General features: G+C 36.3%; 4 protein-coding genes and 1 non-coding gene across 7 annotated transcripts; 3 read left to right on the plus strand and 2 right to left on the minus strand.

The window, feature by feature from the left end:
- Nucleotides 1-5,165: 5,165 nt before the first annotated feature.
- Nucleotides 5,166-5,272, minus strand: LOC117280846 (small nucleolar RNA R71). The gene has a single exon (XR_004511438.1). It is a non-coding gene; the product is annotated as a small nucleolar RNA R71 (small nucleolar RNA).
- A 4,291-nt stretch (nucleotides 5,273-9,563) lies between these two features.
- LOC138902041 (uncharacterized) lies at nucleotides 9,564-10,091 on the plus strand. The gene has a single exon (XM_070189852.1). It carries the CDS (start codon nucleotides 9,564-9,566, stop codon nucleotides 10,089-10,091), a length of 528 nt encoding a protein of 175 aa, XP_070045953.1.
- Nucleotides 10,092-15,454: 5,363 nt separating this feature from the next.
- LOC104113455 (protein ACCELERATED CELL DEATH 6-like) lies at nucleotides 15,455-19,964 on the plus strand. Its single transcript, XM_009623624.4, has 5 exons — nucleotides 15,455-16,002; nucleotides 17,232-17,420; nucleotides 17,800-17,913; nucleotides 18,359-18,810; nucleotides 19,250-19,964. The coding sequence occupies exons 1-5, from the start codon at nucleotides 15,495-15,497 to the stop codon at nucleotides 19,871-19,873; spliced, it is 1,887 nt and encodes a 628-aa protein (XP_009621919.1). The 5' UTR covers nucleotides 15,455-15,494; the 3' UTR covers nucleotides 19,874-19,964.
- Nucleotides 19,965-30,811: 10,847 nt separating this feature from the next.
- Nucleotides 30,812-42,293, plus strand: LOC104095509 (uncharacterized). Of its 2 annotated transcripts, none has more exons than XM_009601653.4 (14): nucleotides 30,812-30,977; nucleotides 31,634-31,732; nucleotides 35,623-35,750; nucleotides 35,856-36,000; nucleotides 36,164-36,273; nucleotides 37,434-37,517; nucleotides 37,597-37,645; nucleotides 37,799-37,890; nucleotides 38,333-38,465; nucleotides 38,805-38,884; nucleotides 38,963-40,416; nucleotides 40,563-40,673; nucleotides 40,760-41,587; nucleotides 42,018-42,293. In XM_009601653.4, exons 2-13 carry the CDS (start codon nucleotides 31,640-31,642, stop codon nucleotides 41,326-41,328), a joined length of 3,048 nt encoding a protein of 1,015 aa, XP_009599948.1. In that variant the 5' UTR covers nucleotides 30,812-30,977; nucleotides 31,634-31,639; the 3' UTR covers nucleotides 41,329-41,587; nucleotides 42,018-42,293. The 2 variants fall into 2 exon arrangements, with proteins under 2 accessions (XP_009599948.1, XP_009599946.1); XM_009601651.3 differs by having other exon boundaries at nucleotides 30,813-30,977; nucleotides 38,327-38,465.
- Nucleotides 42,294-60,749: 18,456 nt separating this feature from the next.
- Nucleotides 60,750-65,310, minus strand: LOC104115005 (ethylene-responsive transcription factor RAP2-7-like). 2 transcript variants are annotated; one of them, XM_009625573.4, is made up of 10 exons: nucleotides 64,235-65,310; nucleotides 64,113-64,138; nucleotides 63,949-63,979; nucleotides 63,529-63,616; nucleotides 63,271-63,416; nucleotides 62,901-62,945; nucleotides 62,679-62,782; nucleotides 62,451-62,569; nucleotides 61,824-61,940; nucleotides 60,750-61,217 (listed from the first exon to the last, which is right to left on the minus strand). In XM_009625573.4, exons 1-10 carry the CDS (start codon nucleotides 64,765-64,767, stop codon nucleotides 60,936-60,938), a joined length of 1,491 nt encoding a protein of 496 aa, XP_009623868.1. In that variant the 5' UTR covers nucleotides 64,768-65,310; the 3' UTR covers nucleotides 60,750-60,935. The 2 variants fall into 2 exon arrangements, with proteins under 2 accessions (XP_009623868.1, XP_009623869.1); XM_009625574.4 differs by lacking the exon at nucleotides 62,901-62,945 and having other exon boundaries at nucleotides 64,235-65,309.
- Between the last annotated feature and the right edge of the window lie 6,779 nt (nucleotides 65,311-72,089).

Below are 72,089 nucleotides of genomic sequence, written 5' to 3' on the forward strand. Positions count from 1 at the left end.
ATGCATGATCATGCACAAGAATCGTACACACAAACCAAGAAATTATTCAAAATTATGTTTATCTATCTCCAGTTAATATGATTTTTATGTTAGTTGAATAGAATCTATATTTGACTTAGCATGATTAGGTAAGACTTGGAACATTTATTGTTGAGAAGATCTACCAACTATATATCACCAAAATGATTTTTCTCAATTAATGCATTGAACTGTTTGACCAACTTATATACAAACTTAAACTATATATTAGAATTATATTTCTTTCTTTATTTAATTACATTTTTAATACGCCCCCTCTTGTGTGGGGTGAGCTTGATTCTTTTTTATGAGTCAACAACGTGAATACTTTTCTTTGAATAAGGATGGTGGTGAGACTCGATGCAGTCCTATATTGAATTGTGAGATCATCCCTTTACATATGAACAAAAAAAAAAGTCCTTAACAGAATGGTACTTATTTTCATATAGGTGTTGTTTGGTTGTCGTCAGCTCGTGTCATGAGATGTTTGGTCAATTCCTATAACGGGTGAAACCCTTATTTTGTATTGCTGAGACATGTGTCTAAGAAGAAAGTTTTTGCTTCTGAAGTGAACCAAGAAGCCGAGTAACATGCCAGATATGTGTGAGAAAAATAAAGTAAAGTTAATTTTTTGGAAAAATATAGGTTTCTCTAGAATGTCCTAGTGTAGTATCCTTAATATTTATCTAGTAGACACATCTAGATATTTTAGAATATTGTGGGAAGATAATGTTATCTAGTAGACACATCTAGATATTCTAGAATATTGTGGGAAGATAATGTTATCTAGTAGACACATCTAGATATTCTAGAGTATTGTGTGAAGATAATGTTAACTAGTTTTTTCTTGTACATGTTCTAAAATTATATCTAGAACCATCCTTAGAGAAGTATAAATAGGGGTGGTCACTGACATTTGTAATTAAGCCAAAATCAAGAAAGCCTTCTTTTAATGACAAAGTTATCTTCCAAAACTTTTCTTCTCTTTTCAAAGCTTCCTCTTCTTTAGTTGAATCTTCCTATTTTTAGTTAACAATCTTGGGTTAGCGGAAGGTCTCCAAATAATACTTTTCTTCTGCTATTCTTTACATGGTATCAAAGCTATAGTTGGCTTCTAGATATAATTCGCAAGGTCGGGTTAGTGATTTATTCAATTGGTTTCTCTAAATAGATTTGGGTGGTCGTGCTAATGGACTGGGGATGGAGTTATTGAACCAGTCCAACTACAAGGTATGGAAGACTTGTATGGAGTCTCCTAATTTATTTGATCATATTATAAGGTGTAAATCAGCTCATGAAATATGGAGGACCTTCGATCGGCTGTTCAACAAGAAAGATGAAGCTCGGCTACAGATTTTGGAGAATGAGTTAGCTAACTCCACTCAAGGTAATCTCTCTATCATGGGGTATTTTTTGAAGGTTAACAATCTGTGTTTCGAAATTTCTATATTGAATCCGGATGAGGCTATCTCTGAAGCACGAATAAGAAGAATTATTATTTGAGGTTTAAAGCTAGTATATATTCCCTTTGTTAAATCGATTCAAGAATGGGTTCAACAACCATCTTTGGAAGAATTTGAGAGTTTGTTGTCGTCACAGGAGCTATTAGCCAAACAGATGGTTGGTGTATCTATCAAAGAAGCAGAAGGAAATGCTCTTGACGCCGATAATAGGAACATTAAATGGAAATCAAGAGATAGCATGCACTTTCGTTCCTCAAGTGGTTCAAGCTCGCCAGAAAATAAGGGGGAGTCTTCCAACAATGGTAAAAAAGCCTTTAAAATATTACCGTTATGGCAAAGTCGGACACATAAAAAGATATTGTCGATCCAAAGAGAGCAATATGGATCAAACCAAGAAAGCTGTTGAAGCAGAAGAAAAAGAAAAAAACTGGGAAAAGTGCTTCGCAACGGAGACTCGAGCAATAAATGCCATGGCTTCCATAAATTTTGAAAGAGACTGGATCGTGAATTCAAGTTGTGGGCACCATCTCACTGGAGATAAATCCAAATTCTCTAGCTTTCGTGAATACAACGGACATGATATTGTTGTTACATCAGATAATACAATCCATAATATGGAGAAGGAAATCATTGTTGTGATCAACGAGAAGCAACAAAAACTATCACCCTCAACAGTGTCTTTCATGTTCTAGCTATGAAGAAAAATCTATTTTCAGTTGCAAATGTCGTAGATGCTGGAAACTATTTGCTATTTGGCCCACGTGATGTGAAGTTCCTCCGAAATATCAAGGTGCTCAAGTTATATATCATTCACTCAGGTAAGAGAGTTAACGATTTATATATCTTATCTGCCTATAATTCATTTATTGAGAAGATGAGTAGCAATGATAAACACACATATTTGGCATGCTAGACTTGGACATCTTAGCATGGATAAATTAAAAGTAATGATAAAATTGAATCTAGTAAAAGGATTCCCTAGCTTAAGAAACTTTATTGGAGGAGAGGTTTGTGAAGTATGTCAATATGGAAAGGCATATCGTCTTCCATTTGATAGATCTTTGTCAAGGTGCAATGCCCACTAGAACTTATTCACAGTGACTTGATGGGGCCAACGAGAACATCTTCATTCTCAGGTTATTCTTATATGCTAATTTACATTGATAATTTTACTAGATTCACTTGGGTTTATTTTGTGAAGCACAAGTCAGAAGTTTGTAATAAGTTTGCGGAGTTCAAAGAAATAGTTGAAGGTGAACTCGATTCCTAAATAAGGCGGCTGCGAACTGATAATGATAGTGAGTTCACTTCAAATAAATTTCTTTTATTTTGTCGTCGGCATGACATTAAAAGAGAACTCACATGCGATGATACACCATAACAAAATGGAGTGGCTGAAAGGAAGATCCGACACTTAACTGAGACATGTAAGAGTTGGCTTCATGCCAAGAATTTACCTAGAGCCTTGTTGGCTGAAGGTATGAAATGTGCAGCGTATGTGATTAACATGATGTCGCTTTCTCCAAACAATGCAAAGTCTCCCTATGAATTAATGTTTGGAGAAACGCCTAGCATTAAACACCTCAGGGTTTTTTGCTCTATTTGTTATGTTCACTGATAGTAGGCTATAACTATGTAGTTTGGCCACTATTTGCACTCTAAATTAGCTGCACTTCACTGATGTTTGAGCGTTAAATGATAGTAAATTGCTTTGATTGAGTATTTTATACTTTGCATGAGCAATTTCGGGTAATAATGAGGTTAAGGAGCATTTTGTGATAATATGGAGCGTTGAAGGCCAAGTAAAGGCTTATGGAGTACATTGGGAGTTTGTTCGACGATCGAAGGAGGTTAGCGCATTTAAAAAGAAGAACAAAGAAGAGTGCAGAAAATCGCCCAGGTGCGTGGCCGCGCACTGACCGCACACTTGGCCGCGCAAGTCATGCAGAAACTAGCCAAAGTGCGCGACCAGATGCGCGGTCACCAGCCCAGGTGCGCGGCTGCGCACGTCCTTCCGAGAAATATTATTCCAGGGCTAAAATTATAATTTTAGATGCGACTGTCTTTGACCTATATGAAACCCATCTCGCCCAAAAAGAGGGTATCTTGGTTTTTAGAAGAATCTTGAAGGCAAGAACATGCAAGGAGCAAGACGGAAGATTCGGAAACGAGTTTTTATCTTTCTTTCTCCCTTTTTTTTCATTGATGATGAATTCTTATGTTGTGATTGTTAAAACAATTATGAGTAGCTAAAATCTTCATTCTAGGGTTTTATGGAACCTCTTAGAGTATGAATCTTTGTTGCGTTTAATATAAATTTTCCATTGAATATTCCCTACGTGTTCAACTACGTGATTATTGTGGTTGATTGAAGGGACCTCAATCGGCTATACCTATTTAGTGTGTATTACTTGAAAACGGGTACATATTTTAGGTAGTTGTTGAATAACATCACTCCTACATATATGAGAGATCAATACGGAGGGTTTAAAAGTAAGATTATGAATAACGAAACCTTGGTGCGATCGCAGTGAACGGTAAACGAGTGCTAGCTAGCGTAGTTCGGAAGAATACGTTTAGTAAATTATTGTATCTGCTCGGAAGAGAATTATGACACCTAAAGTTCTCACGATCGGTAGAGAGTATCTAGGCGAATTTATAGGAGAAGTAACAAAGAGGATTCCGATAAGAGGGGAAATCGCAACCCTAGACCTTTCCAATCTTGTCTACAATATTCGCTTTTTACAGCTTTTCAATTACCTTGTTGTTAGTTAGTCAGTAACACTCAATTAAGTATTCAATATTTTTGGAAGTTGATTACGTGGATTCTTGCTAAACTAAAAGTTGTGATTAGTACGTTAATTCCCTGTGGGATTCGACTCCGGACTTGTAAACCGAATTATATTTGCAACAACCGCTTAGTCCTTTTTATAAGGCATAGTTGGGCGTGATCAAATTTTGGCATTGTTGCCAGGGACTTTAAAGGTGTTATTAATTGCAGCAAAAAAAATGCTAGAATTCTTAGTGTTGTCAATTTTCTTCATTTTAAACAAAATACATTAAAATTCTAACGTTTATAGTCTTGGGTGCTACAGGTACATGCCTAGAAACTCCTCAAGAACTGGTGAATTATTCGAAGCATTATCAGATCCTGAGAAAGTTTTCAAGGCATTGAATCGTGTAAACAAGAAATACAAACAGCAACAGAACTCAACAGAACGAATCAAACCATACATGAAAGATGTAATAGAAAATCCAAACAATAGAAATAATGTGAATGACCCAAACAACCAGGGTGTGGCACCTCTTATGCCAGAAGCAGCCTTGTATGATTGGGCATAACCTACCGTCGAAAATATGGCAATCGCAATTACAGTCCCTCAGATACAAGCGGAATCATTCCAAATCCAAAACAACATGCTACATTAGTTACAGAACAAAGGACTGTTCTCAGGGTCTTACATTGAAGATCCTCAGCAGCATCTGAAAAATTTTCTGTCGATATGTGTCACGCAAAGGCAACCAAATGTGACATCGGAAGCAATAAGGTTGTTGTTGTTTCCATTCTCGGTGACGGGAGAGGCTCAGACTTAGCTCAATTCACTCCCTATAAACTCCATCACTACTTGGGAGGAATTAGTCAAGCAATTTTTGAACAAGTTCTACCCGCCTAATAAGACTGCCAAACAAGTTGATGAGATATTGAGTTTCAGGCAGAGACCAACAAAAACACTACAAGAAATGTGGGAGAGGTTCAAAGGTATGTCGATTAAGTGTCCTCATCATGGCATTCCAAATCAGATGTTGGGGAAAAGGTTCTACATGGGATTGGCAGACAGCTTGAAGGCCAATGTTGATGCTTCAGCAGGAGGAGCATTTTTGAGCAAATCATTCAGAGAATGCAAGAACTTACTTGATAAAATGTCTCAAAACTCAGTATGGATGACAAGAGACTCTACGATCACTCATGTCGTTCACTCGGTGGCTTTGGACCCAAACAACTCCATAGCCGAGAATATGGCCACTCTGATGACGCAAATGAGTATCCTTACCAAAAAGATTGATGAATCAAGTCAGAAGCAGTAGGTACATATAGTTGACACGACTAATGGGGGCTTATGTACACCATGCATTAACCAACCGTATGTATGCTCATGGAGTGTGGAGAGTGATAACCAGAACTATCAGGAAAATATGAACTATGTGGCCAACTATGGAGGACAGAGGCAAGGTGGTCAGAATTAGGGGCAGCAGAATCAGCAATATAGACCAGCACAGCAACAGTATAATAATGGCAACAATCCTGGAGCTATGAGACCACAGGGTCAAGTTGTGCCTTACCAAAGGCAACAGGGGTACAATCAGCAAAATCAGTAGCTAGCTTATCAACAGCCTCAACAACAACAGATAGTGAGACAAGATGCCGGGTTGTCCGAAATTAAAGGAATGTTGCAACAATTGATTGAGTCCAATGGAAAAATGCAAGAGAAATTTGAAGCACATGACTCAGCGATAAAAGGCATTGAGATACAATTAGGGTAGTTATCCATGGCTCTAAATAATTGTCCTCAAGGGACGTTGCCGGCAAACACACATGTCAATCCAAAAGAGCAGGGCCCGAAGCAGCTTATGGCGGTGAGTCTAAGAAATGGTAGAGATCTTGATATAGAGCAAGAAATTGCTCTCAAAAGCCGACCAACTGAAACACTTGTGCCAGTACCAATCGAGGTAGATGATTCAACAGGGTTAACAGAGGTGACGGTATAACATGCACCAGCTGAATCAAGCAAAGAAAAAGAGGTTGTGAAGGAAACTGAGTTAGTGCAAGAGAAGGCAGTAGAAACAGTGCTCGAGCAGGTTCAAACTCAAATCACAGGAAAGAATAGGCCTCCAGCACCCTTCCCCCAAAGATTGGCCAAATATCAGAAAGATGAGCAGTATAAGAAATTCATGGAGATGTTGAAGCAAATCCAGGTGAACATTCCATTGATTGACGCCTTGAAGGACATGCCTGGTTATAAAAAATGATGAAGGACTTGATTTCTCATAAGTTTGACTTTCAAGACTTGGCCTCGGTTACATTGACTCATACATGTAGTGTTGTCATGACGAGACCCATAGTTGAGAAGTTGTCCGACCCAGGGAGTTTCACAATCCCATGCACAATAGGTAACTATGCTTTTGCTAAAGTACTTTGTGATTTGGGGGCCGCATAAACTTGATGCCCTTGGCTATCTATAAAAGATTAGGCATTGGAAGAGCAAGACCCACATACATGTTACTACAGCTAGCCGACCGAACAGTGAAGAGGCCATCAGGTATACTTGATGATGTGCTGGTACAGGTTGGAAAGTTCGTGTTTCCGGCAGATTTTGTCATTCTGGACTGCCGGGTTGACGAGGAGATTCCCATAATTTTGGGAATGCCATTCTTGGCCACTGGAGAGCTCTAATTGATTGTGAAACTTGGAAGCTAAAGATGAGACTGAACGATAAAGAGATAATATTCAATGTGCAGAAATCTATGCGGTGACCTAGTGAGTTTGCTAATTGCTCTCTGATAGAAGCTGTGGATGTGATTTTGGAGGAGGAAGGTGAGACTCTAAACGCAAAAGACCTTCTAGCAGCCTGCCTCATGAACTTAGAAGAGGTGGATAGTGAGGACTTGGTGGAGTGGGCTTTGGCCCTTGATGGGCAAGGGTACTGCAAAAAAGAGCTCGAATTCGAGCCTTTACACTTAGAAGAAAGAAAAAACCCTCCAACTAAGCCATCAATTGAAGAACCACCACAGTTAGAGCTAAAACCGTTACCGGCTCACCTCAGGTATGCCTTCTTGGGACCTAACTCAACTTTACCTGTTATTATCTCATCCAGTTTGTTAGATGTGCAGGCATAACAACTTTTGTAGGTGTTAATGGAATGCAAGACTGTAATTGGTTGGACCATTGCAGATATTAAAGGGTATCAACCCGACATTTTGTATGCATGAGATTCTACTGGAAGATGGGCACAAACCTTCCGGAGAACATCAAAGAAGGCTGAACCCCAATATGAAAGAAGTGGTGAAGAAAGAAGTGATCAAGTGGTTAGATGCGGTAATCATCTTCCCCATCTCTGACAGTAACTGGGTCAGCCATTTCAGTGTGTGCCAAAGAAGGGTGGAATGATTGTAGTGTAAAATAAGAACAACGAGTTGATCTCAACAAGAACAGTCACGGGATGGCGAATATGTATGTATTACAGAAGATTGAACAAGGCCACCCGGAAAGACCATTTCTCACTGCCATTCATTGATGAGATGCTAGATAGATTGGCAGGGAGGTGTCACTTTTGCTTTTTGGATGGATACTCGGGGTATAATAAGATCTTTATTGCCCTAGAGGATAGAGAGAAAACGTCATTCACCTGTCCATATGGCATCTATGCCTTTCGGAAAATGCCGTTTGGTCTATGCAACGCACCCGCCACATTTCAGAGGTGCATGATGGTCATCTTTACAAATATGGTAGAGGAAATAATGGAGGTTTTCATGGATGACTTCTCAGTGGTGGGGAACTCATTCGATGACTGCCTAATGAACGTGAAAAGAGCATTGAAAAGGTGTATGGAGACTAATATAGTATTAAACTAGGAAAAGTGCCATTTCATGGTACAGGAAAGTATAGTCTTGGGGCACCTAGTGTCAAGTAAGGGCATTGAAGTGGATCGCGCAAAGGTTGATGTAATAGAAAAGTTTCCACCACCCACTTCCGTCAAGGAAATAAGAAGTTTTCTTGGCCACGCCGGTTTCTACAGGCGGTTTATAAAAGATTTTTCCAAAATTGCTAACCCTTTGTGTAAATTGCTTGAAAAAGATCACCTTTTTGTGTTTTCTGAAGATTGCAGGGTAGCTTTTGAGGAATTGAAGAAGAGGCTCGTGTCAGCACCTATCATAATTGCACCCGACTGGGAGCAACCATTTGAGTCGATGTGTGATACAAGCGACTATGCGGTGGGAGCAGTCCTTGGGCGGCGGAAAGATAAAGTCATGCATCCAATATACTACGCAAGTAGTACTTTGAGTGGTGCCCAACTAAATTACACAGTGACTGAGAAGGAGATGCTAGCAGTGGTGTTTGCATTTGACAAGTTCAGGTTATACCTGATAGGCTCGAAGGTAATTGTTTATACTGACCATGCTGCACTCCGGTACCTAATTTAGAAGAAGGAATCAAAGACGTGCCTAATTTGATGGGTGCTACTGCTGCAAGAATTTGACTTGAAAATTCGTGACTGGAAGGGAACGGAAAACCAAGTGGCTGATCACTTGTCTAGGCTGGAAGGAGCAGAGAAGAAGGTTGAGACGGAAGAGATTGTGGAGACTTTCCCGGATGAAAAATTGTTGGCCACGAGCCTGGAGGTATCGCTATGGTATGCAGATATTGCAAACTACCTGGCAAGCGGTATTGTCCCCTATGACCTTTCCTCTGTCCAAAAGAAAAAGTTCTTTCGTGACTGTCGCATGTATTATTGGGATGAGACTTATCTATTCAGGATTTGTGTTGATAACATGATCCGGAGATGTATCCCCGAGATAGACCAATCTTCTATTTTGCAGGCTTGTCACGCATCCCCATATGGCGGCCATTTCGGGGGAGTAAGGACAATTGCAAAAATGTTGGAGTTACGCTTTTACTGGCTTATATAGTTCAAAGATGCACACTTCTGGGTGAAGGGTTGTGATGAATGCCAACAAACCGGGAACATTTCCCATCGACATGAGATGCACATGAACCTAATTCAGGAGGTAAAAGTGTTTGATGTATAGGGAATCGATTTCATAGGGCCTTTTGTCAGCTCATATGGAAACAAGTACATACTCGTAGCTGTGGACTACGTGTCAAAATGGGTAGAGGCTGCAGCGCTCCCTACAAATGATGCAAAGGGGGTCATTGGTTTTTTTAGAAAGAACATCTTCACCAGATTTGGCACTCCAAAGGAAATAATCAGTGATTGAGGCACTCATTTCTGCAACCGAACCTTCGCAAATTTATTAGAAAAATATGGTGTAAGCCATAAGGTTGCCACCCCATATCACCCACAAATGAGTGGGCAAGTCGAAATTTTGAACAGAGAGATAAAGAGCGTTTTGACAAAGACCGTGAATGCTACAAGAACGGATTGGGCGAGAAAGTTAGATGATGCACTCTGGGCCTATCGTACCGCTTTCAAAATGCTGGTTGGCATGTCGCCATATAAATTTGTATTTGGGAAGGCGTGTCACTTACCAGTGGAGTTAGAGCATAGAGCATTGTGGGCATTGAGACAGTTGAATCTCGACATAGAAGAGGCGGGTACAAGTAGAGTCACTGAGTTGCATGAGCTTGATGAGTTTCGCTACCATGCTTTTGAGAGCGCAAGACTATATAAGGAGAGAATGAAGAGGATGCATGGCAAAAATATTCTTGAGCGGAACTTTAAACCTGAAGATATGGTATTGATGTACAATTCAAGAATGAGGTTATTTTCGGGCAAGTTGAAGTCAAGATGGTCAAGACCATTTCATGTGGTAGAGATGCATTCAAGATTCAACTGGAGCCATCGAGATTACATCGGAAGATGGATCCCGTAAGTTCAAAGTTAATGGGCAAAGGCTAAAACATTATCAGGGCATGGTTGAGGAAGATAAATGATCTCGGCCTTGTACTTGAAATATCCTTGATAAGGGATAACCCGAGTCATGCCGCGACGTTAAATCAGGTGTTTCTTGGGAGGCAACCCATGGGTTTGTTGTAATTCATCGTGTCACGACGTTAAATCAAGCGCTACTTGGGAGGCAACCCAATATATATATATATATATGTCAAACGTGTGCGGCCGGACACTGACCGCGCATGTGGCCGCGCATTTTTATACCCTCACTACCACACGTGCGCGGTCGCGCACCGACCGCACACTGGGCGCCGTTTTGTAGGGTTTTAAATTAGTTTTTTTTTTCTTTTCTTTTTTTTTCTTTCTTTGTTTTTCCTTTAAAAATAACCCCCCCCCTCCCCCCCCCCCCATTCTCATATTCTAATCTAAACTACCCCCTCTCTAAACATAAGAAAACAAACGCACAATCCCTTATCCCTTACCCCAATTTCAAAATCAAACCCTACCCTCTTCTCCTCATCTCTCCTCTTTCATAACTTCCCAACCCAAATCCTCACAAGTTCCCTCAGGTAAGTGCCATTATTTTTGTTTTTGTCTTAGTTTAGTTTAGTACCACGTATACTTGTTTGTATGTTGAGGTAATAGTAGAATTTTACCATGTTGGGTTAGATTCGACTTTGGTATATCTGTGATTGAATTTAGGGTATAAAAATTGGTATTTGGGAGTTCGGGTAAACTTGCACGTCAGGTGTTTGTATAAATTCCACAATGAGTTCGAGAATGGAATTTTGTGACCAAGTGTGCTGGTGAAGTTTGAGTAACCACTCTTGGTTCACACATCGTGCCTTCCGCTGATAGTGGTATTTATTTCAGGTAGTATGCCGACATCCAAGAAACGAAGAACCACAAGTGCATCCTCCAGTAGTCATACAAGCTCCTCTCGGGTCGCGATCCTCGGCCAATGCACCCCAGTATGATAGTGTCAAGTTCGTATCAAGCACGTTTTGGTCATAAGGCTCCCAAGAAACCCATACCGGAGAGGGGAATTGATATGGGGTCCCTCTAAAATGACCGTCTCAATATGTATCGTGAATTGGTTCGTCGCGGGCTGGGTATATTCTTTGAAGAACCTGATGAAGCCAATTTAATGATTGTGCGGGAGTTTTACGCGAACTGCCCGAAACATGTGAACCATGTCTGCACGGTACGACAGAAGAGTGTGGATGCATCCATCGAGGCCATTAGTAGGGCTTACAGGTTGCCAGTGTTTGGGATAAATCCTGAAGCGGAGGACTATTATGATACCTATAGCAGAGAACCAACCTCGTGGAATTTGTTCTTTAGAACAATATGTGTGCCCAACAAGGAAGTAGTATGGATTAAGCAAGGGCAGAAGTTTCATTCGGCATCGCTTACCTTTGAAGGGAAGTGTTGGCTCTATGTCATCAATAACCGCCTGCTGCCTTCTTCTAATACCACTGGGGTGAATGGTCCCCGGACTGCACTGATCTGGTATTTTATCAATGGCCATTATTTTGATGTGGCTAAGGTTATTCACGACAAAATGTTCATTTATTGTCCGGTGCAAAGGTATGGATTCTTCTTTCCTTCCTTAATCACTAGATTATGCCGTGCAGCACGTGTACCGGAAAATAAGAAATTGGATGGGAAAGTAAAAAAAGAACAGAAGTTCTGGGCTGATAAAGTGGTAATTGGGAAGGATCTTGTTGCACCCGTTGAGGCAAATAGTGATGAGTCTGATGAGAGTAATGAAGGGCAGGTTGAGGTTGTGGCTGCTTCGCCCCCGCACGAGCAGGTTACTGAGGGAACATCAATTGTCAGATGGGACACGAGAATGACGATCTTAGAGCAGGAAATGGCAGGGTTGCATACTTCTGTCACGGACTTGGGAGCTAAAGTGGATGCCCTTGCTACCCAAAATGCAAAATATAAGAGGAGGGTCATGGCATGGCTGCGTGCACTTGGCAGGGCTTGCCATCTCGACCCCGGCACTGGCTCCGACCAAGACTGACTCTATCGGGGAAGTTTTCTTTATCTTGCATTTTTTTCTTTGGGTGACATGGGGACATGCCGCTATTTAAGGTGTGGGGTGGGGGATATCTTATATTTATGTTGTATATATATAGTAATGTAGATTAGTGTTAGTTTCTTTAGTTAGTTGAATAAAAAAAAGATAAAAGGGTTCACATTCCGGATTCTCAGCGGAGCAAGTTGGATGCCAAGGCAAGGAAATGCATCTTTGTCGGATATGATAAAAGAAAAAAGGGATGGAAGTGCATGGATCCTAAAACTCATCTCTTTGTTGTTTCAAGGGATGTCATATTCGATGAAGTCTCTTTATATTATGGAATTGCGCAAAAAGGGGCAGGTTATAAACCTTTGAATCCTAAAGCATCAAATATGCCCATCACAAGTACTCTTTTAGATAATACAGCTGTTGAGGAGCTAAGAGAAAGGGGGAACCCAAGAACTCAAAGACATTGAACTCAACAAGGAGATGATTCAAGTGTTTCAGGAAGGCGAAAAAGAACTATTATCAAGCCAGCTCGTTTTAGAGTTAAAAATTTCGTCAGCACATACTCATGTTTCTTTGTATAACTAATTGAAGAACCTTCCGTCATTAGGGAAGAAAGAGGAGCCGGAAAAATAGTGCTGAGATCTTCACCAAGACACAGCCTAAAGAATTGATTGAGTTGTTCCGCGACAAGCGTGGGATAGCTTCCAAAAAATCACTTTAAGGGGCAGTGTGAGAAAAATAAAGTAAAGTTATTTTTTTTTTTGGAAATACATAGATTTCTCTAGAATGTCCTAGTGTAGTATCCTTAATATTTATCTAGTAGACACATCTAGATGTTCTAAAGTATTGTGGGAAGATAATGTTATCTAGTAGACATATCTAGATATTCTAGAGTATTGTGGGAAGATACGGTTAACTAGATTTTTTTTGTACATGTTCTAGAATATTATCTAGAACCATCCTTAGAGAAGTATAAATAGGGGTGGCCATTGGCATTTGTAACTAAGCCAAAATCAAGAAAGCCTTCTTTCAATAACAAAGTTATCTTCTCCAAAACTTTTCTTCTCTTTTCAAAACTTTCTCTTCTTTAGTTGAATCTTCCTATTTTTAGTTAACGATCTTTGGCTAGCAGAAGATCTCCAAATAATACTTTTCTTATGCCATTCTTTACACTAATTGAGTACAAATACCTAGTTGTGTTGTTTAGTAAAAAGGTAGTTGATGCCTTCCGAAGCACTTTCTATTTCTAGTGACCGTTGTTTTTTTATTGCAACTAGCCCGCTTGAGTAATAAGATAGAAAGGGTCTCTCTCGCTTTTTTAGTAAATTCAAATTTTTGGCTTTATCTCGGAGGTGACGACGACGTCACTTTTAACTTTTATTTATTCTATATTAGTCTAAAAAAATCAAATAAATGTTAGTCGATTTCAGAATGTCATCTACTCCAATATGTACAACGTCAAACTTCTATATCCGGACTTTTTTTGCCTGCTATAGTGATTGATTGTAATACACTTACACCATAATGAATTCTCTCCTTGCCTTAATCCTTTCCTTGCATGAAATTTTGGAGTCAGTCCCCCATTAAGCAGTATAGAATAACTCATGGTTGCAGTCATAATTGGGTTCACCGTTCCAAAGGGAAGTCCAAATCCTAACAACACCATTCTCAAAAAGCTCCATTCAACTGAGTCATAAGCTTTTCTTATGTCTACCTTGATCAGACATCTAGGAGAGATCCCTTTTTGTGAGTATCCTTTGACCCGTTCATGGGCAACCATCATATTATATTGTCAATGATATAATGAGTGTGTGTAAACAAACTCTCACATGGAAAGTAGAAAAGAAAAAGAAACTACTTATGAAGATTAGATACTCTTAATGGTGTGAGGCCTTTTGGGGAAAACGGTGGAAAAAATGACACTGTATAGCCGCTCTCAAAATAATAGCCGAAAAAATATAGTATAATTTTTGTATATTGTTTGTGTATATATACATTTTTGTGTTATATACAAAATTATATAAATTTTATATACTTTTTGGACTACCGAATGTAAATAATTTATGGCGCGGGTAAAAAGTGATAATACGCCGAAATCATGCGGGCTTGGCCCAAAGTGAATAATATCACACCATGTTAAGAGTATCTTTGAGCCATTTTAGTTCAACAACTAGTATCAAAACCAGACTCATCCTAATTTACTGTTACCGATATTGGGCCCCATTTATGTTGTCCACGCTTGCAAAGCCTAGGCATGAGGAATTAGTTGCTTCAATAAAAGCATGTTGGAAATTTTTTACCATTAATCCACCACAGTTTTCAAGCTGGCAGTGGGTATCTTTGCAATAATCTTATAAATTGTGGAAGGTGTAACTTGAAAAACCAATTAAATTTTGTTGAAGGTGTAAAATTTTCTTACATTAATGTTCATACATAACTTAAAGAGTGTAAGTTTTAACCATTAGCAGTGCTGATAAATTGCTACGCTATGATATTGCTTAAAAGGTTATGATGAAAATGTACACCATACCAAAATCGTTACGAATTAGAAACAAAGTGAACCTTACATTCACAGAAGTGATTTTGATCAAACCAGTGTAATATCACACGCACAATTTTCTCGCCTAGTGAGTAATAGCAAATATCATTAATATGTTGGTTTTTAGTTCAAAAATTGGGGTGAACATGAAATTGTGGGAAACTTCAAATTTTGATTTTTCCTCCTTTACAAAGGAACATTGTCTCATATTGGAGGAGAAAAACTCATTTGTTGAGTGTATATATAATTCCACTTCTTCTAGTGTTGCATCTATTCGTTTGAACCCAACCTGATGGCTATAAATACAATATCGGTACACCAGTGTGTAATCCCTGTGAAGGGTTCGGATTTATTTGCTTCTTCTATATTTTTGTTTTGCTGTTGTTTTTATTTCTAGAATTATTTTACAAATATAGATTATTAACATAATATTCGCCATACTCTGTTGTATCGAATTTCAAGTAATATAGAGAAAATAGAAGTAAGAAGAACATAAATGACGGACTTTGTGATTACGTTAGCAAGCAAATTTCTTTACCTTTAGGAAAGTTCTCGGTTACGTAAAAGCATGTGGTTCCGAATTGCTTGCACTATACTTAATCTTATTATATTCATTTTCCAATGAGAATCAATTATATTTACAGCAAACAATATTCCAAATTTGCTTGTAGTAGAGTTAAGAATATTATTCCAAATGACAAGACTTAGTATTTATGTCTGAAGCAAATACTAGTAGTAGTAATATTTCATTCCTAATTAACTAACAGTAGCAGAGTCAGTCTCCAACCATACTAAAATATTTTAACATGCAAATTAAAATAGGAAGAAAATGCATCACTGCAAGTGTTCGCCAATCTGCAGCTTACACAGCAGCAAATTGCGAAGATGAAAAATCTATAGAAATCCTACGCGATTTCTGTAGAGAAGAAATGGTGTCACCTATTGATAATCGCAGCGACACCATTCTTCATTTTATTGCCATTCACGGTAACGTGCGAGCATTTCGACTAATTATTGATGAAAGGCCAGTGAGCAGTGAAGATTTGAGAGTTAAAAACAAGAATGGAGATACACCTTTGCATGAAGCTGCTAGGTTTGGACGAAAGAAAATTGTGGAGATGATGTTAAGCTTGAAAAGAGATCTTGTTTTGGAGAGAAATAACTGGGGAGAGACACCCATTTATGTTGCAGCTGCGAGTGGAGAGAAAGAAGTGTTCATTTTGTTAGCAGAGAACAATCTTTGTAATGAATTTACTATGACGAGGAACGATGGAAGAACTGTTCTACATGCTGCTGTAACTCAAGAGTGTTATTGTAAGTTAACTTATTTTTGAGGTTACTAATTTCGTTGTAGGTTTACTTCTCACATTACCCCTCTTTCCCTTTCCTCAGCGGCGGAGCCATAATATGGCTCCATGGAGGTCAAATTAACACTCATTCGTCGTAAAATTACACTGTTTTTATAGGTGATTTTTTCAATGCATATATATTATGTGTTGATTCCCGTTGACTTATTCGTATGCTTAGTTCTTTAGATTTTGACACCCCTTTATTAAAAATTCTGGCTTCGCCTTCCCCTTGCCCCAATACCCTATATGTAATGGGAAAAAAACTTTTGGAAAAAAATTAATTCCATTAACTATGAATATAGATAGTACAGCCAGGGGCGGATGCAATGTTATGCAGACGGGTTCAATTGAGACGCGGAGTAAAAATTTATATGTAAAATTCATTAAAATTGCACACAAAAAAAAAATAGATATGAACTCATAATTTTAAAAATATAATGGGTTCAATGCTAAAAACCTTAAAAGTTGAACTCATAGAATTTAAATCTTCGATCCGCCTCTGAGTACAGCTCTAATTGCGCCTTTAATGTGACCTCAAATACCATACAAAGAATTAACGCTATAAGTCATGTATAAGTGTTGCTACATTCGTGTGTACGTTTAATTTTAAGAAAGGGACTAGTTTGCGTCCTAACATCTCAATTAGATATAAATTTAAATTATATACACGGATAGTATAAAAGAAATTTTTATATAAATTAATGTGGATTTGCCTCCAAAAACAAGTTACCATGCTTTGAGGTTATCAGATCATGCTCGTTATAGAATAGTACATATAATGATAGGTTTTTAAATGACATGACAACAATAACAACCCAGTATAATCACACTAGTGGGATCTGGTGTGTACGCAGACCTTACCTCCTCGGCTCCCTCCCTCCAAGAACTCCCCACCTTGCTCTTGGGGTGACTCGAACTCACAACCTCTTAGTTGAAAGTGGAGGGTACTTACCACTAAGCAACCCACTCACTGGTACAAAAATTATTTACACAGTCAACGTATAGACGACGTTAAACACTTTTGATATAGGTTTACATCATCAGCTACAAGTTAAATATGATACTATTAAAATGAAATGCTCTAGTTATATTTCGTGGTTTTGCATTGATATAGTTTTTGCCTAAATTCTAATAATCAAATTCGTAGAATATGACAGTGGGCTTTTGTTTTGTTTTGCACGAAATGAGAACCAGACTTCGCATTACAGTTGCTGGAAATATATCCTGAATTAGCCAGCAAAGCTGACGGAAAGGGTACGACTGCATTAAATATATTGGCTACAAAGCACTTATCTTTTAGGAGTGGATCCATCTATACAATCGGACAATTCGGCACTACGCCTTTCGTTCCTATGCAGGGATTTGAAACCTTTATGTATTTCTGTAAGTACTTTCATTTCCCAAATTATTAATTCTTTATCAAATGCTTAATTTGAAAAGAGAACAATCTCCTTACTAAATACTCATAGAATTAAGGCTTAATTAAATAGTAATAGTTATTTTTTTTTTCACCTGATGTCCTGTATCCGCATGGGGTCTCGACTGATTCGAATTCGAGCCACCTAAGACTTAGAAAAACGCTCCTTACAAGGATTTTTTACACTCGCAGGGCTCGAAGCCGAAACCTCTGTTGAAGATTCCTATATGGAGTATATATATCTGTTCCACCATCACTTTGGTGGTGCTTATATAGTAGTTTTACCTCTGAGTAAGCCAAAAATATGACTTGTTTCTCGTTTAATCTAATGTAATAATGAAACAGGCATACCAGCAATATATGGAGAGTCAAAACTTAGTTACAACTTGGAGGATCCAGAGACTACTAAAAACGTTGTCTTTCAAAGAAAAAGGTCTTCATTTGTTAACTCTCTGCTAGGTAAGGTATCTTCAAATTAAGCCTATACACAGATGTTAACTATGTATGTATAATGTTCATTATCGCCTGTTTGGTTGGTTGAATAAGGAGATCAATCTTTGTATAAAATTCAACACAATATATATCCGTATAAATAAGTTTTGCGAAACTCAATATATTGTTTCATTCATGACATAATATGAAATAATAAGAATACACGTATTCGTAATACATGAATTACACAACAAATATAATATAAATGTCTTCATATAAAGGGTTCCGTAATAAACAGACTTTTATATGTTTGGTTAAAGAATAAACACACATTTTAATTTTGCCAAACATCTAAGAAATAACTCTTGCATTACAGTTTTTGTATTACTAATACATGCATTACCATCCACAATTTAAACCTATGTCCTCTTCTGATTATCATTTTTTTCTTGGGTGCGTGTTCTTGTTCTAGGTAATGCATGGTTAGGAGAAATTGATTATGAAAAGCAAAAGCATATTCTTGCATTAATATTAGCAAGAAGATTGATAAGGGAAGAAGATTGGAGCTTCTATGCCAATTTTGTGCCAAATCCACTAATACAGGCAACAAAACATGGTATAAACGAGTTAGTCGTGGAAATTATACAAAATTATCCTCAAGCAGTAGAAACTGTCGATGAAGATGGAAAAAATATATTGCATATTGCAGCAGAGCAGAAAAACAGGTTCCTATTTGATTACATTTTGCAAAAGGTATCTCACAAAGATAGGCTACTTGCTGATATCGATCAACACGGAAACACCATAATGCATTTTGCAGCAAGTGTTGGATCGCCATTCAAATTTTCTGCAGGGAAACCAATTAAAACAATAAGGGGTTACAAAACACTCGTACTCATGGCATGGGGTATCCTCTGGTTTAAGGTGCTTTCTTATTTGCTTTTTTAACAATATAACATATATAACACGCAGAAAACACCAGAAAAATGTGTTTGTTACACTTCAACAATCGTATTGTCATTGGTTACATGTATATATTGACAAGTAAATGGCTGAGAATATAAGAGTATAAATGAGTTTCTAAAAAATAATGCAATATGGTTAAATATATCATGATCTTCATCTGATGAATGGAATGAATCCCACATCGGACCGGGATGAGATCCCTGGTCTCCTTATAAGGCTTGGGCAATCCTCCTTCCTTCGAGCTAGCTTTTGGGGTGTGAGTTAGGCCCATCATCCCTATCTATTCCAATAGCATATCACCTTAATGTTTCCATATAAAAATAGTTGCATGACTGTTTTAGTTTCTCCCAAAATTACATCTTTGTCACTTACCATGAATACATTTAATTTTTTGAAGCGCGTAAAATATTGTGTACATCCACGTTTATGGACGGTGGAAAACAATGAAGACACGACTGCAACAGAGTTATTCGAGATAAAACATTCAGAAGTATGTAAAGAAGCAGAGAAATCAATCAGAGAATTAGCAGGTTCAATTCTTATACTAGCTACTCTTCTCTGCACAGTCAACTTTGCTGCAGTTTTTACAGTCCCTGGAGGTTTTGATCAAAATAGTGGCATACCTATTCTCCTCAAGACACAACATTCAGATCTATGGATGTTGATGGTTTTCTTAGGTGTAGCTCTTTATGTTTCAGTATTCACTGTGGGAACATTGCTTTCCATACTTCTATCGAAGTTTGATTCAGACGACTTTTATATTGCCTTGCCAGTGAAGTACTGCACTGTCATTATTTCTGTGTATTACTCCGCAGCATTCACAGTTCTGGCCGGCGTTCAAGCTCTTAATGTTGAGAATATATTCATGGACAAAGATGTCTGGTGGCTACTTTTTTGTATGTTTGTTCTTGGATTTGTAGGACCTTTAATACTCCTAGACTTAAGTTATTTCGCCTTTGATTATATGTACCATTTCATTCGTTATTCAGTTTCTTATAAGAGGTTCATACATGTATTCTGAATTACTATATTTTACTATGTTTTATTATGATAAGATACTTCAGTTGGACTATGTAATGTGTTATGAGATATTTAAGGTTTTTTCTGTAAAAGGGACTTAGGAAGTAATTTGCATAATCTTTTGCATTTATTGCTTTTTATTTATTTATTTATTTATTTTAGTAAAGTGAACCCATAACAGGTTTTCTTTTGCTTCTAGTTGCATAGCTATGTTTCAATAGGAGGATGGTGATGCAAGAAAATTAAAAAGAAATTGTCATTCTATCTTAAAAGCTCAATCATATAAAGTATAAACTAATAACTATGACATTGTGTTGTTAATTTTTAGATAAATGATTATTAGAAAAATGGTTAAAGATTAATCAACTTAATCAAAATAGTTATCTTGTTTGCGACAAATATAGAAATGTTACCAAACTATTAACCTTAAGTTATCAGTAGCACCAGAAATGTTTTTCCTGGTTTTATGCTCCAACTAATCCCGATCAACTACGAATCCAACCGAAGCACTCCCAATATATTTAAGTCAACTCATGCTAACTTTCACATTCAAAACTTATTCAAAATCCAAAATTTCATATACAGGCATACGTAAAGCATCAATTCCACAACCAAGTAACACAAAACAAGCATATAAAACATACAGAGTAGAAACTCAATCCTGAATTTTAAAGGTGAGATACCTGCAGAGTAGAAAACATATAGCTATTGTGCTTGTATGACCTCCTCAACCTCCCAAATAGCTTGTCTTTTTTCTTTACCATGGTGTCCGGGGCAATTTGCGTGCATCTCGACTAATTCCAGGAGATATCTGTCACTAGGAGTGTACATGGACCGGGTTGGTTCGGTTTTTATCAAAACCAAACCAAACCAACTATATCGGTTTGGATTGGTTCGGTTTTGTCGGATTTTTCGGGTCTTTTTTTTTTGTTACATGAATATTATTTCAATCTTACTTTGTTAAAGTTATAGATAAAGTTTTGATAAGTGAATATATGTTTAGTAAATATTAAAAAAATTGACAAACATATGATCTATTATTCTAATGGGAGAATGTTTTTAGTAACACATGATAGTTATTTTCTTAGTCGTCTAACAATAATTTTCGTTAATGTACGCTTTCAAGGTTAACACATGAGAGGGTCCCAAATATTTCAATATTTTTTAAGAAAAATTCAATATAAAGTCTTAAAAATATATATAAAAATTATATATTTATATGTCGGTTTGGTTCGCATTTTTTCACTCAATACCAAACCAAGTCAAACCAAATCTAGTCGGGTTTTTTAATCGATTTTGTTTGATTTTTCGATTTGGTGCGATTTTCCGGTTCGGTTTGAACACCCCTACCTGCCACCTCCCAAATAGCTTCTTTATCTCGAGTGGTTCCTCTTATGGGTGTTTAACGGGCGGACTGGGATGAGCTGGACACAAAAAAAAATAGCCTGTCCATTTAACGTTGCGGGTTGTTAGCGGGCTGAGTTAGTGGGTTGTTAGCGGGCTGTACTTTTTCGAATTTTTTTTGTCCGTCCGGGTTCGGGCTTAGCGGGCTGGACCGGGCTGTGCATTTTTTTTTAAAGTAAATTTTATTTTTCTTATTCAATGTTATTGATACTTAAGTGTTTGCAAACTTTTAAAGCTTAGAATTAAACTTTGAAGTTTAAAGTTTTAAATTTGAAATTTGAAAGTAAGTGGCTACAAAAAATTATTTAATAAGACCAATAGGCAATATGTAAGGATCAAGCTCTGAAAACTTTTATTTGATATTTTTATTGAATAATATATAATACTTCAAATTAAGTTGCAAGTTCTTTTTGATTTTGTTATTTTTGAACTTGCAAATTAAAAGTTTACAACAATTATAAAAAAAGAAAAGAAAATAGTACATCACATGCTTTGCATCATTTTTGTAAGTTCATCCATGTCAACATGAGGTTCTTGATTTCCGGCATTGGTTGAATCAGAACCATAAACCATTATATCTCCAATTTCTTGGTCCTCCGCTTCATCTACCTCGTCACGCCCTTGATTTCGCCGTTCTGATCTTATCCAATCTCTGAAACACACTAGAATTTCCAAAGCGTTGCTGCCCAATGAATGACGGGTATCTTCTAGTTGCTGCCTTGCTTGGCTAAATGCGCTCTCTGATGTGACTGTTGAAATCGGCACATTTAGCACGTCTCGACCCATGGCCGAAAGAACGTGAAATTGATTTGAGTTGCTCCTCCACCAACCCAGTGTCAGAAATTTCTTTGTGCGGGGCTCTGCTGACTTTTGCAAGTAGAATTGAAGTTCATCAATATTCCTGCTACTGGTTTGTTGATGCTCCCCTAGTGTTGACCAAATCAAATAATCTTCAATACCATCATTATCATCCAAAGCACTGGTCCCAGATGTTGAAACTGAACTTGAAGGAATATTTGTATCTACAGCAGAAGAAGCATCAACAATGTTAGCATAATAATTATATAATGATTCTAAATGTTTGTGTAGATCAGAAATACAAGTGTCAATATCAGGAGTTTCAGTTGGTCCAATGTCCATATAAGAATATAAAGCAGTGATTAATTGGCGACAAGTGGCCATTTTGATAGAAGGGTTTAAAATAGCACCAATTAGGTAAATAGGGGGAATTAGGTAGAAATATTTTTTAAACTTATCTAGCATAGATTCAACAACAGAAGTATATCCTTCTTTCTTCTTCAAATTATGTAGTAAAAGAGAAATTTCAACAATATGAACTAAACCATTTGCAATAGTAGGATAATAAGCTCCAGAAAACTCAAGTGTAGCCACATGAAATTTTTGTAAAAACTTTACAACATCTTCAATGACATCCCAAGTTCTAGATGTTAACAAACGGCTAGGATCGGTACAATGAGAATTAGCAATTTCAGTTAGAGGCATTCTATATTTATAACAACATTTTAAGAATAAATAAGTATAATTCTACCTAGTAACTATTTCTTCAGGTATGAGTCTTGGTTTTAGTCCATAGTGTACACATTTTTCTTTAAATTCATTTAATCTAGCACTTCTATTATTTCCTTGAATTACACCAACAGCTCTTCTAACTAAAGTGATATCATCTCTAAATAATTCAATGCCACTCTTCACAATCAAATTATAAATATGACATGCATATCTAACATGAAATATTTCAGGAAATGGTGGGTGTAGATGCAATTTTAACATTGTAATAGCAGCATTGTTATTAGAAGCATTATCAAATGACACACACAAAACTTTTTCTGCAAGATTATAAAATATAGCAACTTCATGGATAGTATTACTTATAAATGCACCAGTATGACTTTGATCTTCATCATATTTAAAAGCAATAATACGTTTTTGCATGCAAAAATTATCATCTATCCAATGGCATGTAACAGTCAAATAATCATTACCATTTACAGCACGACCAATATCAGAAGTAAGAGAAATTCTACAAGAAAGACTAGCGAACAAATAACGTATATATGTCTGATATTGTCTAAAAAGCCTAAAGATATCAGCTCTACAAGTTCTTCTAGGAATACCTTTAAACAAAGGGTTATAAATTCTTTGAATATAAGTAACAAGATATGGTAAAACAGCAAAACTAAAAGGTAAACAACCTAAAACAATCATTTTAGTTAATTCTTCCCAATCTTTCCTAATATCGTATTTACCCATTAACGCTCCAGTACCCAGGTTAAGTTTTTGTGGCCCATCTCCCTCATCTACTCCCCAATCAAGAGGGTGGTTGTCTACCATGTGCCTACGAAGTTAACCCGTTCCCCCTCCCTTATCGGTCTCATGTTTATAAATATCCTTATAAATTCTACATCTTACATAATTTTTATCTTCTTCTAGTCTGTCAAAAAAATTCCAACACTTACTTCTTAATCTTCGATTCTTCTTAATAGGGAGGGGAGGCCTACTTGTATTACCACGACTTCTACCCCTAATATTTTGAGTTTGACTAGCATTACCAGGTGTAGCTGGTGGTGTTTCAAGATTATCAGTTGATGGAATATCATCTAAATTATCATCTAAATCATCATCTATACCATAATTTTCTTGAAGTCGCTCATAATCTACATTTAAATTTTCAGATGAACTTTTAGAAATATGTGTAAAGCTACTAGAAGAACAAGCACCACCTCTTGATCTTTTGAAAGTTTTCTTACTATCACCTCTACTAGTGCACGCTTTTTTGGCTACTCTAAATATATCCATTATGTAAATTAAATTAATAATTTTAAATAATAAAATAAATGTACACCAAAGAAGAGAAAGATATAGAACGAGTGTACCGGGATTCCGGATGCCGCACTAAATTTGATATCAAAAATCAAACTTCAATTGATAGATCGATACTTGATAGTTGATACCACACTTCACTTGGATACTTGATATTTGATAATAATAATTTTGTAATGGCTAAACTAAATATTTGATGAAACTTGAAATAATAAGTAATTGAAAATTTAAGAACAATAATCAATAATATCAAGAGAGAATTGAGAGAGAATTAGAGTAGTAAGAGAGTGAATTGTGAGAAAAAATAAAGAAGAAGGGGGGCTATTTATAGTTTTTAAAAGGTTAAAATTATAATTTATCAAATACTAGGGGTGTGGAGGTTATTTTCTTAAGGGGTAGGCCGAAATGGTCATTTCTGCAAAAAAGGGTCGTTGGCCAACGATCATATTTTAGTAGCAAAAAAGGACCGTTGATCAGTTCAGGGAAAGGGCCGGACGACAAGGGTTTAAGGACCAGATAATAATTTAGTAACAACAGGAAAGTTTGTCATAATTTCTTTACAAAAATGTCCAATCCTTGCTGGTTGATCATTAAATTAGGTACCTTACTAATATATTGATTGTTTGGTAAGTTGATAAATTCATATGCACAAACTAAAATTTCATCAACTGTGTTCCGGCTAGCTAGTTAGTGCATTTAATTTTAATTTGCTTAAAGGTTTAAGCTTGTGGGCAGTATGCCTTCTTTTAAATATGCACCGGTTTACAGGTATGAAACCATAGTGAATGAAAGTGTTAAAAGAGGATGAGGTAAATCTAAAATCATATGAAATGAAGTTGTCTCGACCTTTCTCATTTTTTTCAGATCCATGTAGAGTTAACCCAAGATAAAAAAACATCTATATATACAATTAGGGGTGTTCATAAAACTCGAAAAATCGAACCAAACCGAAAATCGACCAAAAAAATCGATACTTTTTAGGTTTGGTTTGATTTTGGTTTTGAATTTTAAAAACCGATCAAATTTGGTTTGGTTTTGGTTTTAATAAAAAAATAACCGAAAAAATCGAACCAAACCAACTATAAAAGTAGCCATTTAAATTTATTATTACACACACGTGTATATTTTATACTCCTATAAAGTTTGTAAAATTTTATGGTACATATTAGTCATTTGTATTTTAGTCTAGTTCTTTGCTATTATAATAATCTAATTCTTTGTATTTACATTCTAGTTTGATTAGTAGTTTTTTTTTTCTAAGTACAAGAATTTATTTAATGTTAAAAATAATCGATTTTTAATTGAGTACTTCAATTATTCATCACTATTTGATTCAATTATCATCAATATATCTTGGTAAATGATAGATTTCTCAAAGAGCAATTGATTTGATAGTGTTACGTTGAAAATGTAGTCGCCGGAATATGCGTTTGGTAGTGTATGTCTCATATTTAAGAAAAAAACCGAAAAATCGAATCGATAAAAAATCGAATTAATTGGTTTGGTTTGGTTCCAATATTTGAAAAACCAACTTACTTGATTTGATTTCTTTTTATGGAAAAATCGACCCAAACCGAACTATCAACACCCCTATGTACAATAGATATTAGTAGAGAATATGTTTTAGACATCTACACTTTTACTGTTTTTAGGAGTGATTCAGCCTTTTTAGAGATTTATATTTTTAGAAAAAATATACAGAATGCTTTCTAGGATTAATTTAGCCATTCAGAGATTTCTATCTTTGAAAAAAAAAATACACGGAACTTCTAAAACTTTTTAGTTGTATTTGCATATATTTACATTGAGATGAGTTTAAACAGAGTAATATGATCAGTAAAAATCCATACACTGAATATCCAAACACGCTTATTTTTTTGCACTGTTGGAGTGAATTCAAGAGAGAAGAGAGACTTACGGTCGTCGGCGATGTTGATCGATTGTGTCGGCGAATCGCGGTTCAGGCGCACTGCCAAAAAAGAAGAAGTTATAATTAAAGAGAAAAAAGATAAAATAAAGAATATTCAGTGCACGCCTAATTAATTTGTGTCCTAATTAGTCATGAACTTGGCAGATTAATACCTTTTTAAAGTCAAATATTATTTGGATTATCATATTCAGTGCGTGATCTTTAAAATATTTTTGGTTAGAACTCTATTATTTTGGATAATTTTTTATATTTGGCTAAAAATAATGAAATTTCAGCTTATTATTTATAGATTCCCAAAACAAATACAGTTAAGACAAAAACAAAAACAAAAATAATATATATATATATATATATATATATATATATATATATATATATATATATATATATATATATATATATATATATTATGTGGCGTAGTCACCTTGCAAGGTGGGTCCTACGCGTAAGATGAGCAGGGGCAAAGCGATCAAGCCGGATGAAATTCCGGTGGAGTTTTGGAAGAGTGCGGGCAAGGCAGGCTTGGAGTGGCTCACTAGGTTATTTAATATCATTTTTAGAACGAAAAAAGATGCCCGAAGAGTGGAGGCGGAGCACGATGGTTCATGTATACAAGAACAAAGGTGATACCTAAAATTACAATAATTATCGGGGTATCAAGCTGCTTAGTCATACTATGAAAGTCTAGAAGAGAGTGGTAGAGCTAAGGGTGAGTAGGAGTGTGTCTATTTCTGAGAACCAGTTTGGGTTTATGTCAGGGCGTTCGACTACAAAAGCCATCCACCTTGTTAAGAGATTGATGGAGCAGTATAGGGAGAGAAAGAAGGACTTGCATATGGTGTTCATCGACTTAGAAAAGGCGTACGATAAAGTTCCGAGGGAGATTTTGTGGAGATGTTTGGAGGCTAGATGTGTACTTGTTGCCTACGTTAGATTGATTAAGGACATGTATGATGGAGTAAAGACCCGAGTGAGGACAGTGGGTGGGGACTCGAACCATTCTCCGGTCATGATGGGGTTGCATCAGAAGTCGGCACTCACCTCTTTTTCGTTTGTTCTGGTGATAGACGTACTGACGCGCCACATCCAAGGGGAGATGTCGTGGTGCATGTTATTTGCAGATGATATTGTATTGATTGACCAGATGCGAGACAATGTGAATGCACAATTTGAAGTATGGAGGCAGACCCTGGAATCTAAAGGTTTCAAGTTGAGTAGGACCAAGACAGAATACTTGGAGTGTAATTTTAGTGGCGAGACTCAAGGAGGGGAATGGGAAATGAGGCTGGACTCACAGGTCATCCCTAGGAAAAAGAGTTTTAAGTATCTTGGATCTATTATTCAGGGGGATGTGGAGATTGATGAATATGTCACACATCATATACTCGATTCAGGTATTTTGTGTGACAAGAAGATGCCACCGAAACTTAAGGTTAAGTTCTAGTGAGTGGTGGTCAGACAAACGGTGTTGTATGGGGTTGAGTGTTGTCCAGTCAAGATCGCTCATATCCAGAAGATGAAGGTAGCAGATATGAGGGTGTTGAGATGGATGTGCGGGCACACCAGGATATATAAGATCAAAAATGAGGTTATTCGCGACAAGGTGGGTGTGTCCCCTATTGAGGACAAGATGCGGGAAGCGCGGCTCAGGTGGTTTGGTCAAGTGAGGAGGAGGAGTACAGACGTTCCGGTGATGAGGTGTGAGAGGTTGACATTGGAGGGCTTACGGAGAGGTAGAGGTAGGCCAAAGAAGAAGTGGAGAGAGGTGATTAGGCAAGACATGGTACAACTTCAGCTGACCGAGGACATGACCCTTGGTAGGAAGGTATGGAGGTCGGGGATTATGGTAGTAGAGTATGTAGTCTAGAGTATTCATAATAGTAGTATTAGCACACAATCTCGCTTTCTGTTGGCAGTAGGTTTTTATGCCTACCCGTTATTTTCTTTCATTGTTGATCACCTTACTGTATTGTTGTTTTTATTCTGCTTTTATATAGCTTTTTGGTACTGTCCCTTCTTGTCTTTATTTTCATTAATGTGGTACTTATACTTTCATAAGCTGAGGGTCTATTTGAAACAACCTCTCAATCCTCACAAGGTAGGGGTAAGGTCTACGTACTCACTAGCCTCCCCCAACCCCACAGTGTAGGATAATACTGGGTATGTTGTTGTTGTTATATATATATATATATATATATATATATATATATATATATATATATATATTCCAACCATATATAAGGTAGAGGTAGAGGTAGGCCAAAGAAGAAGTGGAGAGAGGTGATTAGGCAAGACATGGTACAACTTCAGCTGACCGAGGACATGACCCTTGGTAGGAAGGTATGGAGGTCGGGGATTATGGTAGTAGAGTATGTAGTCTAGAGTATTCATAATAGTAGTATTAGCACACAATCTCGCTTTCTGTTGGCAGTAGGTTTTTATGCCTACCCGTTATTTTCTTTCATTGTTGATCACCTTACTGTATTGTTGTTTTTATTCTGCTTTTATATAGCTTTTTGGTACTGTCCCTTCTTGTCTTTATTTTCATTAATGTGGTACTTATACTTTCATAAGCTGAGGGTCTATTTGAAACAACCTCTCAATCCTCACAAGGTAGGGGTAAGGTCTACGTACTCACTAGCCTCCCCCAACCCCACAGTGTAGGATAATACTGGGTATGTTGTTGTTGTTATATATATATATATATATATATATATATATATATATATATATATATATATATATATATATATATTCCAACCAAGTCATTTGGCTAGCGTTTGGACATATATTTGGTTGAAACAAAAAATGAGTTTTTTAAAGATGAGATAAAAAATGATTTTTGAAAGTTGAAATTGTGGTTGGACACGTATTTTACTTGAAAAGAATTTGAAGTTTTGTGAGTAACAAACTTCAAAACTACTCTAGAGTTGTTTTTAGGATTTGAAGATCTTATTTTCAAAATCTATCAAAAAATAGTTAAAATTCATAAACAATCAGATATTTGAAAATAAAATTTGAAAAAAAACTCCCAATTTTTTTTTAGCCAAACAACAACTTACAAATCTGTTACAAAAAATGAGAATCACAGAGTTAAAATAAATAGTCATATGAAGCAGAAAAAAATATACAAAATTTCGTAAAACATGCTCAGTGTATATTAAGATGAAGAAAAAAGAAAGAATAAATACTACATAAATTGAACAATTAAGCCATTCTATATAGTTGTATGGTATCTTTTTCGATTTTTCTTCACTCCCACGCATTTAAAAAAAAATTATCCACATCATTTGCCAAGTCAAATTTTCGGGGTTTAAAACTATCAAACTACTAAGAGCATGTTTGGATTAGCTGACTGTAAATAAATGATAAACTTGAAGTACTGAAAATCATTTTTAAGTGCTGAAATTGATATTTTAAATAAGCATTTTACGTGTTTGGATAGACGTGCTGAAACTGGTAATAACCAGTTGATGTGTTTGGTAGAAAAATACTAATAAGCTATTATTTTATTAAAATGACTAGAATACCCTTAAAACTTCATAGAAGATTATAAATGAAAAGGTTTCTTTGTAAATAAAATGACGAACGACGAATATGGAATGAAGAGAAAGTTAGGAAATTTATTTTGAAAAAAATATTTTGCAAATTAAAAAATATTATTAAGGATAAAATAGTAAAAGCTTTGGTCAAGCTAAATGTGTTTATAAGTTGAAAAGCCATAAGTCGGGGGTGACCAATTTATGACTTATGTCTGATTTTAGCTTATAAACACTTGATTTATAAGCACTTTGGGTATTTACCAAACGTGTAGATAATCCAAAAAGTACTTATAAACTAGCTTGACCAATTTATAAGTTTAGCCAAACACACCCTCTGAGTTCATGAATAATATGAGACTAGACTTCTCTTGTAATCCAATTGCCATCCAATTTTTTTTTTTTTTGGTAACTAATTGCCATCCTAATTTCGTATGACACTCGAAAACGTTCACTCTTCCATCTTCAGCTGGTCTATTCTACACTACCCTAACAACATTCGTCCGTCTGAATATTGGAACAGTAACGAGAAAAATGCCCCACTCCTCCACATTCATAATTGTTACCAGATCCCCTCTGCTAAGCCTTTTCTTATATCCTCTGCAGCAAGCTCTGTTGGCCTCGCGCTCCAAACTGATAGCGTCTCGACGTTCTCCTGGCGCTCTCCCCCTTTAAGAAGTATGTGAAAAGGTTCACGTTTTTTAGCTTCCTATAAACCCCTCCTAGGTTGTGGCAACTTTCTACTCCTCCTAAGCTGTCTTGCCATATCTAAAATGACTTCGAGCATCCAGCTTCACCACTGCTGCCTACTCTCTCATTCTTCGGCACTTCCCAATCCACAGCAGACCTGGTTTTCTCTTGATCCATCTGAATCACACCCTTGCTGATCCAATGGCCAAGAAATAACATTTTCGTCTAGTTACTCTTTCACGTGCAGCCTCTTTTCCTGCTACACCCGGAACACTGTCACGGTTCCAAGCCTCCGGTGAGGGACTATAAACGATTATTGCAATTATGGAAAATACAAGCAACATTACATATACTATTTTAGTTAGTACGGAGTTTCCACTACTCACCGCACTAGATCTCCGTCAATTAGACTCAACGTGAATAACTCACAACCGTTGATCATTCCTACACCGCCACGTGTAAAGCATCCAAAATAACTACAACTATATCTTCAACCCGAGCCCGTTTATAATAATTAGGTGACCCGAAAAGACACATCCAATCAACTCAAAAAAAGCGACCCAACCCATTTCACTCTCTCTCTCTCTCTCTCTCTCTGAAGCTCCAAAAGCAGTTGTGTGTGTGGTTCTCTCTCTTTCTCTCTCTATCGTTTTGTGTCTCATCCGTTTTACAATTCGCCCGAATTTGACCCACTCATCACTGTAAGTCCAATCGCAAACCCTAATTTTATAATTTTTATCTTTTTGTTATCAGATCCCTGATTTTGTTTTTTGTTATTAATTCAATCGATTTGTGTTGGTGTTTGATTGATTTTTGTTTGTGATTTTATGGGGTTTTGGATTTTGAGTTGGTAAAGCTTAATTTTTTTTTATAAATAATTTTATTTTTTCAGAGATATAATTCTAGATTTTTTACTAGTTCTTTGTATTGGATCGATGGGTTTGATTAATTAGAAAAGTAAAGGAAATAAAAAAGATTGAATCTTCGAGTCAATAAGAGTTTTGACTTTTTTTTTGTGTGTGTGGATTAAGTAAAGCTGTTGAGATGGAATTTCATGCAGAGAGAGTGGTGCATTATAAGTGAATGGATTGTGAGATTTGAATGGTTCTGTGTCGAGTTAATTTTATGGCGATCTACTTCACGTCCTATGCTTTTATAGGAGTTGCTTAGCCTTTCTGAGATTTATACCTCAATAGAAAATATAAGGAACTTCTAGTACTTTTTATTACAATGGTTATTTTGTATAATATGAGATGAGCCTATATGGGGTAATATGGTCAGTGAGTAATCATACAGTAGACCCTGATTTGTTTGTGTCTGAGGCTTAGTTGTTGTTGTTATACTTTGTATGGTGAAGGTAACCATGAGTGACCAAGGAGAAAGAACCTGCCCTCTATGTGCTGAGGAGATGGATTTGACAGATCAGCAGTTGAAGCCTTGCAAATGTGGCTATCAGGTTTGTAATTCATCAAATTTCCTACACTCCTACACTAAAGATAATGTCCTTTTTGAATTATTGATTATGTTTCACGAATGCAATTTGAAGCCGTGTTGTTTGTGTTGAACCTGGTCATTGAGAGACTAGTTATTGTTTATTCACATGTTCTCCTTATTAAGACATGCTTATTATGGCTGCAGTGGAGATGCCTTTCTGGTATTTTGGTGATTGCCCTCTACTCTTAGTCCTCTAATTTTGTCTTGAAAGTTAGTATTTTATTTGAGAAGATTGATAGTCAGTATTATCAAATGTTAAAAGCGAAATGAAGAGCAGAGATCTATAGCGCTATGGGGATTTTAATGGAAAAATGTCTATTAAAAGTATCTGTGCAATTCAAGAAGAATAACTGTAAACACAAATCACAATTTTATTGAAAAAAGAATAGAGAAAAACTACAATTTTTGCTTATTGGCACTGCCTTTAAGTACAAAGCCCATGGCGATGGTGATAGGCGCACGCCTTAGTGCTTCCACTGAAGTGTCAGCTAAGCAAGGTGAAGCACTTAACCTGTTTTGCACCTAGCTTCATACCATAAGTGCATCTCAAGCGAGTCTTTGATAACAATGCTTGTATTTTTCATAAGAATTTGTGAAATCGATTTGATAGTTTGTGTATCTGTATGATGTTACTTCCAAAAAGTTGCTTTTACGCGTTCGTGCCTGTCCTTCCATATGCGTAAGAGATAAGAGTTCATAAGTATGTGCTTCTGGGTGACAGTCGCAGTTAAATTTGTGTCTAGCAAACCACAATCATACAACTATATACTTAGAGGTACTTTAATGAAAATTGTCTTAATCAACTTCAGGAGGCCCTTTTTTTTTGGGGGGGGGGGGGGGAGGGTAAGGAAAATGGCTGATTAATTTTGCAGTACGCTTCTACTGTGCATATGCTTTATCAGGTCAGATGTTTTCACCCTATAGTAGTTCTGCATGGAAGATAGCTGACTCTTTTAGGTTGGTAATCCATGTGCTTTGGGTGGAACTGCTGCCCATATCCTCTGTGGAAAGGCAAAGAGAGATTGAGAGAAGGATATATAAGTTCCCGTCTCCACTTATTCTTCACAGTTGATGTAGAATTTGGTGTTGCATAGAGTGCATACTTGTCCTTATTTGTGCTCTATTATGCGCTGCTTTTTTCGAATACCTACTTAGATCGTCTTATTGGGTGTGGGGTTTTTAAATTTTAGTTTCCTTAGCAGGAAAATCCAGTTTCTTAAAATGACAAGAACACCTAAAGCCCACCTAGCAGGTTGGCATGTTTTTATGTTTGCTTTTCATGGTAAGTTTTGGATTAACTACAGAAAAGAAACCTGTATGTGCAGAAACTAAAACAAATCTTAGAGTTACCTTTTAAGGTAGTAGCTCAAAAGAATATGGTAGTATAGATAAAAAAAGGAAAGCTATACAATAGATCTGGACCTATGCATAAGAGGAAATTCGTATCTTTTATCTTACCTGTCATTAAAAAAATAAAGGAAGAGGAAATTCTTGTCTAACTATGACTTGCAAAAAGAAATTGTGGAGAACTACATAACATAAACGTTATCAATAAACAAAGTACATAAAGGTTTACGGATGTCTAGTGCCTAGGAGTGTCAAATGATCAAGTTGGGCTGAATTTGGGCAGGTCAATATGGGTTGAGTCACTAAATTTACATGGTAAAAATGGGTTAGGCCAATTTGGGCAAAACAATAGGTCATAACTTATTCTTTATAACTCAATTCAACCCGCACTTGCTCTTTTTTCACTTTGTTGTTTCTTTAATAATTTGTTTAATCATCAAATTGGAAAAGGTTTCTTTTCTTTACAAGGAGGGAAAGAGTGCAAATCTATAGAGAATATACATAGCTAATCAACAACAACAACATACCCAGTGTAGTCCCACAAGTGGGGTATGGGGAGGGTAGAGTGTACGCAGACCTTACCCCTGCCTTTAATAAGGCAGAGAGGTTGTTTCCGGTAGACCCTCGGCTCAGGACGAGAAGAGGGGAAGGGCAATAACAAGCAAACCGATTTGACAACCGAAGCAAAATACAATATATACATAGCTAATCAAGAAGTTATTTCCTTTTGTTTTTTGGACAAAGCTTTTCTTACGTTGTCAACTTGGGCTACTTAGATAGCCCAAATTGACTTATAGATGAATATATTCTTAGCCTAACCAGCCTAAGTTTGAGTGGGTTGGGTGAGTTACACTTTTGTGACTAAACTCGACAGCCCTTTGCATGACCATTCCTTATAATATAAAATACTGAAAGAATCATTACGCTGAGTTGAAAGAAAGCGATAGTACAATTATTTTTTTTGTATAATTTTTTACATCCGTTTTGTACGATAACTACACCATGAGTTTATTGAGGTTTCCCTTGCTAATTGGGAAATAAGTTCTCTTTCTATACTTTCCTAAGAAAAGTTTGAAACCTGTGATAGTTTCTTGGAACCATAGTAAAAACATCAAAAAAATTGCATCCACGGGTGTGGGTTAACCATCTGAAATGGAGGTTCAAATTTTAGCAAAAAGACTATATGATTTCTTACGATATGTCTAAACCTCGGTAGGTAAAGTCACCACGTACTTGTATTATTGAGAGGATACAGTCATCCCGAGTTAGTCGCAAGCTAGTCCAGATACCTCCGCAGCTGTGTAACAGACAAATGGGACATTTCTTTTAAGGGACAAGCTGGGTAGAAGTGTCTTCTATATGTTAATGCTTCTGACAGCTATAGGCCTTGTTTTGTCCATGCATATGATAAATCGTAATCTGGTACTGTTTGTATCAATGATTGTTTACTTTCTTCGGTGGTGTTGTAGAACTCTTTGTTTTCAGTGCAGAGAATTGTACCCTGAAGCTATATCGTAGCTGATTCAAAATATATAGGGTGACTCAATTAATGCCTATTGTAAGATGTTCTACTATAGATAACACGTTCTAGGGGTTATTTCATGCGTGGATAACAGCTACTCAATCCTTATCGCCATAAACGAAAAATACAATCTATGAAGTATGCAATAGGGTATCTTCTAGGAATCAAAACTCTTGTGCCATTCTGAAGTATGATAGGTTCACTTGGATTTATATTAGGCATTTTTGATGTATTTATATTTGTCATGTCTAGCTCTGGAGATATTCTTGAGCATGTCGATTGATGGATGATCTAACCTAACCAACTTATAGTTGATGGTATAATTCAGATGATTCAATCTGATGTTTATTTTCTTCATGACAATATTTGAACAAGCTAGACTACCTGAAAGTTACCGATGTATGTGGTCCTAATCAAAAAAGGGTTTATTAACCTCCTCACTAGCCCCTTTCCACTCCCAATAAGATATGAGATTCTTTGGGCTAATTATGCATCAATGCTTGTCTTTTGATGTCAAGTTTCACTCTTCAAAAAACCACTCTTGCTAGGTTGGGATGGTACATTCAAACATTGAGATACTAAGCAACACTGTATTTCCTTTTCTGCATATTGACTCCTTAGATATATTATTTCATGTTTGTTTCCTAGTTTCCGTTTCATATCTAAATTAATAAATAAAAGTATCACGTTTTAAATGATACAATTCAACATGTTATAGAGTAGAAAAAGGTGTTTGATTCAATTTATTGCCAGCCATCAACCCAAAAGTATTAATGTGCTTGGTCCAACAAAAAGAATCAGATTCGCATATTAGAGGAAGATGGAGGGTGGCATATTTCTGACCTAAATAAATAAAAGTGCTTCCTCTCTAACCGCTTAAGCTTTAGATGAAACAGTTCACAAAATTCGACAGTTTTTTTGCACTTCTCTCTCTCTCTCTCTCTCTGAAAAATTATGTTAACTTTTGGCATCCATTACTATAGATATGCGTCTGGTGTTGGCATCACATAATGGAGATGGCTGAGAAGGACGAGACAGAAGGGCGGTGTCCTGCATGCCGCAGTCCATATAACAAGGAAAAGATTGTTGGCATGGCAGCAAACTGTGAAAAGTAATATATGATTTTTTTTTCTCAAGGACAAACTCCATTATCAGATTAGTAGGTCCTATATTTTCTGCATTTTTCATATTTTGTTTTTTTGGGTTATTTCAACAGGATAGCGGGCATGGAGAAAAAATCGACATCTCGAAAGGGTAAGAGTAAAACAGCTGATTTGCGAAAGCAACTTACCAGTGTGCGAGTCATTCAAAGGAATCTTGTCTACATTGTGGGGTTGCCTCTCAGTTTAGCTGACGAAGATGTATGTACAGTTAGCTTAAAAAGATATCATTTTCTCCAACTTATATGAATTTTCCCACTTAGGAATGTCCTAAATATTTGACACTTCTCTATTAGTAACATTATTCTCACAAACTAACGCAAATTTAACCCCCCCCCCCCCCCCCCCCCCCCAAAAAAAACAGCTTCTACAGCGGAAAGAATATTTTGCTCAGTATGGAAAGGTTCAGAAGGTTTCCATGTCTCGAACAGCTGCTGGCGCCATTCAACAGTTTGCAAATAATACATGTAGTGTGTAAGTATGCTTCCTGATTTAACATTTGTACCAGTTCATTCAACAGCTTGCAAATAATACATGTAGTGTGTAAGTATGCTTCCCGATTTAACATTTGTACAGTTCTCAAAAATCTTCATATTAAAGCAGTAATAATAGGATGCTCCAACATGCTGTAGGAAAGAATTATGTAAGGCTTCTAGCCTCAAAACCAAGCATCGATCAAAGTGGAGAGTTGTTTATCTTCCAGAACCTTGTTCTCTGTCCTAGAAAACCCTCTACATCATTCTATGAGATCTCATATGTTCCAATTCGAAGTGTCTAATCATATGTTATGTTTAGGATAACAATTTACTATTCTTGTGTTAACATTGCTTTATACTCACGTAAGTCGATAGTCACATGTTTATCTTCTGCATATAGGATTTCCCGCAAGTATTTTAGTGGTACAATCTTCAAGACAGGACTCTCTAGGGTGTACTTCCTTTCTCTGGTGTTTTGAAGAGATGAATAAGAAGATTGTTTTCTGCTGTGGCCTAGTGGTCCATGAAGTGGGAGGAGAACCATGAGGTCTTAGGTTCAAATTTCAGCGGAGGCAACACTAGGTGATTTCTTCCCATCGGCCTAAGCGTTGGTGGTTGGTGGGCAGAGTTACCCGGTACCTGTGCTTGTGGGAGGTGGTAGGTATCGGGTGGAATAGTCGAGGTGCATGCAAGCTGGATTGGACACCACTGTGAAAATTGTTCTGACTGCCTTATTAATAAAAGAACATTGTTGTGAATAAGCATTTGGTCTACCCAACGCTACGTGGTCTAATCCTCTTGTTTCTAGGAACTGCGCCAGGCTGCCGCCGTAGGCAGGTCCAATTTTGCAAAGTAAAAAATTCAGACCAGTCCTCCATACTGATTCTTTTTTATACTTGTACCTCGAAGTTGTTCCCATCCAAGAAAGCATGCAACAAGACCTGTTTCGATCAGTTTTTCCATAAAATATCCAACAAAAATTTTCCAGGATTTGCCTTTCTATTAGTGTTGAACTTCATGATATTTATTAGGTGTTCGGCATTTAAAATCCTCAAAGCATATTCTTTTATTTTACATTCGAAAGAAAGTCAGTTAGCTAGTACTTATAAAATAAGTTCCGTTAGCTATCATTTTTTAAAATATTTCTGTTGGTTACAGATATATTACCTATTCAAATGAGGAGGAAGCGGTCCGTTGTATTCAGTCTGTACATGGATTTGTTTTGGACGGTAGACCTCTAAGGTGTGTGCAATTTTTTGTTATTGATATGCTGCATTGGGTGTTATAGTTCAGTAATTATTTTTTACTTTCTTACTGGCAGGGCTTGCTTCGGAACCACAAAATACTGTCATGCTTGGTTGAGGAGTGTGGTATGATTTCACAATTAGCCAATTACTTAGAATTTCGATCAGAACATTGATTAGGGGTCGTCACTTGAATCTTTATGATTTTATATTTTGTAAAGTCTTTCTGTAACATCTTAGATTTAATGTCTCTAAGGGAAGAGTTTTCTTTTGGTCCAGCCCTGCACCAATCCTGATTGTTTATACTTGCACGAGATTGGGTCACAAGAGGATAGCTTTACTAAAGACGAAGTAATATCGGCTTACACAAGGTAATGGGATTTATTTAACGATGATTTTATTATTGTTGTGGTAGTTAACAACATTGTTGCTAGAATTTCATCATTGGCGTATCAAGTCCAAGAAGTCTAGGAGTATGTGACACTGAAAAAAGAGCAACTATTCTTTTGCACTATTTTGTCCATGCTGTAGTCATTGCTCTTCGTAAAAATCTATGTAACAACATAATTATGAAATTATTGATAAACAGGTGCCATTTCCACGGCTGTTGCAGTATAAGCTTCAATTCTATTCTGTACGCTCTGATCAGTCCAAAAGAGTTTTTTTCAGAGGTCTTGTAGTATATTATTATTTATCTGTGTCTGGACTCTGGACCGGTGCGACAACCTTATATTGTGACTCTGCGTGTCATCTGTTGTATATGTACATTCATTGGATAAATAATTAACTTGCATAGTTATTTTAAAGGAGTAGAGTTCAACAAATTACTGGTGCCATTAATAGTATGCAACGGAGATCAGGGAGTGTTTTACCATCACCAGCAGACGATTACTGCAATAACAGCTCTGCTTCTGCAGGACAACCTATTAGTAAAACTGCTGCAAATGTAAGATTTTCTTTTATTATTCTCTTTTCTTCTATCTTTTCTTTCCATTTTTTTTTCTTTTTTCCATTCCCCACTTCCCATCGTTTTGGGAAGGAGGAAATGCTAGCTCCTTATTTGGAGGAGGCCGGAATGGGGAAGTCAGCTTCTCAAGGAAGGGCCATAAAGCTTTTGCTCTTGTGATCTAAACTTTTGATATTTCCATCTTCATATGGCCGTATTGCATTTTCGAGATTTTTAGGTATAAAGTTGATGAAGTTTGAAATTTCTTATTCCTACTGCTTACTGGAGATGATGCCAAAAGTGTCTGTGAAATTTATAATCTTGTCATATGCCTTGTAGAATTCAGCAATCAATGCCAGAATCTCTCCACCAAATAGCAGCTCTGGTAGATCAGCTGCTCTTCCGACCGGCGCTTTATGGTATGCAATTAGAATCACCCACTTTTCTCATTGGTATATGGTTCTTAAAATCTTAATACATTTTTTTTATTTTGCTAGGGGAACGCGTGCATCAAATAACCAACTGCCGCCAGCCACTGCACCAAGTTCTAATGGACTGCCGCCTGCCAGCGCACCAAGTTCTAATGGGCCTCTTAAACAGAAGGCTGAGACCTGTAGCTCACTGACATTCTCTACAGCTGTTGCAAACACTAGTCAGGTTTTGTCATTGCCTACTGAATCAGGAAAGAAATTTATTCACAGCAAAGAAAGTGGCACTAGTCAAGAGAAAGGTAAAACAGAGATGTTAGAACCTGTTAAGCAGTCCGCAGGCGCAGATGATGCAACCTATAGTTCTGAAGAATCCGCTATCGCTATATGTACTGCTTCTTCATTCATGAACAATCAACTACCTATCACCCCATCTTTGGAGGACAAAGGTAAACATTTGATCACACCATCCAGAGCTACAAATGCCTATGGACCTGGTTTATCAGAAGATTCCTGTGATGCCACAGATGTTGAGATCAATAATGAATGCTCAGATTTATCATCATTTAGCATTGATAGACAGCAAAAGTCACTTGCCAGCTATGAGAAATCAAGGGAACCTTCGCCTCCTCAGATGAATGGGAAATCTGTGACTGCTATCTCAAGAGAAACGTCTAATTTGAGACTGGAAACACAGGCTCAAGAAAGACAAGACACACCTCCTGCAATGGAGGATGATTTGCTATCTTTCAATGCACAGAGACATAGGGATCCGGAAGTAATTGTAGAGAAAAGCTACTCATCAAGTCCTTCCATCTCTTTACACTCTTCAGTGCAGCTTAAGGGTTATTCTCCACAGCTTGCCAATGGTGTTGGACCTATTAAAGCCAACATGCAATCGTTTGACCAAAGAACTGATTCAGTATTACAGCCTTCTAGCATTGGAGGACTTCCTAATGGATACCCTGAAAATGCATTCCATCGTGTGGGTAATTTGGGAAGCACTTATGACACTTATTATCCACTGTCTAATGATGGGAAGGGGATGAACATGGATAGGTTTGAAGCTGAAGCTGCTAGTGTGGACCATAGTACTACTGTAGATAGGGGAGAGAACAGTATAATATCTAATATTTTGTCTATGGATTTTGACCCATGGAATGAGTCGTTAACCTCTCAGAACTTGGCTAAGTTGTTGGGAGAAACTGATAACCAACAAGGGTCTCTTAGAGTATCAAACTCAAGAAAATTACAGAGCGGCAATCAATCAAGGTTCTCCTTTGCAAGGGAGGAGGAGACGATGAATCCATTGAGTCATCCTCAACCATCTCTAAGTTACACTGAGAGAAGTTATAGTCATCATCCTCTCGGTCAAGATTTTCCAAATAGCAGAAGCTATCAGCTTGATGGTTTTGGTACTCAGAATGGTTTCGGTACTCAGAATGGTTTCTCTCTATTTAATAATGAGGAATCTAATGGTTTTACCAACAATTATTCTCAACTCTCTTTTAACAAGCTGTCAGGTTAGGGCATCACTTGTCTTTTTAACTTCTATTCCGCTTATTTATCTGCAGCTTTTATTGTTTCAGATTTAATCTGAGTGCAATTATCAAAAAGAAACAAAAGCTTTGAAGTGCTTAACTTACTGATTTTCTGGTGAATTCTCCAGGGTCGAGATCTCAGATGACTGCGCCTCCAGGATTTGCAGCGCCAAACAGGGCCCCACCCCCAGGATTTATTTCTCATGATAAAATGGAACAGAATTACGGTTCTCTCTCTGGTCAGTAATCTTATAACTGTCTTTTTGTTTCTCCACTTTGTTGGACCTAATTTTAGATGTGTATTTCAAATCATCTTATTTTGTAGGTAATCACATTCTTGATACCACCTCCTTATTGCGCAATGAATATCAGGCTCCACCAATTGGAAATGTTAACAACGGGGACATTGAGTTTATGGATCCTGCAATATTGGCAGTTGGTAAAGGGAGGGTTCCGAATGGCCTTAATGTCTCAAGTATAGACATGTCTTCAAGTTTTCCTCCACAGCTTAGTGCTTTTGAAAATGAAGCAAGACTTCAGTTGCTGATGCAAAGATCTCTCTCTCTGCATCAGAACCAGAGATTCAGTGATATGGGGGATAACTTTACTCCATTCAATGATGCTTATGGAATTTCTTCCAGGGTTGTGGAGCAAACTCTGGCCAACAATCTTTCACCATTTTCACAGCTCAATGTTACCCAGAGCAGGAACTCTGTCATGTCAAATGGCCAGTGGGATGGCTGGAATGGTGTCCAAAGTGCAAACGATTTGGGCATGGCTGAACTCCTCCGAAGTGAAAGGCTGGGTTATAACAAGTTCTTTAATGGATATGAGGAATCAAAGTTCCGCATGCCCAATTCAGGCGAACTGTATAACAGAACATTCGGGATATAATTATGCTTGTGTGATTGGCTGGGCTTGAGTAGTTGTGGACGAAACGATGAATTGGAAAGATCATGTGTGACTAACAGACGTGCTTGAGATGATCAAAGTTACGATGATGCTCAGTGGTGGTAATAACTCAATGGATAGCTGTGAGGAAACTTGACCGACTTGCATTCTAGAAGGAAGCTCGATTCATGACTGTCTGAAAACTGCTTTCTGATTGGTGAAGGATGAAATCCTCGAAAACAGGATGTCCAGATACCAACAGGTTAGCATTTCTCAACCAACTTCCAGATTAGTATGCTTATCGCGAGCGTTTACTCTTACATCATATGGATAAGCTCACAAACTAGAAATTTCTTCATATCATAATGGAGACAAACATAGAAAAAACATTAAGTTTAATGCAGTTTTGATTATGAAGAACCTTTCAAGATTTTTACTAGTACCTGATATTTTCTTGAGAAAGGTGGAAGTGCTTTAAGCGCTTTTGGTTGTGGAATCATTTTGTAAAAAAAAAAAAATTGATTTCAAGTGTGGGAGAGACTAGCTCCTCATCTTTTCCCCTACCCTTCTACTGATATGAGTGGCCCAAAAAGTATTGTTTTCAAAGTTTTGTGAGTGATGTGATTGCTGTTCGATTACATCTATACGTTTGTGTTGATGCCTGTTGTTTTTTTATGATATGACATTTCCAGGTGAAAGCTGAGATCGGGGCTCAACACGGTGGTTTAGTCAGGATACCATGTGTGATTGAGTTGGCAGGTGACACGGGAGTGGAGAATCAGGTTGTCACACACACACACACTCTACTTGAAAGCATTGAGAGACAATGCTCATTTAAAATGCTGGAGCTTGATTGCAATAATGCAAATAGTGAAATTTTGCAAATATAAGTCAAAGAAATATATATCTGTTACCGAACTTTCTCCTAATTATTTTTGGAAATGATGAAGTCGCTTTTATGTTGAGAAGTGGAGGAGATTAGTCGTCCTTTGGTTGTTACTCAGAAAAAAACTGGGCTCGAATAAATTAAGGTGTGTGAGAGTGCTTTTAAATATCTTGCTGAGTTTGGTCACAAATCTTAAAATCAGCTGATTTACGCATGCAAGGTATGCTTACGTTACCTTTTGGTGGGAAAGTTATCTGAAAACTGGGTTCAAGTCTGATATTCTACCTCTTAATATTGTATTTTTTTGGTGCTAAAGAGGCAGCTAAGAGATTAGAAAGTTTGTGTTTGAAAATATTCAAAGAATTAGAAGAAAAAAACTACTCAAAGAAACACCCTTTTCAATAATGAAAACAACTGACTATGCAACCTCTAAATGTGAAACTGAAACCTCGCAATTTGAAATCGAGAGTCTAGCTACAGAAGATGAATTACACTGCCAGTCCTATTACATTGAAAGAATCTGTTATCTTTCACTGCTAGTCATCCACTATAAAAAAGAAAAGATAGTAAAAAAAGGAATATATCTTTCAATTTTAGAGTAACCTATTTTCTACCTTAACATGAGGACAAACTCAAACACTGTTAATGAACAGTGGAATGATGAATGACAGATGAGATGGCTTACTATTAACAAACAGTAAATGTCTTCTCATCTTCACATATACTTTGGACATTCTGTGGCTACTTTTCGGTCTCCTTAAAGCCCTTCTTTAGTGTCCACTCCTACTTAGTCCAAAGCTCAACCACAACTAGTCTAGCCGATAAACCTCACACCCCCCCCCCCCCCCCATTTCTTAGTTAAGTGATAGGTAAAGGTGAGAATTTATATTAATTAATTATAATTTAGTGATATTAATAGTTATAAAGATTTGTGTAGAGTATTTATTGGATTGATATAAACATTGGATTTGAATAAGCTTTTTCCTATTGATGCTAGTAGAGAGTGTTCCGTACTGAAGTGCCAAAAAACAAAATTTTCATAATGTTGCATAAATAGAGTGATAGGGATAATGGGATTCATATAGTCAGCATTAAATTATTAGAATAATAATCACAACAATAAAAATAAATGCAATGTAATTTCACAAGTGAAGTCTGAGGAGGGTAAGACAATGTACAATAGACCCTGTAGTCCGGCCTTTCTCTGGAACCCGTGCATAGTCCGAAGCTTAGTGCATCAGACTACTTTTTTAATATGAGGAAGATAGTATGTACGCGGTCTTACTCCTGCATTGTAAAAGTAAAAAGAGTATTTTCGATAGACCATTGACTTAGAAAAAGCATAAACTTGTCTAGAATGGAGGTATAATAATAATTGTTGTGTTTGCTGATTCCATTAGTAATAACTAAAGACATTGAAGTAATAGTAGACAATTTTTTGGTATAAAAAAAATACCGGGACAATTTTTTTAATTTTAAATAATTTAATAAACTAGAAATCTTGCAAGAAGTATCTTATATGATAGATTGACTGGCATATAAAAGCAACATAAAAATGGAACTCATGTAAAAAATTAACTAAGACAATAATAAATAAATAAATTAAGAATAAAAAAATAATTATTACTCTCTCCGTTCACTTTTACTTGTCCACTATTAACTTTGAACACCTTTAAGAAATAATAAATAAAATGCATAATTTATCATGATATCCATATTAATTGGTGTATAGTGTTAATGAATTTGAAAAATAATTTAGAATTAACAATTAATGCTAAGGTCAAAACAGGAAAAAGTAAATTATTTTTTTTTTGATATGCGAAAGTGGACAAGTAAAATTAAAAATCTATTTTTAATACAGTAGACAAGTAAATGTGAACGAATGTGAATAATATATCTCAATTCCAAAAAAGTTTGAATTCCCGAATTCTCGTAAATTAAGGAAAATTCCATGAAATAAATGGGGAAAAAATTGGAGCATAGAGCACACAAAAATGGAACACACCCCAAAATCTCAGCAAATGGGGTGTCTAATTCAGTGACACGAGTTTTAATATTTCTTTATTGCAGAGAAGAAATAAAATCTAAATTGAAGGCCCACCAACCAATATAAAACACCCTAGCACTTAGTAGTACAAAATCTGACCTAAATCCAACAAAAGTGACAAATGGGCCCATAAGGTATGAATTATGGACCCACCACGTGTGAAAAAAGCCATATAGTACTATCTTAGGTCATAGGTCTCTGTCCTCCTATACTTGTAATTCAATCATCATAGGATAGGACTTAGGAGTATAGTGAAAAAAAAAGGGCTATGTTTGAGGAATATAACATAGGACAAAGCAACTTCTGAAACCTAAGTGGAGCAAAATGAAGAAATTGCAAAAAGAAAAAGGAAAGAGCAATTGATTGTGTGAGAATAGTGCAAAGTACATATGCATTGCATCTATCTCATGTGTAAAGTGAGAAATAGGCCTAATTTATGGTACATGCTCGGAGTACCTTTTCATTTGGTACTACTTGTATTATACATGGTACTTTGCAAAAATTAAAATCCTGAACCAAAGTATGATTGTTTTGGACTCAAGCGATACAAATATGTTTTAAAAAAAATTGGGCACCATTTTCTATATAGCGCGGTTATTCACCGCGCTATATCTTAACAACAGTTTTGTCCGTTAAGGTATAGCGCGGTGAATAATCACGCTATATATAAAATGTGATCCCACTAATAATTCATCTGCACTTAATTGGCCCATCAATAATTTATATGGGTACAATGCCTATAATGCATGTGCTATACATCAAATAATTGTACCTCCAGACTATTTTTTTTTTCTTATTTAAGGAGTTTCAGAATTTGGTAAAAATCTATTCAGGATGTACCTTTGTTAAGTTATTTTGCATTTTGTCATAGTGTCCGAAAAACAAAAAATTAGGGTTTCATTATATTTGGGGGGGTGGGGTTGTAGAGGAGAATAACTCAGTACACTATAGTTGTTCTCCACAGTGTCATGTTAAATTGCCACTTATAATGGAGTACGATAGATTGGTATTGTTGTTATATAAAAAAAAAATGAGTATGAGCAAACGTTTGGTGGATATCAAAGTAACCGAAAGATATCTGTATTCTGTTACTCCGCAAGGGGTTGCTTGTTATGCTGAGTTTAACATCGAAGACGATGAAACTCTGACAGATTTTTTGAGGACTCCGGATGAATATCGGAAACTTCATGTGATAAAAATATTGGAAATGTACGTCAAGGCTGAAGACATTCGCAATAATGAGGTTCCGCAAAGTAGGGATATCCCTCAATCATCGGGTGGTTATTTTGGAGTAGTTTTAGCCGAACATGTTCCAGGTGAAAGAGTTTGGCCTGATCTAAACCTATCTCCACGGGCAAATGAGAATAGAGGACATAATTTCTCCCTAAGTTTACATAATCCACAAGCCGAGTGGTAAACTTCAATTTTTCTTTTGTGTTACAATATTTATTTTTATGTATTGAATTTATATTAACACTCATATATTCCACAGGGGGTACCGTCCAGATATGAATTTTACAAGTTTTGAACCAACGGACAGTTGAAATATGCCTAGTTTTGGTGTTGGATCATGGTGGTCCATCTGAGAGTTATCACCAACAGGATAATGTGCATCATGGGATATCAACACATTATGATTTGTAAGTGAAGTGATAAATTTTATATGTAAAGTTTGGATGAATTTGAGAAACTCGTTATTTTATTGGTTGTGCAGGAAAAACGAGCAACTTAAAGGTCATGTCCTTACTCAATTCCCCGAAGACGACATATTTAATCGGTATCTGGCAGATGCGCAGAGTCAGGAAGATGATAGTGATTATGACAACAATATTGACAAGTCTGGATATGACACACCCTTCCTGATGAGGGTGACAGTGATGAGGACGAGAATGATGAACTTGATTTGACGAGGGAGCATGCTCCACCTCCCGTTAGACCAAGAGTATACGAGTCTCATGCGCCGTTTCATTCAAGGGATGTTCCCTACCTTGATCAGTTGCCAAGTATACCGGATGTAGATGCTCTCACAAAGGATCTTGACGAAATTCGAATAGCAATATGGGATGAATTTAGAGCAACGCTATTGTCAAAGGGCATGCTTTTTGTTGATAAAGCGCGCCTAAGCAGGGCAGTGCGAATGTACAACATAAAAGAGTATTGTGAGATCGTGGTTCATGAGTCATCTCCAGAAGTATAGAAGGTTATTTGTCGTAGATGGTTTTAAGGTTGTAATTGGATGTTGCTTGCGAGAAAGTTGAAAATAAATATGTGAATTATGGGGAAATACATTGACACCCACAATTGTGAAATGGACACATTCAGTGGGAATCAATTTAACTTGAATGTTGACTTGATATCTCTTGTCTTGATTTCACACATTGAAGCGTCCATAAGATACAACATCAAAGAGTGTATAATATCTGTCCACCAGGTATATAGATGAACCATTACCAAAAGAAAGGCATTTCTAGGGCGTAAACGTGCGTTTAGAATTATTTATAGTAAATGGGATAAGTCATTTGCCGCTCTACCCAGGTACATGGCTGTATTGCAACACTTTAGCCCCAGGACTGTTGTTGAATGGAAGCATGAGAGGAGTACGGGAATACTAAAATAGATATTCAGATATGTGTTTTAGGCATTTAAATCAGTCATTGATAGTTTTGTGCATTATCGGTCGGTAATATCCATAGACGGCACTCATGTCTATGGAAAGTATGATATTAAGTTGTTGATCGTCGTTGTTGTAGATGCTAATGGAAGTATATTTCCCCTAGCATTTTCTATATATGCCAATGAAAGCCAAGAGACGTTGACATTATTTTTGAACCACTTGAAGGAGCACATTGTCAAACAACGTTAAGGTATTTGTCTAATATCTGATCGGCATGGCGGTATTCTAAGTTCTGTACAGAATTTGCATGCACGGCAAGAACCGTATGCCTACCACCGTTACTGTGTTAGGCACTTGGCTAACTTCCAGAGGGCTTATCCGAACAAGGACTTGCATGATTTAATGTGGATGGCTGCAACAAATCACCAATAGTGTAAATTCAGAAGGCAAATGGAATTGATTAGGCATGAAGACCAGAAGCCTATCATTGGTTGATGCGACATGAGTTTGACAAGTGTACTTTGCATGCTGATGGTGGTAGAAAATGGGGAATTCTGACTACAAATGTGCCAGAGTCTTTCAATGGGTTATTGAAGTCTGCACTTGGATTGCCAATCACTGCCATGGTGCGTCATTCAAGCAGATGGCAGAGAGGTTTGTTGAAAGATCTAGAGGTGAATCATCATTGATGGAAAGAGGTTTTGAATTTATGCCACAACCAATGAAACGATTTGAGAAATATAGGAAGCGAGTACAGTGGCATTCATTTTTGCAGTATTGCAGCGAACGAAATATTTTTGCAGTTCGCACTGGTCTGCATCACAACCGTGGGAATAATACACACACCGTCAATGAAGCCAGAAGACTATGCTCCTATGGAAAATGGTCAATCTATCACTTGCCATACTCACATGCCATGAAGTGCTTTCAACATACAGGTTTTGCGGCAACGAGGTACGTTGATAAAGAATATAGTGTTGGTGCATACTTAAACACCTATATTGGACAGTTACTCAGTGGGTGCTGATCATTATTGGCCGTCGTAATCATTTGAAATGGTGTGTAACAAGGATTATGTGTGTCAACAGCAAGTGCAAAAAAGAACGTGTATACGGAACCAAATGGATGTTGGTGATACCGTTTATACGCGTAAATGTGGCATATCTTCCCAAACATGACACAACCGCCATAAAATGTCCTTCAGCTGGTTTGGGAATCGGTGGTAATTCAGCTCCAGGGGGTAGTTCATCTAATGTGCATAATTATCAAGGATAAATGTAGTATTTTATTGGAGTAATTTTATTGTACTAAATTTATGTAAATGTTCAGGTTGCAAAATTTATGAAATAAAATTATGTTTTCAATGGGTTAAATCTAATTGATATTTAGAATTATAGATTCAATACAACAATTTAACATACACCCCAAGAAATAAAAAAATAATTGTCATTCGCCATTATCGACGTTGTTTGGCACTATTTCATTGTCACCGATTTCATCTTCTTCGTCAATATCTTGTATGCACCCTTTAGGACCAAGGGCATCGTAATCTAGGCCTCAGTTGACACACATTTTTCGTATTTCATCGCTATCATCAGTAAGACTACTTGCTTGATTTCTACAACAGTATGTGACTCCTACGTCAAATGTCTATGGTAAAAACTTAGGTAGTCCCTCCCACTCGACAACTGTTGGGAAAACAGGATAATCATTGTCTCTATGCAATTTTTTATTTTCTAATAAATCTAGTACTGATCCTATGTTCCTTCCAGGTAGTTAAGATCATCCATTGCATGATGAACAACAAGTGCCTTTACCATCTCTAGAATCTCATTCATCAAATGCTGAATCACTTCTGGTTCATCTTTGTGTGTGCTTGTTTGGAAGGTTGCAGACAATGTTTGTGGTACAACAAGCCCATGGCAGTGACATAGTACTTTATAATCATATCGTTTTGAGTAAAGAGGAACCCATTATAGTGTTTTGCTCCAAAATTGTTTACCTTTAGGCTTTGTAGAATGTGCTTCGCGCTTAATAATGTGTCCTGCAACTTTAAGATCAATGTGTATATTTATAGGCTTATTATCCAAGGGACGCAGAACACCAAACCACTTGTCATCAACAAAATCAGTATAGCAACCTAGCATATTTTTTTCAAGGCAGGGATCGATTGTGTTATGACGTGTTTCATTTGGATCTTTTGAACTACCTTCACCTTTTTGCTTCTTCGTAAATCACTTATTAAATATTAGTGGCATTTCTGAATTGGATCTTGTTCTGGTTCTTCAAATGGTATTTGAATATTGATTTCTTGGTTCAACTTAAGAAGAACTAAGCACCATGCCGACCTGTAAGAACGCGAAACATAGCGCCTCACCAATATGCGCTATGTGTATTGTCATGTCGACCTGAAAAAGCCGATGACCTGAAAAAGTTGGACGCACTTGTACCCTAAAGAATCATTATCACGCGAAACATAGCACCTCACCAATATGCGCTATGTGTATTGTCATGTCGACCTGAAAAAGTTGTCGGAATAAAAAAGCTAATGACCTGAAAATTCTGGACGCACTTGTACCCTAAAGAATCATTATCACTCAAAACATAGCGCATCGCCAATATGCGTTATGTAACCTAAAATCACTCTTAGTAGCTTATAAAAACCTCGTACATTTTAGTTATTATTTGTGTCGTAACAAAACGAATAGAAAAACTTTTCATTAATTTTCCTTTTTTAAGCATTACGACATGTTTGGACGCAATTACGTACCAAGGTGTTACTGAGACAAACGTGGGATTTAGAAGCCATATTTGTCAAATTGCAATCTGGGGCACAGACGTTGGATATGTAAACAAGTTGTAAGTTATTGTTCTTGGAAGAAATATTTGTTAATACTTTTTATATAACAATTTAATTAATAGTCTTGTGTTATTCTCTCATTGGTAGGACAAAAAGAAATGTGATTTTGATGAATGGTATGATGAAATCATTAATCAGGAATACTACAAATCATGTTTGCTAAACATTTGGAATATGATCGGTGAATACGAACTCCAGATCGTGAAACTACAAGAACAACTTGTGGCATTGCGGGAGAAACTAAAGAGGCAGAAGAAGAAAAAAATAGGTTGGAGGAGAAATTTAAGTGGTTGAAGCATAGAATAATGGGCGATAGTGACTAAACAAACACATTGATGCGTTACGTGTAGTATTTTATTTTTATGTTGTATGTGTCATTTATTATCTTTAATTGGTAACAAATTTAAATTTTATGTTAAGCTATCATTTTTTTTGTGTTGAAGTGTTAAACTAATAAATGTCTCGAGAAATAAAAACACATGTGCAAATTATGTAAAACATAAATAATGTGGCTATTATATATTTAATGTTATATATACAAATAATAATAAATGTCAATGTGTCCCACAACCTGTATGCTTTAAAGCATTGGCTGGCCTAAGGGGTATCCCACCCCACCCAGCTACGCTATCAGGATCATCCTTGTCACGTCGTCTCTTTATCGGAGGATGCGCTGCAGCATGATCGTCAGTAAAGCTGGCAGACTCGGTATAAGCGGTCGTCGGGCTGGTAGTAACCTACAAAATAATAAGATATTTTACTATATGAGATAATAATTACTAACGTACGTGTTAGAAAAAAATTTAATGGTCATACCATGGTCTCAACGAGCTTCTGAATAAGATCATCCGTCTCCGGCATCTCAGTATCGCACAATGCGGCCTCCGTGACGGGCGGTGTCGATGTCTTTAAAAAAATAAAAATGCTTTAGATATTAGTGATTAATTAATGAGATAAAAACAAATAGAAATAATAGTAATACAAACAAACCTGCGCATGAGTAGTGCCGCAAGGCTCTGTCGGAACATTGAGGTGCACTGGAGTAGATGAAGTATGTACTAGATCCTCAACATCCCTCGATGATGAGCCATAACTCAGTCGTCTCCCATTATGTACCTCTCGTGTCGGAAGAGAATCAACAACCATTAATGGCTCTGCGATTAGGAAAATACTGATCCTACTCCTATCGCGTAATGGTCGTGCCTGTGATCAATAGTGGAGCTGACGGGGTCACATGCGAAGTCCCCCGCGACAACTGAAGGATGAATGACGGCATGTAATGATGAGCATCGTCTGGATCGGGGTGCTCACCCAATTGATCATCTCTAATATCGTACACGGGTGCCTCAACACCCCCTTGCTGGGGACCCCGTCCTCGCCGACCACCACGACCTCATGTGACACCCCTTCCTCTCTGCCCATGCCTGACACATCTACCACGTTCAGGCTCCATTGGTGGCCTATGATGGTACTCCTCTGGCGGCACATAAGCAGCCTCGTATCATAAGCGCTCATCATCTCGTGCATGTCTCAATGTCTCGGCAGCAAGATCAGCAACCCGATGTCCATACCCGTGCAAAGCTGCCGCTCCCTCGTCGGTATACTGCAACATCTACAGTCCCAACTAGTAGAACTGATGTATGCCAATAGCCTGCATAACATGCAAAATATTAATTACGTAAGGATAATGTAACGTTAAAAGTAAGTATAACAAATAACATACCAGTGCCTCATGCCTCCCGGTGTATAGAATGTACCGACCACCAACGCGATGAATGGGATTCCCGACGAGAAGTCGGGTAACGCTACAATACCAACCCATATACTCATGATCGCCATTCGTACGCTCAGGTGGAGGGGGTGGAGGAATCAGGTCATATCTCTGGTCCCAAACCTCAATCTAGGCATCTAGCCAGGCCAAGTATGTCTGGTCAACCTTTGAACGATCATCCCGCTAGTAATGTGTCCTAATCCAAGTGGGCGAAATAGGTACAAGCTGCGGTCGACCAAACTGGCGAAGGACTCACTCGGTGGCATGATGCTCGACAATATTTAGACATATCAGTGGGATGGAAAAGCTCCACATAGCTCGGCCGCGGGAGCAATAATCGGGCAGACCAACTATGAGCGCGTCGATGTATGGCCTCCATACGAAATATTAATTAAACACAGGAATCGTCAGTAAACGCAACACGTATAAAGCCACGCCAAGTAAACTTAAGTATACATGTACCTGCGCGCCTTCAAGCAAATCCAACAAATCCCCGTAATAAGGAAGATTCGAGCCTAGAACTCGCATCCGTAGCCTCGCCTATCAACCCACCTCCAAGCAAAAGGGAGAAACGGTGTAGGTGGTGCATCCAGAGCCATCAGTGGTAGATGTGGATGAAACTGCAGGAACAGCTCCCACGCCCAAACCTAATATAGATTGTGGACGTAAAATTTAAGGTAATTTTTTTACTGTGTATATTATAATCATTAAAAAAATTGACTATGTTTTCACCTGCAGTTGCGGTAAAAATTCGGCAACGTCTCTCTGGGTGCCCATGCACGCCCGACACATCTTCCTATACAGGTAACCTAGAACAGCTGCACCCCAGCTGTAACCAGGTAAATCATCTAGCAGCTGCAGATGATGTAGAAATCTCAAGCTGACTAGGTTTTTCGAAGTGTTCGGGAATAATACACCACCAAACATTAGCAGCAACAACAATCTCATGTGCCGACCGATATCCTCCGCCGGTAAATCATCCGTAATCTCCGCATCCATCGCCGCCAGATGTTATTGGATGGGCATTAGCTGCAATCGACTCGCCCCACTCAATGCAGTCTCCTCTGCTGGCTGGAAACCGGTGAGTCGCTGCAACATATGCACGTAATGCACTCCCCTATAGTCTCTAAGAGCATGCAGGTAAGCTACATGTAATCCATCAACCGGTAGCCCGAAGAGAACCTCCATGTCCTCAAGTGTGATGGTAGCCCCACCGATGGGTAGATGAAATGTGTGTGTCTCCGGTCGCCACCGCTCTATCATAGCGGTGATCAACGCCCAGTCGAACTGCAACCGGTCGATCTCTATGATCCTGTAAAAATACGTATCCTGAAGGCGTCTAACTATACGGGGATGAAGTGAGTGGTCCCTAATGAACTCCTACATATCGTCTATACGTATGGGGCGGAATGTCTGGGACAGACCATGCCCATCCCAGATGTATGAAGACATATGGTTGCCCTGTAGCAACAGTAGCTCTCGAGATGCAGGTCCGAGATGCACATGGGGAACCTCCATGACGACGTGTGTAAATTGAACAATATTAATTAAAGTATTTTTTCTTTTTGATTGCTTAACGTCTTTATATATATTGCAATATCTTTTATATAATATTTAATCGATATTTTTACTATATTATTACTTAAGTGGATACATTTTCTATATTATTATTTTATATGTTAGGTTATTATTTTATATATTAGTTTATTATTTTATATGTTAATTAATTATTCTATATGTTAGTTTATTATTTTATACGCTAGTTTATTATTTTATATGTTTGTTTATTATTTTATATCCTATTTTATTATTTTATATATTAGTTTATTATTTTATATGTTAGTTCATTACTTTCTATGTTTGTTTCTTATTTTATATGTTTTTAAAATTATTTTATAACTATACATGATATAATTAATAAGTATTCATATAAAAATACTTAGTTTGACAAATATTGTTGTTTTTTAATTTTATTTTCTTACATTTGTTGACTAACATTCGAGAGAGTTTGTGTTTGAACTATCATCTTCTTTTTTTAAAAAGTATTTTTGGGGTTAACAGATAATTAATAATTAATTTCAATAACTACAAATATACTACGCTAAAGGCCACTACATTTTACTACGCTAAAGGGCACTAGATTATAATTACGGGAACTACATTATAATTACGTGCACAACATAATACTAAAGGGTACTAAATAAAAATAAAGTCACATATTAATATATGTACAACAATAAAATCTAAATAACTTTAATCATTCATAAAATAATAATTTATCAATTTTACTAATCTTTTAGCAAATAAATAATCTAATCCGGATAAAAAATAATAAATTAATTTGATCACACAACAATCACGAAAATACATATACCATAGTAAAAACAACAAATAAATATTTTCTATAACAACTAATAACATTAATTAATCATAAAATAATAATTTACCTATTTTACTACTTTTTTACCACAACAATAATCTAATACGGATAAAAAATAACAACTTAATTAAATCACAAAATAATCACGAAAAAATATAGATCACAGTACAAAATAACTAATACGCATTTTTATATATGAGTTTTAACAAAAAGTAAGTCGGAATACCTCGATTTATAATTTTTTGAAAGGTGAGGATTTGATTATTTGGGGGCCGAAGCGAGCAATCCACTAAGTGATAACACCTTAGATCCGGTGTAAGCTTACTACAATACCGAGAAGATACACTTTTTGTGAGACGGATGGGCTCCATTGAGTTTTTTTTCTTTAAAAATAGAGGGGGGACCTATTTGTTTTTTGTTTTGGGATCTGCTGGTTCGCGTCTGGTGGGGGACGAGATGACATAGTTTTTTATATAGCTATAGCGCGCATATATAAGGCGTTATACGCACTATACCCCCCCGCCCATTTTAAGTTCAAATATAGCGCGGTTATTCACCGCGCTATAACTAAACGGACAAAATTTTCGTTAAGGTATAGCGCGGTGAATAACCGCGCTATATATAAAATGGTGTCTAATTTTTTTAAAACCTATTTGTATTGCTTGAAACCAAAATAACCACACTTTGGTTTCAGATTCCAAAAATTATTACTCTCTCTGTTTCAATTTAGATTACTCACTTTTTTTATTGGTCCGTTTAAAAAAGAATGACACATTTCTACGATTAGAAATAATTCAACTTAAAATTCTTCATTTGATCCATTTTACCCTTAATGAGAAACTTTTATAACTACACAAATGTCATGGTTCCACAAAGCTTTTACCACTTAAACTTTTAAGACCACAATTTTTTTTTAAAAAAAATTTCTTAAATTCCGTTCTGAGTCAAACTATCTCAGAGGACGTGCTTTCTTCTGTTTCTACACTTGAAGTTGTAGTTACGGATTACCTTGACACGACACTAGTTTCTGATCGAGTCCAGAACCCATTTGTGATTTTTTTGGACAAGTGTGACAAAAATGTGTGTTTAAAAAAAAGAGTGACATTTTTATATATAGCGCTCTTTTAAAGAGCGCTATACTTTAACAGAGTTTTGGCCGTTAAAGTATAGCGCTCTTTAAAAGAGCGCTATATATATATATATATATATATATATAGAACGCTCTTTTAAATCACGCTATACAGGGCTGATAAAACAGCTATGCATAGCGCGGTATATAACCGCGCTATACATAGATAAATAAACGGTCCCCCTCCTTCTTCCCCACACTCAAACCAGACACCCCCTCTCCCAAATTAAAAATTCTTAGCCGACCCCTCTCTCCCCCCTCCCCCCTAAATTTTCTTCTAAAAATATTATAGTGGACCCCATCCGTTACACAAAAAGATAAGATTGTAGGTCCCACATCCTAGCCAAGCCTTCTATTGTTGTGGTTTCCTCGTTTCGGGCTCAAATTTTCAATTCATCGACTTTCCGAAAAACATAAATTGAGGTATTCCGATTTAGTTTATGTCGAAACTCGTATAATAATGCATATTAGTTGTTTTGAATGTATTTTCATGTTATTTTTTTTTTTTTTTTGCGATTAAACTAGTATATTATTTTTATCCGGATTAAGATATTAGTGTTTTGTTTGTTTTGTGATTAAAATGTATTTGTTGTTTTTATCTAGTTTAGATTATTTATTTGCTTAAAGACTAGTGCCCTTTTAGCGTAGTAAAATGTAGAGCCTTTTAGCGTAGAATCCCTGTAGTTTAAGTATCTTTTATACTGATAGATCAAACACAAACTCTGTCCAATTAAATATGATAAAAATTAATTATTTAATTTATAAAACAAACATACAAAATTATAAAAATATTAAAATTGACACACACAAGAATTCAGGATAGCTTGGTGCTACTGCGCCTCAAATATCGAGCCTAGAACCCATAGGTATATACTCTGTCCAATTAAATATGATAAGAATTAATTATTTAATTTACAAAACAAACATACAAAATTATGAAAATATTAAAATTGACACACACAAGAATTTATGATAGCTTGTTGCTACTGGGCCTCAAATATCGAGCCCGGAACTCATAGATATATACTCTGTCCAATTAAATATGATAAAAATTAATTATTTAATTTACAAAACAAACATACAAAATTATGAAAATATCAAAATTGACACACACAAGAATTCAGGATAGCTTGGTGCTACTGTGTCTCAAATATCGAGCCTGAAACCCATAGGTATATACTCTATCTAATTAAATATGATAAAAATTAATTATTTAATTTACAAAATAAACATACAAAATTACGAAAATAATAAAATTTACACACACAAGAACTCATGATAGCTTGGTCCTACTGGGCATCAAATATCAAGCCTGGATCCCGGATCAATTAAATAGCTTGGTCTAATTAAATATTGTATAATTATAAAAAATAATTACTTAATTTACATATCAAACATATAATTAATGTTATTTAATTTACAGTATACGACATGGACGTGCCGTCTATGCATCCCGGATCTGTCTCCGATGAGCTATTAGTGTTACAGGGCGATCATAGGTCTGCCTACGTAAGGGAGGGAGAGTTACTGGCCCAGACTCTCCGCGCCAGGAGAGTGGACGACATGTGGGATTTTATGAAGGACAGAGATCTCCATCCCCGTGTAGTCCAGCGCCTACGGGATACAGGCTTCTAAAGGATTTTGGTGATCCGGAATCATCGGCATTGTTGTCATAATCACAGTTCTTTTCCTCACTCTGTGCATCTGCCAGATCTCGATTTAATATGTCGTCTTCGGGCAATTGAGTGAGGACAGGTGGTTCAACTTGCTCATTTTCACTGCACAAACAATAAAATAATAAGCTGCTGAAATTAATAAATACTTTCCATATAGCTGTATCACTTCACTTAGAAGTCGTAACGTGTTGACATTCCTTGATGGACATTATCATGTTGGTGATGACTCCCGGATGGACCACCATGATCCAACACACCAGAACTACGCATATTCCAACTAGGCGTGGGTTCATAACTTGTAAAAGTTATATCTGACCGGTACCCCCTGTGGAATATATGAGTGTTAATACAAATTCAATACAACAAAAATATACATCGTAACACTAAGAAAAATTAAAGTTTACCACTCGTCTTGTAGATTATGTAAAGCAGAAGGGAAATTAATTTCTCGCTCCTCATTCGTCCGTGGTGATAAGTTTAAATCAGGGCAAACTCTTTCATCCGGAACCTGTCCGGTAAAAACTGCTCCAGAATAACCACCCGATGACTGAGGGTTATCCCTACTATGCACAACCTCATTATTGCGAACGTCTTCGACCTTCACGTACATTTCCAACATTTTTATCAACAAGAAATTCCCGGTATTCATTCAGAGTCCTCAAAAAATCCCTCAAAGTTTCATCATCGCCGATGTTAAACTCAGCGTAACAAGCAACCCCTTGTGGAGGAATACAGATATCTTCCGGTTACTTTAAGGTTCACCGAACGTTTCCTCACACTCATTTTATTACATAACAACGATACCAATCTATCGTACTCCATTGTAAGTTGCAACTTAACATGACACTGTGGAGATAAACTATAGCTCACAGAGTTATTCGCCACCACAACCTCACCCCCCCTCCCCCCTCCCCCAATATAATGAAACCCTTACTTTTCGCTCTTCAGACATTATGAAAAAATGCTTGAGAATTTAACAAGAAGAAAAATTTGAACGAGAGTTAGGAATATTTTTGAATGGATTTTTGTAAAATCCTAACGCCTTTAAATAAGGCAATGCCTAGCTCGGTGGGCTAAATTTTTTTAGGTATAGCGCTCTTTAAGAGACTCATTGGTGGGCCCACAAAATAGGCATAGCGCGGTTATATACCGCGCTATGTATATAGCGCGGTTTAAAAGAGCGTTATATATATATATATATATATATAAAGAGCGCTATACTTTAACGGCCAAAATTCCGTTAAAGCATAGCGCTCTTTAAAAGAACGATATATATAAAAATATTACTCTTTTTTTTAAACACACATTTTCGTCACACTTTGTCCGAAACAACCACAAATGGGCTCTGTCTTCGTTCCTGATCCCCTTACACTGAACGATGAAATTCTTTCACCGCACTCTACTTCCTTAGGATGCCTCTTCACCTTTCTGAATTGACTTGTTGCGTTTACCACTTCTTAAAACTCGCATCGATCACTCTATTGCCTGTGCAAGATTTGACAACTCCTGCACAAAGATGACGGGTTGCGAATTCAGATTAACTACGCCCGGAGCGAGTATCGAACGCTCCATTGCGAGCGAGTGTCGATCGCTCAATGTGTTAAAAGATGATAGTATAACACATTTTCTTGTGCCAATTATTGGCCATAGAATTAAGAAAAGAAAAAACAAATGGATATACACTGTAATTTCTACCATAAAAGTATTTCAAGAGACAAAGAAATAAAGAGCTGAAATAAAGGGAGAGGTACGACTACTGATTCAACAGATTTATGATGTCCCCTTCAATCATTCGTACTATATTTATGATTAATATACGTCAAGAATAACGTGGCATCCCCCTCTCCATTTCTTTTACTTTTTCTTTATCTTTTTGGAGAAATTAATTTTGGTTATTGATCTATTTTGGAAGTGTCGTAATTGTTTTTGCATGCATGCTTTGGATACCTAGCTAAATGAAAGTACAAGACCAAAATAAAATTAGGTGTAAAATGAGATAATGTCACATTAGTCATGGAAATTATAATAGCTTGATTAGCTATTACAAGGCGTGATTCAATTTTTCATCTTATAATCTCTTCCTTTATATGTAGTTAAAATTTGAAACAAAAAAAAATGTCATATTAGTCAAAAACGTCGCTGGCTAGGTTATAGGAAATTTTGCATATGGGGAACTTTTAAGTGAATTATTTTCTAGAAACTGTAATGACAAGTTGTAGGATAGGGGCAGTTCAATGGAATAAGTGATCTAAATTTAAACCTTAATAAAATGCATAAAACTTATTTAACAAATTTTTATCTTTTGTGTGAAGTATACTTCTAATGTTTTGAGTTGCAAACTTGTTAATTAATTTTGGGAAAAGGGCCAAATATACCTTTCTATTTTCGAATATTATCTACATTTAACCTCCATTATACTATCCGGCCAAATCTACCTCTATCGTTATACTATCTGGCCAAAGTTATCCCTATCATCAGCAAACATTTAAAAATTACCCTTTGATATGTTAAGTAATCCAAAATCTCCCAGATTCCTTTTATTTAAATCACTTGTTCTTCTTCTTGCTCCACTATTTTCAAAAATTACTATTGATGCGAATGTTAAATTTACTAGACTATACAAATTATTCATGAATATTTTTAATTACCAATGCACCCACTTTTCTTCTTGTAATAATGGGTTTGAAATTGGTTTTAAAAAAATTTCAACCATATACACATTGTAGAATTAAGTGGGTCTATTTATTGTGAATTATATGCAGTTGATCATCATGTATGTACATGTATTATATTCAAATATATTTTGTCATTATCTGGTTAGTGTAGAGTTCGATCGACTAACTTAAGAGTGCGTAATGTATAGGCATTTGATTAATGCAAAGTTGAATTCGACAATGTAAAGTCTCCTAGGAACTTCAACTTCAATCACCAATACTTGCAAAGTTCTCATACATTTGGTGCAACGAATTCATTAAAATTGGGATGTTGTAAATACTTTTAGAATTTAGACAAACTACCTAATTTAGATTTTTCAAATAACTATACTTTGTTTATTAACGGTTGTATTATTTAATATTTTTTTCACTTATTTTTTTTATGCAATTCAGATAGCAGGTAAATGCCAATTATTTTAAAAACAGTGGACCAAGAAGCAGAATCAGTAACTTGATTAAAATGATTTGAGAGATTCTGGGTCACCTGACGGACTGAGGGGTAATTTTTTAAAGTTTACTGATTGTAGGGGTAAATTTGACCCGATAGTATAATGGTAGGGGTAAATTTGGCCCGATAATATAACAGAGGTTGAACGTAGATAATATCTGAAAGTAGAGGGGTATATTCGGCCCTTTTCTCTTAATTTTTTTAATCAATTTCTTCTTATGTTTTTATTTTCAATTAACAGTGTAGCCAATATTTAACCCCTCTTGCAAGATATTATCTTAATGCCTTTCACAATAACAACCATGTGGAATGTGTTTTTACAGAAATATCCGCACCAAGAAACAAACAAAACAAAGGCATTTAGTGGTAGACTGAGACAACGTAACTCTCAATAATTGTATAAATTGACAAATACTATGATGTGAAACTAGAAAAATAATGAGGCTTGATAAAAGTAGAAATAATAATGTGGTAAGAGAAAGACAGAATGACAAAACACAAGTCATTTTCAAGTGTTATTTAGGTGAGTTGGGCCCCAACATGAATGATTTTCTTGCTCTGCATATAGTAAGGGGTCGATTGGTAAGATATATCAGGGAAAAATAATATATGTATTAGCTTTAATATTATTAATTTCTTGTATAATTAATATATAACAAACCATGACATTAGTAATATCATGGTCTTTAATATATGGATAAGTATGTATATACCCCATGCAATGAATGTTATTTTTAATACACCAAACCAAACAAAAATAAGAAATAATCCCAACATTACTAATACACCTTATTCAATACTATTCTTATACATCGTACCAAACGACCCCTAATAGTATATGGATCTGTACAATCCCTAGTAAATTGAGTGATATAATTGAGCATCTTTTACACCAAAGATAACAATAATAAGCAAGGAAAACTTAAATGTAATGGAAATATTGAATCTTCACCTTACAAAATCTTACAAGTTGTAAAAGAACTCAATTTAGAATCAAGATGTTAATGAATGGATAACACTCAAATCATACAAATAGAATCAGTGAGATATCTAACTATATTACTAGCAATGGTGGAAAAAACATGTTATGGAGGTGGTAGCGGCGGCCTGATCTGGTAATAGTATTGAGTGGTATTTGTTGATGGTGTGGAATATGAAGCAAAGGGAAGATTGGGAGTACTCGTATTCGGGTTGGGACCAGACATTGGAGAGGCCGAAGCAGTGGTAGCCGGAGTTGAGAATCCTGATGATGCTGCAGCAGTAAACATTGACATTGGTGTTGTTCCGACCTGACCATGCATTTGCAATGCCCAGTTTGGGCGCCCTTGAGAGGAACCTATATCTATTCTCTTCCCCGACGCTCTTTCCTGCTAAGCCATTTGGTTAATTAGCAAGAACATTGATTAGTAACCTAGAATAAATAATAAGTAATCTGCTATAACAAGTTAAATTACACTGATCCCGTAAAGATACAATGCAGCATATGTATAACTGGAAACAAACCAAAGAAAGGAAGACCTGAAGCAAAGGCCCATATCCCAAATAAAAACTATACATGCATATCCTGTTATGTTTACTAGAATTTTAAACGTATAATTCAGTAGAATTCACAAGAACTCTATAGGTCAAGTTGTCTCCTTGTGACCTATAGGTCACGGGTTCGAGCCGTGTAATCAGCCACTGATGCTTTCATCAGGGTAGGCTGCCTACATAACACTCCCTTGGGGTGCGATCCTTTATCGGACACTGCGTGAACACGAGATGTTTTATGCACTGGGCTGCCCTTTTTTTCCCAATAGAGCTCACAAGAATCAGAACCTATACTTGTATTGATTTCTCTCATACACAGTGAAACAATCCTGTAATGTAGGAAACAAGGTGCAAATCCAGAATTGCAGACTGAAGGCATATGCACATTTTTTTTACCATAAGTTTCAACTGATATAACTAATAGGGGAAACAGCAGAAATTACCTCGTAGCTGGGAAAGAAATTGGAGTATACTCCATTCCACACGTGAGCTTGTTCAGATGTCACCGGTTGTGCTTTGAAATGTGAACTACCAACTATTGCTGGACAAGATTTGTCCATCTGTGTTTTAAAAGCTCAAAAAAACTGATTATCAGTACAATCTAAACAAAATCAAGATTAATTATTTTCACAACACATCATATCGGCGTTACTTCAGCTTATAGAGGACATGACCCTTGATAGGAAGATGTGGACATCGAGAATCAAGGTATATGGTTAGTAGGTAGTCAAGAGTTTTAGTGTTAGTCTTGAATTCTATTATTGTTAGATTTTTTTAGTATTACAAGTTCCTTTCGCTTCGTTTTCTTACTATCTTATTGTTGTTACTACTTGGTGCTACTGCTTAGCTTTTCGTCTTTCGTCAGCCGAGGGTTTATCGGAAACAACCTCTCTACCTTCAAGGTGGGGTAAGGTCCGCGTACACACATTACGCTGGGCTTGTTGTTGTTATTGTACAACGCACCATATCACAGTTTTGAACAGAACAGAAAAGCCATCTCAATTAGCGAAATAAGTGTTCCATTTAATTCGATCTGCTGTAGCATTTCTACATAATTACTCTGTTTGTACCTGTGATTTTGTTGCATCTTGCATGTCATAAGGATGATACTGGAAACTCCCCATCCTTTCATTTTCTTTCGGAGAAGAAGTCGCGATCCCTAAGTTCAGATCAAGATCCTGTTGGCTACCTGCATTATATTTGCATAATATAAATGCAACAGGAAAGACATAGAAAAACTAGTGATCATGATATTGGGTAACATTATTTGCGAATACAGCGAGTGCTTATGAACAGACCTGCACTCTGAGGATCAGAGTGTGTTTCCCCTTCATATGTACTTGGCTCAAAGTTGGTAACAGCTTCTCTTCCATTACATTTGATAGCCGCCTTATCATACGCCCTAATTTGCAGAAAATAAAAAAGGGAGATACCGGTTGGTCGATACAACATTTTGGTTGAGAATTTAAGGGTAATAAATTCATTATCAAGGAGAGGGTAAAATTCATGATCATTAGGACCTTGCGGCTTCTACTTCACTGTCGAATAGTCCAAGATATATATACCTGCAATGTAATCCCCACCATGAATATGTAGTCCTAGTAGTTTCCTTCTTCAAATAGGCATGTTTAACAGATTTTGTTTCCCAATTCAGACCAACTACACATTCTCAAGATGTAATCTACACCTTATCTTGCTCGGATCTTACAAAAACGTCACCATACCTGTATCAGACTCTCCAGATATTATGCATTTATGGAGGGATTAGACACGAGTATGGCGACATTTTTGGAAGATCTGAGCAACACTAAATTGAGACTACTACGACGAACAATTTCAATGAATAAAGTTTCTATTTCCACAACAATTTCAATGAATGAAGTATCTTACTTTTTGCCAAGGAACTGCCCCATCCGAGCCTCCCATCTTCCGCATTTGTGCAACGTTACTCCTCTGTATTTCGAGCTACCTCTCGAGAACCCGGTGCTCTGGCGTCGCAGCACATGGACGAATTCTTCTTTACCCAAGCTTTTCATCTACATTAGATCACAAGGAAATCAAACCCAAAATCAAGACAATGCAAAATTCATATTGAACATTTGAACTTAACATGTTTTAGCACTTATGGAAATGTTTTACATTTCTAACCTGCTTCATATCTTCCTCATAATCACTTAGGTTAAAGTTTATATCAGCATCAACACCCCGGAACTTAATTGCAGCTCTATCATACGCTCTGATACCATGAAAATGTATCAAGACAAACTTCATCAATTCAAGCATATATTTAACTTGGGAAAAAAACATAAAACTGAAATGATTTGACAAAATATCCATGAACTTAAAAAGAGCAGCCCGGTGCACAAGGCATCCCTCGTTCACACAGGGTCCGGGGAAGAGCCGCATCCCAAGGGGTGCGAGGGTGCGATTAGACAGCCTACCTTAATGCAAGCATTAGTGGCTACTTTTACGGTTTGAACCAATGACCTATAGGTCACACGTTGACAACTTTACCGTTTCTCCATTCAAACTATCGATGAACTTGCATATAAAATTTCTATTTTATACCTAGCAGCTGCATGAGCAGTGTCAAATCCACCTAAACATGAACCAACAATAAAATCAATCAGAAAATTTCCCAAAATAGAAATATCATATCTAAACTTAAAAAGATCAACCAATCAACAACCAATTAGGTAGCGATTAAAATAAAAACATTATATAGTACATACCCAAATAAACTTGCTTGCCACAATCCCTGCACAAAAATAATAACTATAATATTTAATTTTAATTTCAATAAATTAAACAAAAATTAAGAAAGTGAAACATTTCTTAGGTAAAGGACACATACCAAATGTGTGATTCCCATCTACCAGTTCTTCTGTAAAAAGTGACACCTCTGTACTGTGAACTTCTAGACCTAGGCCCCCTCCTACTCTTCTTAACTTGTTGTTGTTGTTGTTGGTGCTGTTGATACTGCTGTTGCGCACGTACTATTTCTGCCTCTCGAAAACTAACAGTATTGGGTGGATCAAATGACGGATCCACCCAATCAGGTTTTCTAGAGGTGTGGGACCGATCGAGAGGGAACAACTGCCGAGTCACGAACTCGGACTGAGTTACCCTCCGATTCTCATCATATCCGTCTTGGTCATCATCATTGTTGCTGCAACTCCTGCTAGTTTCAGCTCCACCAACTTTAAGGAAGTCGAAATTGAAAGCGAACATGTCACCGGCGCGTGTGGAGCACGTGTCGTCGTCTCCGGCACTACTGGAAGCTTCCGCATTCCTCGCCGATGAATTGGAGGTTCCCGATTCATCGACAACGGAACCTTCCAGAACTTTCTCATCGTAAATTGCACTTAGATTGAGATCCAACATCATTCTCAAAAAAAATTCAACGTATATCACAAAATTCTTACTAAAAAAACACAACTATATATCTATACTCAAAAATCTTTCCAGTTATAGAGATGGGGTTCTTACATAACTTATGTTCAACTCAATCAATTGAAAAAAAAGTCTATATTTTTCTTTTATATAGGTTCAAACATTTATCAAGAATTATTAAAAAAAATCTTGATAAAACTTTAGGGGGAAAAAACACTTATTAGTTCTATATCAGATCAGAAAAAAATCAATAAGAAGAAGCTGATCAGTCATAGAAATGAAGCTGATGCTTACATTTCTTGTTTGTAAAGAAGAACAAAGGAAATAGAGAAGTAAAATAAGAAGTGCTTGTAAAGTTTTTATGTTGTGTTGGGTAAATGAGTACTTATATATAGAGAAGAAGAAGAAGAGGAAGAGGAAGGAATCATGTTGGACTGTGTAAATTCCATTGATATTTTTGTGTGTGTGTATTTGTATTTGTAGAAATTAGAAAGATAAAGGGGGACAGATGTTTGTGTTAGAATAGTAGAGTAGAGTATTTTGTTTGTTTATTTTAAAGAAAGTACAGAAGATGGGACGTGTGAGGGACTTTGCTTCCTCCTATATTTGGGAAAAACTAATATATTATCTCTTACGTATTATTTTTGTTGCTGTCTCTCCTCCAAAATGGAAGGGGTATCCTAACCTGGGTAGCCGGTCCTCCGTTTTCCTTGATGATTTCTCTCCTTTGTTTTTAATGACTATGGTATTCGGGTATATTTGCCCGCATTTAGAGTGTTTTATACTCTCTTCCAATTTATATGAATCTATTTTATTTTTAATTCGTATTAAAAAGAATGACATCTTTCCTTATTTGAAAATAATTTATCTTTATACAATAATTTATAATCACATAAAATATATGTGATTCATTCTATACCACTAATTAAATTTTTTTTTCTTTTTTTCTTAAATTTCGTGCTCAGTCAAATGAGTTCATATAAATTGAAACAGAGAGAGTAGTATATTTGTTACCTTTCACTTAGCGGCAGAGCTAATGTTTTAGTTACCGATTCGAATTATAATTTTGGTTAAAATTTTGTATTTGTGTTTAGAAGTATACTGAATATGTATTAATAATTTATGCTGTATTCAGTAGATTGTCTTTTCTAAAATGCAAAACTTATAAATTTAAAGTTTTGCGTCCACTAGATCAAGTATATATAGTGTAACTAAAACCAAGTAGTCGTATTCACTTTTTTTGGGGAGGTGGGGGTTTTAGTTTTAGAAGATTTGACTTTTGGTTTGCTTCGACCTAGTTTTCGAAATGTTTTTGGCATTGAAAAAAATTAGTTTAAGTGAAATATTCAAGAATTTACTCCCTTTGACTTGAACATCTTGCGAGGTTCAGTATAAAAGACTCGAGCATATTACTTTTTGGTCTAAATTTGGACATGGATTCCTTAATTATTATTATTATTTTAAACAAAATTTATAGGTTAATAATTACATATGGATCACCATTTCTTATACTTAGAATGATTTGAAAAAAAATCCAAAATTTTAAATTATTTAACGTCTTATATATTATTAAAATGAAACAAACAGAATTTAAAAAATGTACGAGAGGAAATATTTACGGGTTTGCTACAGAAATTTTATGTTTATCTTTATGCAATTTTTACCTAGCTATACTATATTAGAAACTTATTGTATCAATAAGAAATAGATATTTTGGGTGATTAGTAAAAAATAGAGAAATTGAATTTCAAAAGCTTTGAAAGAGGAAAAAAATCTGCAAATTTGGAGGATAACAGTGAGTAAGAGAGATTTTGGGTAAGCAAGATTTTAAATAACAGTGGTAAGCGAGATTTCTTACTGTGGGTAAGAACAATTGTGGGTAATTGTTAAGAAAGAGAAAAGATATTTTTGTAATCCTTTGGAAAAGGAAAAAATCTTAAATGTAGGGAGATTATTGGAAATGAGGGTTGGGTGTCATGTAACTGATAGGCTAGATTTTACAGATCTTGAGTTTCTTCTTTTTTATGGTTTTGTATATAACTAGTAAATATAGATATAAAAAGTAATTAATAAGGAATCTAAATAAAAATAGTAAATAAGTTTCTATTATAGTACCTTTTGTCCTTTTGTCTTTTTGTTTTCTTGAGCCGAGGGTCTTTCGGAAATAATCTCTCTACTCCTTCGGGGTAGGGGTAAGGTCTGCGTACAAATTTTTCCCAGATTTCATTAGTAGATTTTACTGAGTTGTTGTTATTATTGTAAGTTTCTATTATAGTATAGCTAGGTAGAAACCCCTATATTTATAAGATAGGCCCATGTTTAGCAGTGAGCCCAAATACGAACCCCATGGTTATTTTCTGTTTCTGGAGTTTATTCCAAAGGGCAAAAACGGATTCCTTTATAAAATAACCAATTTGTCAAGAGTTTGTAACAAACACACGCAAAAACAAAAAAGGAAAAAAAGAAAAAGAAAAAATAGAGGAGGGTGTTAAACATTCGTTATTGAAAATACACAGTCAAGAAATTAAACGTCTAATTGTTTCTCCTTGGATTTATATATCCATGTACATATATTATCTTGTATCTTATTAGGAAGTTTTTTATTTGGTAAAATAAAGAATATTATTTATTACTACTAGATAGTCATATTACACAAAGTAAATGTTCCTCACTCCTCGTAGAGATAGTAGCAACAGAACACGATCTAGTAGTTCTATTTTGAACACAAAAGTTATTAAAGCTAGCTACATTATTACAAAAAATTGTTTAACATAAGAAGATCATTAGGAAGTTTTTAACATAGCCTGAAGAGACATTCCATTTTCTAAAATATTGCGTCCTGTGAATGTATTACTAAGATCTTGACAAATATTTATGGTATATAATTTTTTTTCCTCTTAATCTTATATAAATTAAACAACTGAAAATTGTTAGATCTAATAAACAAAGTCGATCAATCAACATATTGAACCCCATATCAATAATTTAATTCCTTTCAGCATGACGCATACTAATTGATAAGTTAAAAACATAGGATCGTGAGTAAGTTTTATGTAAGTGGTAAATGGGACTAGTATCTTATTTGAACTTTGGTACCCTACTTTGTCTTGATATTATCGCATAATTTTGGTGAAAGAAAAAAAATCTCGATGTGAACACAAGATTTTAAATTAAATATTTAAGAAAAAGTTACCAATTAAATGCAACCATCTGATACCATCTGTCCCATTTCCGCATCTCCTTTTGAAATTTCGTAAATCAAGCAAAGAACTTGTGCTTAATTTTAGAAGCATTGGGTCCTCCATTTAATTAGGGATTAATTAGTTCCTTTGTAAAATCGGATTTATCGAGCTTTCTTGAACTCTCGTCTCTGTACTTGTGCAACTTCAAATATTTGAATCGAATATCACGTGTTTATTGGTATCTTTTAAATTATATTTTACTTTTTTTGTCTTTTTTTTACGTTGGGTCAATTAATTTTTTGGCCTTTGTCACGCCCCGAACCTAGGAGCGATACAAGCACCCGGTGCCTCACCTAACCTGGCGTACCAAATTGCGACTAAGGGATTCTGAACACATAATGTCATACTTTGGCCATGGGGCCACCTTTCAAGACAATTTGCGAAGCAAAATATAAAACTGAATGGAAACTAGCGCTAACTAAACATCAATATAAAGTTAGGCCGAAAAGGCCGTCATAGCTACGACAGCTGACAAACCACCAAATTATACATACCAGGCCTACAAACCCAACATACTGTACTAACCAACAGGATATGTCTACAAGCCTCTACTGATAGATATATTGTGATCGGAACAGGGCCCCGACCTACCCAAAACATATATACAGATATATATAAGATGTACACAAAACTCTAGACCTGGCAACTCCGAAAGACGTGAAGCTTACCGATCAGGCTGAACTCGGGAAACACCTACTGAGGAGGTCTACCCGTCTGTCTGTCTGAACCTGCACGCATGAAATGCAGCGCCCCCAGAAAAGGGACGTCAGTACGAAATAATGTACCGAGTATGTAAGGCAATAAAATAACTGAAATCTAAAACTGAACTGATAATATGATAACTGAAATTAACTGGGAGTCAAAGATGGTCTGGAGATATACTTACCTGCTGATAGTGACTAAACTCCTTCAATATAGTAAGTAAAATAAATGTCCGGCCCTATAAGGCTCGGTACGTGTAACTGCTCGGCCGTAGTAGGCTCGCTCATAGGCGCTCGGCCATACTGGGCTCTGTACCTCGGCCATCCTGGGCTCGCTCATAGGCGCTCGGCCACAGTAGGCTCGGTATATATAACTTACCATCTGATCAGAGGTTGCCCAATAGGGGCCTGCCCACCGATTATAGCTCGATGGTGGTGAAAATAGTATAATACTGTATATATATATATATATATATATATATATATATATATATAGTGTAATACTGTATATATATATAGACCCTCTGCTCTCTTGACTGAATAAAGACAAAACTAAACTGAATATGAAGTCCCGATAAGGAATAATATTGTAACTTATGAGACTAGAATAATGTGAATAAATTCATGAATACGAACTTCTCTTTATGTCTCATTATTAACACATGTAGCTACGAGATCATGCCAAAATGAAGGAAGGGCTTAGCCTTAACATACCTTATCACAATCTTTCCAATCACCAAGTTGAACTCACCTCTTTGCACCTTAATCTACAAGAACGATAATAATACTATCGTTAAGTTACGAAAGGTACAACTATCGCACAACGAACGACAAACTTATTTTGTATTAAAACGGGCAGCATCTCCCCTATAATCCTTACTTCCTCCAAATTCAAGATAACACCAACAATACAAGAACAGAATAATAACAACATATATACATCATTTTTCAGCCCTATATACACCATCAAATACTACAAAACAGCCCAACACACCCCAATCTTTTCGTACACAAAACGACCACCGTAGTAGTGTCAAACGACCCGAAAATGTTATGACGAACGATCAGCCAAACACCCTACATTTATATGGTGTTTATAAACCCCCTTCCTCCTCCAAAACTTTACAAAATAGTAGTAAAATACGCAGCCCAACAGCAACACAAAACAGTCCACAAAACAGTCCGCTACAAGTGAATAACTCGAACTCACGGCTTTCGATCACCGTCCCGTGAGTTCTTACAAGTATAGAATGACTTACCATGAATTTACAGAAGAAAAATTGGATGAAAGAGAGCAGTAAACTCACCTTATTTGTTGGATAACTCAGCTCTTATCTTGGTTCTTCAAACTCTAGGTTTTACCTCCAATTAGAACTTGAAAGGGAGAGAAAATCAATTAGGGTTTGTGGGAAATTTTTGGGAGGATTCTTTGCAGAGCTTATGTCTGGTTATTATGCTCTATTTTAAGTCTAATATATGAAGAAAATAGGCCCTTAAAAGGCCTCTTTGGACGACCCGAAATGGCCCATTTTTGGGCTTTCATTTAAGCAAGTAGGTGACACACCTACTTGTCACCTAGCAGCTTGTGCAGTATCGCACAAATGCCCATATCTTTCTACTCCAATGTCGTATTGACAAACGGTTTAATGAGTTAGAAAATAGACTCGTAGATCTTTAATTTGATGGGTGGAACACCCCATAACTCTAAGTATATTGGGAGAAAATCGCAGTTACATTTGACCCAAAGTTTCAGTAAAACTTATGAATGTAACTTGTGATGACTTTCATCGACTTTTGTTCCACAACTCGCTTGACTTCAAAACATAACACACGGATGTCATACGACTAATATAAATCATAACATAATCTCCTTATCATGTTAATCACCCTAGTCTCACCCCAAAGGTACATGTTATAACATTTTCAACTTGTCGACTTTCGATGAAACATTGTTTTATTTAATTGCTTTAGCTTCTGAACTGTCTAACCCTCTTTGTACTTGTTGTTCATGATCTTCAATATTTGTAACCTCAGAGGTAACATGATTAACTTACTTTATATACTTTTAAATATTATCTCATTTTTGGTCCTACATTAGTTTGCTTACGACGCATTTTTACGTATGAAAATATAGGGTGTAACAGCCTTTTACAAACTTGTTTTTAATTTTATGACCTACCTCTTTTTTTTACATATGAAAGATTTACTTTTACACGTAAGAGATCTTTCTTTTACACATATGAGATCTAAAAAAAACAAAAATAATAAAAAAGGCGTTGTAGGCCTAAAACCTCTGTTTTTTTCTTGAGAGTGCAAAAGCTTTCATATTGCTTGTTTTCTTGGGTCTTTCTTAATTATAAACCTTTTCTCATTTGTTGACTTCATTTTATATAATTTTCATGAATCAAATTTTCAAATTTTTATGTTGAAGATTACTATCAATATGCATCATATGTAGATAACCTGGAAACTTCTCAATTCTAAAACTAAAATCGAAAATATTCTGCAGACAAGACAGCAAATTTTTAAAAATTGAAAAACAATCCTTTTATTCACTTATATATCAATTTAGTCATTACCAACCATTACATTTATATATGTTTATTTTTGCTAAAGGACAACTCGTTTTAAAAGAGATACAATTAGAAGTAATAATATTAGTACCTGCTATGAAATATTTTGGCTAGAACTCTACTTATGACAATTGCCAAAGTCAAAGAAAACATCTTTAATATTAATGCAAGATGGAGAAGAATGCGAATACTCTCCTCAAACACTACAGCATTTCATAGCAGGTGCTAATTTATCTCCACCTAATCTCGTCATATATATTTATACTCATATATATTCGGAGACGGACCTAAGATTTGAAGGTGGTGACAGTGGCAGAGCCACATGCGCCCAAGGGGTGTCAACCGACACTCTTTCGTAGGAAATTACACTGTTTAGCTTGATAATTTTTTTTAAAATATGTATATATACCTATATAATGACACTCATTGACTATTTAGTGAGTTTGTTTCTTTATATTTTAACTCTCCTTAATAAAAATCTTGGCTCCGCCACTTAGTCTCGGGGCACACCAACGAACTGCTCATCCAGATTCAGTGCCTCTATCGGACTTTTAATTTTATAGGTTACCAGATTTTTTTTATATACATTTATACATTCCGAATTTTTCTAGAAGTTAACAAAATTTTGAAGGTAGATCGTCGTGCTAAGCAATTTTGATATACTCGAGTGTGTATTTACAAAATGAACATGTTGGCAGGTACGGCAAAACTCCAATTATGCTCTCTATGTCCCCAGCTACATTTCGGTAATATTATACTCAAGTTTGTAAGAGTTTTTACGCCATCATTATAATTTAATT

The sequence above is a fragment of the Nicotiana tomentosiformis genome, chromosome 11 (genome assembly GCF_000390325.3).
Source record: "Nicotiana tomentosiformis chromosome 11, ASM39032v3, whole genome shotgun sequence".
Taxonomy (NCBI): Eukaryota; Viridiplantae; Streptophyta; class Magnoliopsida; order Solanales; family Solanaceae; genus Nicotiana; species Nicotiana tomentosiformis.

Bases quoted from the DNA above. Each gene is read 5' to 3' on its own strand.
- LOC138902041 (XM_070189852.1), top strand. From the start codon at position 9,564: ATGAGTGGGCAAGTCGAAATTTTGAACAGAGAGATAAAGAGCGTTTTG.
- LOC104113455 (XM_009623624.4), top strand. From the start codon at position 15,495: ATGCAAATTAAAATAGGAAGAAAATGCATCACTGCAAGTGTTCGCCAA. The intron at 17,421-17,799 runs GTAAGTACTTTC...ATAATGAAACAG, and splicing joins TGAAACCTTTATGTATTTCT to GCATACCAGCAATATATGGA. The intron at 17,914-18,358 runs GTAAGGTATCTT...TTCTTGTTCTAG, and splicing joins ATTTGTTAACTCTCTGCTAG to GTAATGCATGGTTAGGAGAA.
- LOC104095509 (XM_009601651.3), top strand. From the start codon at position 31,640: ATGAGTGACCAAGGAGAAAGAACCTGCCCTCTATGTGCTGAGGAGATG. The intron at 31,733-35,622 runs GTTTGTAATTCA...CCATTACTATAG, and splicing joins CTTGCAAATGTGGCTATCAG to ATATGCGTCTGGTGTTGGCA. The intron at 40,417-40,562 runs GTTAGGGCATCA...TGAATTCTCCAG, and splicing joins CTCTTTTAACAAGCTGTCAG to GGTCGAGATCTCAGATGACT.
- LOC104115005 (XM_009625573.4), bottom strand. From the start codon at position 64,767: ATGATGTTGGATCTCAATCTAAGTGCAATTTACGATGAGAAAGTTCTG. The intron at 64,139-64,234 runs GTATGTGTCCTT...ATTTTTGTGCAG, and splicing joins AGATGGGAATCACACATTTG to GGATTGTGGCAAGCAAGTTT. The intron at 63,617-63,948 runs GTATAAAATAGA...TCATGGTATCAG, and splicing joins ACTGCTCATGCAGCTGCTAG to AGCGTATGATAGAGCTGCAA.